The 72089-nt window shown below is 34.3% G+C and overlaps 2 protein-coding genes and 8 long non-coding RNA genes across 12 annotated transcripts; all 10 read left to right on the top strand.

Annotated features, from left to right (window-relative positions):
- Positions 1–6213: 6213 nt before the first annotated feature.
- On the top strand, positions 6214–9731 carry LOC124457052. The gene is made up of 2 exons (XM_047007344.1): positions 6214–6297; positions 8247–9731. The coding sequence occupies exons 1-2, from the start codon at positions 6214–6216 to the stop codon at positions 9729–9731; spliced, it is 1569 nt and encodes a 522-aa protein (XP_046863300.1).
- Positions 9732–11118: 1387 nt separating this feature from the next.
- LOC124457051 lies at positions 11119–12438 on the top strand. Its single transcript, XM_047007343.1, has one exon. It carries the CDS (start codon positions 11119–11121, stop codon positions 12436–12438), a length of 1320 nt encoding a protein of 439 aa, XP_046863299.1.
- Positions 12439–15485: 3047 nt separating this feature from the next.
- LOC124457473 lies at positions 15486–22226 on the top strand. Of its 2 annotated transcripts, none has more exons than XR_006952616.1 (2): positions 15486–15563; positions 21894–22226. It is a non-coding gene; the product is annotated as an uncharacterized LOC124457473 (long non-coding RNA). The 2 variants fall into 2 exon arrangements; XR_006952615.1 differs by lacking the exon at positions 15486–15563 and adding an exon at positions 20394–20560.
- A 4069-nt stretch (positions 22227–26295) lies between these two features.
- Positions 26296–32691, top strand: LOC124457474. 2 transcript variants are annotated; one of them, XR_006952617.1, is made up of 2 exons: positions 26296–26421; positions 32359–32691. It is a non-coding gene; the product is annotated as an uncharacterized LOC124457474 (long non-coding RNA). The 2 variants fall into 2 exon arrangements; XR_006952618.1 differs by lacking the exon at positions 32359–32691 and adding an exon at positions 30209–30387.
- A 5441-nt stretch (positions 32692–38132) lies between these two features.
- Positions 38133–42204, top strand: LOC124458400. Its single transcript, XR_006953152.1, has 2 exons — positions 38133–38258; positions 42026–42204. It is a non-coding gene; the product is annotated as an uncharacterized LOC124458400 (long non-coding RNA).
- Positions 42205–44066: 1862 nt separating this feature from the next.
- On the top strand, positions 44067–48137 carry LOC124458423. The gene is made up of 2 exons (XR_006953175.1): positions 44067–44180; positions 47959–48137. It is a non-coding gene; the product is annotated as an uncharacterized LOC124458423 (long non-coding RNA).
- Positions 48138–49992: 1855 nt separating this feature from the next.
- On the top strand, positions 49993–54014 carry LOC124458408. The gene is made up of 2 exons (XR_006953158.1): positions 49993–50106; positions 53836–54014. It is a non-coding gene; the product is annotated as an uncharacterized LOC124458408 (long non-coding RNA).
- On the top strand, positions 50539–51057 carry LOC124458409. Its single transcript, XR_006953159.1, has 2 exons — positions 50539–50574; positions 50755–51057. It is a non-coding gene; the product is annotated as an uncharacterized LOC124458409 (long non-coding RNA).
- Positions 54015–64464: 10450 nt separating the features above from the next.
- LOC124457683 lies at positions 64465–68546 on the top strand. Its single transcript, XR_006952729.1, has 2 exons — positions 64465–64578; positions 68368–68546. It is a non-coding gene; the product is annotated as an uncharacterized LOC124457683 (long non-coding RNA).
- LOC124457684 lies at positions 65006–65524 on the top strand. The gene is made up of 2 exons (XR_006952730.1): positions 65006–65041; positions 65222–65524. It is a non-coding gene; the product is annotated as an uncharacterized LOC124457684 (long non-coding RNA).
- Positions 68547–72089: the final 3543 nt, after the last annotated feature.

Raw genomic sequence — 72089 nt, 5'->3', positions numbered from 1 at the left:
ACCCAAATTAGCCTACAAAGCAAAACACAAAACAAAGCACCCAAAACAAAACCATCAATAAACGTAGTACTGACGAAACAAGCCTTTCAATTTTCATGTATTCAATTGTATATGGATAGAATGATAATAAATCCCAGCGAAGAATAACTCAAAGTCTAAGAAGCAAGACAAGCAAAATAAAATAATGAAGCGAATTCCAATACAACACAACATGACAGATATTCCAGAGATACTAACAATCAAACTAAATGCCAGACTAAGCATTTGCATTGCGATTTCCCTAAAGCTAAACTAAATGCCGAGACTCCAGCGTTTGCATTGCGAGTTACGAGGCAACCATAAAGCTAATACAAATGAATTAAACTCAGCACAATGATAACTCAAAGTGTTACAAGGCAAGACAACAAAAATAAGAATAATAAATCGCAATAGAAACGACATAAAGACAGATAGAGATATGTTATCCAAACAAAACTTACTAAATGGCAAAGAAAGAAACGACATAAAGAGGAATGCTCTAAGAAGAAAATAGAAGAGCTTAAACAGATTAAATAAGGACTGATAACTCAAACCATAACGAGCTAAACAAACGAATTAAGAATAAGAACAAAGATAACTCAAAGTCTAACAGGCAGAAACAATAAGAATAATGATCAAAAGAAATACAACATGAACATATCCAGAGATACCAACAAAAACAGAGACACTAAATGGACATAAAAACACATATAAGAAAACCAAACAAATAAGAAAAATAGGATAAAGAGGACACAGTACTCATGAGGACAAGAAGAGCTGAATAGGAACTAAAGGACATATACAGAATCATCAAGAAATGAAAAGAATATTGATAAGGATGTCATCACATTTTAATTATTCAAGAATAAGTAAATTACAAGAGTACAAGGATTAACATGTACAATGGAACATGGACAATTGTTTTTGTATATTGAGCTTTATTTACAACTTGAAGCTGGAAAGGAATCCTCACAATTTTGGCTAAACTGCTATAGATAACATGCTCGTCTTAATTAGCAGATAGAAAAAGCTTTACAGAAGGATGAAGAGCTTATCAGAAAAAGGACAAAAATAGTGCATGTTTGACATTGCCTGTTAGGTTTTTAAATTATTTTTCGTTATAACCGTACGTCCTGTGTCCAAGTGCAGGAGTCACCATGCACTGGTGATAGCCGGGAGTACGTTGCCGGGAGAGTATATGTATATATATATATATGGAGTGTATAAAAATTTTGGAGTTTACTGTACCAATTGTTTAAACTTCGAATGTTTGTTTACTAAAGTTTTCGAGTTCTTGTTTTCTGTCCAGTGAAGTGGAAATATACACTAACATTGTACTGTCTTGCACGAAAATACTGTAAAATACAGGCAAACAAGGTAACATATTTTGCAAACTGAACTGTAAAATCGAAAAAAAGTTTGTCCCAGCAACCAAAAATGAACAGTCAAGTCTCAAAGGTCAAGTTTATCCCACCACCAACAATATAAGAACATTTCATAGCCAAATTGACCAATAGATAACGATACCCAAATTAGCCTACAAAGCAATACAACAAAACGCAAAAGCACCCAAACAACCATCAATAATACGTAGTACCGACGAAACAAGCCTTATAAAGCCATGTATTCAATTGTATATGCACCCATACCCAACGTAAGGAAACTAAAGTCTAGAAGCAAGACAACAAAATAAACCTTTCATAATTAGCATACAACTACAACATGACAAGATATTCCAGCGTACTAACAATCAAAGCTGAACAGATATAAGACATATTTCCCAAGAAAACTAAAGCTAAAGACTAAGTTTACATCATGATTTTACTGAACATAAAGCTAATACAAATCGAATTAAAATCCCAGCACAATGATAACCTCAAAGTCTACGAGGCAAGACAACAAAATTTATTATGAATTACTGAAAATAGAAATACAACATGAGAAGACAGATATAAGAGATATGTTTTCAAAGGCAAGAAAACTAAATGGCAAAAGAATAATAACGACATAAAGAGGATAGTGCTCTATGTTTTCAAACAAGAGCTTAATAGAAAACTAAAGAACACGGGAGAATTTTCATGAACCATAAAGCATTAATAGGAACTTAAATAAACGACAAAGATCTGAAGTCTACAAGGATAGACTAATAATAAAATAATGAATCGCCAGCACATACAACATGATAACTCAATCCTACCAGGAAGAACAACAATATAAGCATATGAATCCAAAAAGAAACTAAATGGCAAAGAAAAACGACATAAAGAGGATAGTCCTGTCAAGGACGAATAGAAGAGCTGAATAGGAACTTCCAGACGAGGAGAATCTAAATGGCAAGAAATGACGAATATTGACATATATGTGTTATATACAAAATGGTTTTAATTATTCATAGAATAAGTAAATCACACAATAGAGCGTATCATCAAGATTAAAAAAATGGAACATATGGATTGCTTTTGTATATTGGAGAATGGTATTTAAACTTGAAGCTGGAAAGGAATCCTCACAATTTTGGCTAAACTGCTATAGATAACATGCTCGTCTTAATTAGCAGATAGAAAAGCTTTACAAAGGATGAAGAGCTTATCAGAAAAAGCACAAAAATAGTGCATGTTTGACATTGCCTGTTAGGTTTTATAATTACTATTTTCGTTATATGTAATCTGTATGTCCCTGTGTCCAAGTGCAGGAGTCACCATTGCACTGTGGTGATAGCCTGAGAGCACATTGTATATACACCTTGCATATATATATATAGGAGTGTATAAAATTTTGTCTTTACTGTACCAAGCTTGTTTAAATTGCATGAATATTTAGTTTGTGCGGTTTCCAGTTCTCTAGTTTCTGTCCAGTGAAGTGGAATATACACACTAACATTGTAATTGTCTTGTAATGAAAATACTGTAAAATACAGGCAAACAAGGTTTGAAAATATTTTGCAAACTGAACATCAAGATCGGTAAAAGTTTGTCCCAGCAACAAATGAAGCAGTAGTCTCAGAGAAAGTCACAGATAGATATATATCACTTTGAATATAAGAACATATATATAGCCAAATTGACCAACAATAACGAAACCAAATTAAACCAAAGCAAAACAACAAACGCAAAACAACCGTTCAAAACCATCAATAAATAAAATTGACGAACAAGCCTTATAAAGCCTTTTCATGTATTCAATTGTATATGGATATAATGATATATAAATCCCAGCGTAAGGATAACTCAAAGTCTACGCCAAGACAAAAATAAAATAATGAAGGAATTAGCAATACAACTACAACATGACAAGATATTCCAATCGCCTTCAACAAGAACCCGTCCACACACACCCTCTGGCTTTTTCCCAACAATTAAAAGTAAACGAAGACATAAGCTCACTGGTTTTCGCAGTTACAGCCGACCGAATGCCTTATACACGGAGAATGAACTAAACGAATTAAATGATCCAGAAATGACAACAGCATTGTCATCCTGAAACCGGATAAAGGCAAAATAAGTTGTTATTGAATAAAAACTACCACAAAAGATGATGGAAATTCCAACGGATACATCGAAATTGAACTTCTAAATGATGATGCCATCAAAATTACCAAACGCGAGAATCAAGTAGCGTTGCTGAGAAAAGCATTAAGGCAGAAAAACGCATAAATCAAAAAACATACAACGAACTTTATCCCACAGGTACACGTATCGGCATACTTATGGACTCCTAAAATTCATAAAGACTCCATACCTCTAAGACCAATCTTATCTAGATATTGACCACTTACTCCCAACAAGCTAGCGAAATTCTTTATTCCTCATTACACCAATCTCATAAAGCCCATTTATCAAGGACTCTTTCTCACCAAATCAAGATCTTTACAAGTGACATTAACGCCAATAACGTTGTGATGGCGAGCTTTTAAAATAAATCATTGTTCACCAACATCCCAGTGGATGAAACAATCGCCATAATAACTAATTCATCTTCTGAAACAATAACACGTCCTTTCAAGGCCTTGACGTTCACAATTCACTCAACTTCTCTCCTCTCCGTCAAAAAACTGTCATTTCTTCTTTAACGGCCAAGTTTATCAACAGATTGATGGCAAGACTATGGGCAGCCCTAGGCCCACTATTTGCGAACATATTTATGGCCTTCAAAGCTGAGAAATTCAGACATCCAATTGTCCCTCCACCTTCAAGAAAACTTACTACCAACGACTTACGTTGATGATTATGCTTTCTAACTGACCATCATTTAATCACAAACCTCTTTCCCCACCTATCTCAGATACCAACATCCTAACATCTCCTTTTTACATCTGAACTGGAAAACAATACAACACGCATACCTTTCTTGACGTAAACAACAAAGCTAAAACGGCAAGTTTTCCACCTCCGTGTATCGTAAACCCACTTTCACTGGTCTCTTCACCAATTTGAATAGTTTCATTCCCATTCAATACAAACGCTCCTGATCTCCTCTTTACTTCACAGAATTTTCAACCTCTGCTCCAGCTAGCAGATAGCACTTTACATACCGAACTATCAGTCGTTAGAAAATTGTTCACCTTAAACAACTTCCCTTCATACATATTTGACAATCATGTTCGCCGCTTCTCAACAATACATTTGAACCCAAGATCTTATTCACACTGCTCCTAAGAAAGCATGTACTTCTGTCCCTTTCACTATATATACACTGTCTTCAGATTCTTCGCACCAAATCACTCTCGACTCTGCAATGCTGCCTTTCCTCATATCAAGTCGTTCGCTTTGTTTTTAGTTCTTCCAGGCGTCTCTCACACTTCTTTCCTTTTGCACGATACTGTTCCCAAGCTCCAGAGATCTGGTGTTGTATACTCATTTAAGTGTCGATGCTGCATCGTATGTGGTCAAACCACAAATTTCACACACCAGAATATCAGAACACTTGGAATCTCTCCTTAACAGGAAGCCTTCCTATGTCCACCACCATCTGCAGTTCTTTCTCATATAAAAATACATCTCACCTGCTGATTTTAATGATTTCTCAATTCTCTCTCCTCCTCCACAATTATGACCTTATGATTCATGAAAGCCTTCTTATATCCAAACTTAAACCTCTCTTAACACCAAGGCAACTCAATCCCCTTCACCTTCTTTAATATACCGCCATCCTCACTTATTCCACCATCTAAATTTCCTACTCCTCTCACATGTAATTTAACACCCCATACTATATGCTTGTATTTAAAACCTCGTGTATATATATTAATACAATTAATCTGAAGATGTCTTAAGTTAAAGACGAAACGTAATTAATAAATCCTTCTATTTGATTATTGTGATGGCTTTCTTAAAAGTATTATGTTGGCTATTATGTTCATATTGAAAATTCGCTTTCCGCCTGGCAAATCTCTGGCACGATTTTAAATAAACGCCAAAACGGAGCACTCGAAGCGTTCAGGAAATTCCAGCGTCTCGAGCTAAAGCTTGAAAAGCCAAACTCGACCTAGAGTTCCTTATTACGTGTAAGAAGCGCTCGATAATACCAAGATTCCTATGGTTTAAGGTTGCTAATCGCAGATTGCGATCCTCTAGCGCCTATCGACAATGTCAACACAAATTGTTACAAGAAGAAATAAACACAAAGCATGCTCGGATACGAGTACTGTCATCACAAGCTACGACCGCACATTCAAGACTGGCATCTTTGGTTTCAAACCTTGACTTCATTCACCTAAAACATGTTTCTGATCGTGAGAACTCTAAAAAACTAAGCCATCAACAACGCACCCAAGACCGCAAGATATTTCGCCTTAGCACTGGACAGATTAACACAAACCCAATCAACCCTGACGACGTGGTTTTCAATTTCTCAAATCGTTTCATCACCCAAAAAAAAATCCTTTCGAAGGGCCTCAACTTTGCTGTTCCACCTGCCAAACTAAACTCGTGCACTTTCCTCACACCATTTGAGAAATTTTACAATCGCCTTCAACAAGAACCCGTCCACACCCTCTGGCTTTTCCCTGACTCAATTAAAGCTAAACTAAAGGACATAGCTCACTCGGGTTTTCGCAGTTACAGCCGACCGAATGCCTTATACACGGAGAATGAACTAAACGCGTTAAATGATCTGAGAAATGACAACAGCATTGTCATCCTGAAACCGGATAAAGGCAACGGGTTGTTATTCTGAATAAAACGACTACCACAAAAGATGATGGAAATTCTAACGGACACATCGAAATTCGAACTTCTAAATGATGATGCCATCAAAATTACACTGAAACGCGAGAATCAAGTAAAGACGTTGCTGAGAAAACTAAAGGCAGAAAAATGCATAAATCAAAAAACATACAACGAACTTTATCCCACAGGTACACGTATCGGCATACTTTATGGACTCTAAAATTCATAAATCCTCCATACCTCTAAGACCAATCTTATCTAGTATTGACCACTACTCCTACAAGCTAGCGAAATTCTTTATTCCTCTCATTACACCAATCTCCGCCAACTCCCATGTTATCAAGGACTCTTTCTCTTTTGTCCAAGATCTTTTACAAAGTGACATTAACGCCAATAACGTTGTGATGGCGAGCTTTGATGTTAAATCATTGTTCACCAACATCCCAGTGGATGAAACAATCGCCATAATAACTAATCACATCTTCTCCAATAACACGTCCTTTCAAGGCCTTGACCGTTCACAATTCACTCAACTTCTCTCCCTCTCCGTCAAAAACTGTCATTTCTTCTTTAACGGCCAAGTTTATCAACAGATTGATGGTGTGGCTATGGGCAGCCCCCTAGGCCCACTATTTGCGAACATATTTATGGCCTTCAATGAAAATTCATGGCTTCACAATTGTCCCTCCACCTTCAAACCCCTTCTTTACCAACGTTACGTTGATGATTGCTTTCTACTCTTCCGATCATTGGATCACATACCTCTTTTCCTTACCTATCTCAACCACCAACATCCTAACATCTCCTTTACATCTGAACTGGAAAAAGACAACACGCTCCCCTTTCTTGACGTAAAAATAACTCGCTCAAACGGCAAGTTTTCCACCTCCGTGTATCGTAAACCCACTTTCACTGGTCTCTTCACCAATTTCCATAGTTTCATTCCCATTCAATACAAACGCTCCTTGATCTCCTCTTTACTTCACAGAATTTTCAACCTCTGCTCCAGCTATGAGCACTTTCATACCGAACTAGAAGTCGTTAGAAAATTGTTCACCTTAAACAACTTCCCTTCATACATATTTGACAATCATGTTCGCCGCTTCCTCAACAATACATTTGAACCCAAAGATCTTATTCACACTGCTCCTAAGAAAATCATGTACTTCTGTCTCCCTTTCACTGGCCTACACTGTCTTCAGATTCGCACTCAAATCACTCGACTCTGCAATGCTGCCTTTCCTCATATCAACGTTCGCTTTGTTTTTCGTTCTTCCAGGCGTCTCTCCTCTTTCTTTCCTTTTAAGGATAGGGTTCCCAAGCTCCTGAGATCTGGTGTTGTATACTCATTTAAGTGTCGATGCTGCTCTGCATCGTATGTGGGTCAAACCACGCGTCATTTACACACCAGAATATCAGAACACTTGGAATCTCTCCCTTAACAGGAAGCCTTCCTATGTCCACCACCATCTGCAGTTCTTTCTCATATAAGAAATACATCTCACCTTGCCGATTTTAATGATTTCTCAATTCTCTCTTCCTCCTCCGACAATTATGACCTTATGATTCATGAAAGCCTTCTTATATCCAAACTTAAACCCTCTCTTAACACCCAAGGCAACTCAATCCCCCTTCACCTTCTTTAATATACCGCCATCCTCACTTATTCCACCATCTAAATTTCCTACTCCTCTCACATGTAATTTAACACCCCATACTATATGCTTGTATTTAAAACCTCGTGTATATATATTAATACAATTAATCTGAAGATGTCTTAAGTTAAAGACGAAACGTAATTAATAAATCCTTCTCTATTTGATTATTGTGATGGCTTTCTTAAAAGTATTATGTTGGGCTATTATGTTCATATTGAAAATTCGCTTTCCGCCTGGCAAATCTCTGGCCACGATTTTAAATAAACGCTACAAAAACGGAGCACTCGAAGCGTTCAGGAAATTCCAGCGTCTCGAGCTAAAGCTTGGAAAAGCCAAACTCGACCTAGAGTTCCTTATTACGTGTAAGAAGCGCTCGATAATACCAAGATTCCTATGGTTTAAGGTTGCTAATCGCAGATTGCGATCCTCTAGCGCCTATCGACAATGTCAACACAAATTGTTACAAGAAGAAATAAACACAAAGCATGCTCGGATACGAGTACTGTCATCACAAGCTACGACCGCACATTCAAGACTGGCATCTTTGGTTTCAAACCTTGACTTCATTCACCTAAAACATGTTTCTGATCGTGAGAACTCTAAAAAACTAAGCCATCAACAACGCACCCAAGACCGCAAGATATTTCGCCTTAGCACTGGACAGATTAACACAAACCCAATCAACCCTGACGACGTGGTTTTCAATTTCTCAAATCGTTTCATCACCCAAAAAGAAAAAGAAATCCTTTCGAAGGGCCTCAACTTTGCTGTTCCACCTGCCAAACTAAACTCGTGCACTTTCCTCACACCATTTGAGAAATTTTACAATCGCCTTCAACAAGAACCCGTCCACACACCCTCTGGCTTTTTCCCTGACTCAATTAAAGCTAAACTAAAGGACATAGCTCACTCGGGTTTTCGCAGTTACAGCCGACCGAATGCCTTATACACGGAGAATGAACTAAACGCGTTAAATGATCTGAGAAATGACAACAGCATTGTCATCCTGAAACCGGATAAAGGCAACGGAGTTGTTATTCTGAATAAAAACGACTACCACAAAAAGATGATGGAAATTCTAACGGACACATCGAAATTCGAACTTCTAAATGATGATGCCATCAAAATTACACTGAAACGCGAGAATCAAGTAAAGACGTTGCTGAGAAAACTAAAGGCAGAAAAATGCATAAATCAAAAAACATACAACGAACTTTATCCCACAGGTACACGTATCGGCATACTTTATGGACTCCCTAAAATTCATAAATCCTCCATACCTCTAAGACCAATCTTATCTAGTATTGACCACTACTCCTACAAGCTAGCGAAATTCTTTATTCCTCTCATTACACCAATCTCCGCCAACTCCCATGTTATCAAGGACTCTTTCTCTTTTGTCCAAGATCTTTTACAAAGTGACATTAACGCCAATAACGTTGTGATGGCGAGCTTTGATGTTAAATCATTGTTCACCAACATCCCAGTGGATGAAACAATCGCCATAATAACTAATCACATCTTCTCCAATAACACGTCCTTTCAAGGCCTTGACCGTTCACAATTCACTCAACTTCTCTCCCTCTCCGTCAAAAACTGTCATTTCTTCTTTAACGGCCAAGTTTATCAACAGATTGATGGTGTGGCTATGGGCAGCCCCCTAGGCCCACTATTTGCGAACATATTTATGGCCTTCAATGAAAATTCATGGCTTCACAATTGTCCCTCCACCTTCAAACCCCTTCTTTACCAACGTTACGTTGATGATTGCTTTCTACTCTTCCGATCATTGGATCACATACCTCTTTTCCTTACCTATCTCAACCACCAACATCCTAACATCTCCTTTACATCTGAACTCGAAACGACAACACGCTCCCTTTCTTGACGTAAAAATAACTCGCTCAAACGGCAAGTTTTCCACCTCCGTGTATCGTAAACCCACTTTCACTGGTCTCTTCACCAATTTCCATAGTTTCATTCCCATTCAATACAAACGCTCCTTGATCTCCTCTTTACTTCACAGAATTTTCAACCTCTGCTCCAGCTATGAGCACTTTCATACCGAACTAGAAGTCGTTAGAAAATTGTTCACCTTAAACAACTTCCCTTCATACATATTTGACAATCATGTTCGCCGCTTCCTCAACAATACATTTGAACCCAAAGATCTTATTCACACTGCTCCTAAGAAAATCATGTACTTCTGTCTCCCTTTCACTGGCCTACACTGTCTTCAGATTCGCACTCAAATCACTCGACTCTGCAATGCTGCCTTTCCTCATATCAACGTTCGCTTTGTTTTTTCGTTCTTCCAGGCGTCTCTCCTCTTTCTTTCCTTTTAAGGATAGGGTTCCCAAGCTCCTGAGATCTGGTGTTGTATACTCATTTAAGTGTCGATGCTGCTCTGCATCGTATGTGGGTCAAACCACGCGTCATTTACACACCAGAATATCAGAACACTTGGGAATCTCTCCCTTAACAGGGAAGCCTTCCTTATGTCCACCACCATCTGCAGTTCTTTCTCATATAAGAAATACATCTCACCTTGCCGATTTTAATGATTTCTCAATTCTCTCTTCCTCCTCCGACAATTATGACCTTATGATTCATGAAAGCCTTCTTATATCCAAACTTAAACCCTCTCTTAACACCCAAGGCAACTCAATCCCCCTTCACCTTCTTTAATATACCGCCATCCTCACTTATTCCACCATCTAAATTTCCTACTCCTCTCACATGTAATTTAACACCCCATACTATATGCTTGTATTTAAAACCTCGTGTATATATATTAATACAATTAATCTGAAGATGTCTTAAGTTAAAGACGAAACGTAATTAATAAATCCTTCTCTATTTGATTATTGTGATGGCTTTCTTAAAAGTATTATGTTGGGCTATTATGTTCATATTGAAAATTCGCTTTCCGCCTGGCAAATCTCTGGCCACGATTTTAAATAAACGCTACAAAACGGAGCACTCGAAGCGTTCAGGAAATTCCAGCGTCTCGAGCTAGCTTGGAAAAGCCAAACTCGACCTAGAGTTCCTTATTACGTGTAAGAAGCGCTCGATAATACCAAGATTCCTATGGTTTAAGGTTGCTAATCGCAGATTGCGATCCTCTAGCGCCTATCGACAATGTCAACACAAATTGTTACAAGAAGAAATAAACACAAAGCATGCTCGGATACGAGTACTGTCATCACAAGCTACGACCGCACATTCAAGACTGGCATCTTTGGTTTCAAACCTTGACTTCATTCACCTAAAACATGTTTCTGATCGTGAGAACTCTAAAAAAACTAAGCCATCAACAACGCACCCAAGACCGCAAGATATTTCGCCTTAGCACTGGACAGATTAACACAAACCCAATCAACCCTGACGACGTGGTTTTCAATTTCTCAAATCGTTTCATCACCCAAAAAGAAAAAGAAATCCTTTCGAAGGGCCTCAACTTTGCTGTTCCACCTGCCAAACTAAACTCGTGCACTTTCCTCACACCATTTGAGAAATTTTACAATCGCCTTCAACAAGAACCCGTCCACACACCCTCTGGCTTTTTCCCTGACTCAATTAAAGCTAAACTAAAGGACATAGCTCACTCGGGTTTTCGCAGTTACAGCCGACCGAATGCCTTATACACGGAGAATGAACTAAACGCGTTAAATGATCTGAGAAATGACAACAGCATTGTCATCCTGAAACCGGATAAAGGCAACGGAGTTGTTATTCTGAATAAAAACGACTACCACAAAAAGATGATGGAAATTCTAACGGACACATCGAAATTCGAACTTCTAAATGATGATGCCATCAAAATTACACTGAAACGCGAGAATCAAGTAAAGACGTTGCTGAGAAAACTAAAGGCAGAAAAATGCATAAATCAAAAAACATACAACGAACTTTATCCCACAGGTACACGTATCGGCATACTTTATGGACTCCCTAAAATTCATAAATCCTCCATACCTCTAAGACCAATCTTATCTAGTATTGACCACTACTCCTACAAGCTAGCGAAATTCTTTATTCCTCTCATTACACCAATCTCCGCCAACTCCCATGTTATCAAGGACTCTTTCTCTTTTGTCCAAGATCTTTTACAAAGTGACATTAACGCCAATAACGTTGTGATGGCGAGCTTTGATGTTAAATCATTGTTCACCAACATCCCAGTGGATGAAACAATCGCCATAATAACTAATCACATCTTCTCCAATAACACGTCCTTTCAAGGCCTTGACCGTTCACAATTCACTCAACTTCTCTCCCTCTCCGTCAAAAACTGTCATTTCTTCTTTAACGGCCAAGTTTATCAACAGATTGATGGTGTGGCTATGGGCAGCCCCCTAGGCCCACTATTTGCGAACATATTTATGGCCTTCAATGAAAATTCATGGCTTCACAATTGTCCCTCCACCTTCAAACCCCCCTTCTTTACCAACGTTACGTTGATGATTGCTTTCTACTCTTCCGATCATTGGATCACATACCTCTTTTCCTTACCTATCTCAACCACCAACATCCTAACATCTCCTTTACATCTGAACTGGAAAAAGACAACACGCTCCCCTTTCTTGACTTAAAAAATAACTCGCTCAAACGGCAAGTTTTCCACCTCCGTGTATCGTAAACCCACTTTCACTGGTCTCTTCACCAATTTCCATAGTTTCATTCCCATTCAATACAAACGCTCCTTGATCTCCTCTTTACTTCACAGAATTTTCAACCTCTGCTCCAGCTATGAGCACTTTCATACCGAACTAGAAGTCGTTAGAAAATTGTTCACCTTAAACAACTTCCCTTCATACATATTTGACAATCATGTTCGCCGCTTCCTCAACAATACATTTGAACCCAAAGATCTTATTCACACTGCTCCTAAGAAAATCATGTACTTCTGTCTCCCTTTCACTGGCCTACACTGTCTTCAGATTCGCACTCAAATCACTCGACTCTGCAATGCTGCCTTTCCTCATATCAACGTTCGCTTTGTTTTTTCGTTCTTCCAGGCGTCTCTCCTCTTTCTTTCCTTTTAAGGATAGGGTTCCCAAGCTCCTGAGATCTGGTGTTGTATACTCATTTAAGTGTCGATGCTGCTCTGCATCGTATGTGGGTCAAACCACGCGTCATTTACACACCAGAATATCAGAACACTTGGGAATCTCTCCCTTAACAGGGAAGCCTTCCTTATGTCCACCACCATCTGCAGTTCTTTCTCATATAAGAAATACATCTCACCTTGCCGATTTTAATGATTTCTCAATTCTCTTCCTCCTCCGACAATTATGACCTTATGATTCATGAAAGCCTTCTTATATCCAAACTTAAACCCTCTCTTAACACCCAAGGCAACTCAATCCCCCTTCACCTTCTTTAATATACCGCCATCCTCACTTATTCCACCATCTAAATTTCCTACTCCTCTCACATGTAATTTAACACCCCATACTATATGCTTGTATTTAAAACCTCGTGTATATATATTAATACAATTAATCTGAAGATGTCTTAAGTTAAAGACGAAACGTAATTAATAAATCCTTCTCTATTTGATTATTGTGATGGCTTTCTTAAAAGTATTATGTTGGGCTATTATGTTCATATTGAAAATTCGCTTTCCGCCTGGCAAATCTCTGGCCACGATTTTAAATAAGACATATGTTTTCCAAACAAGAAAACTAAATGGCAAAGAAAAAAACGACATAAAGAGGATAATGCTCTGCGAGGACAAATAGAAGAGCTGAATAGGAACTAAAGGACACGAGGAGAATCATCAAGAAATGAAAAGAATATTGACATATGGATGTGTTATATACAAGAATGGTTTTAATTATTCAAGAATAAGTAAATCATCACATAGAGCGTAAGGAAGGATTAAAGTACAATGGAAAATGGACAATTGCTTTTGTATATTGGAGCTTTATTTATAACTTGAAGCTGGAAAGGAATCCTCACAATTTTGGCTAAACTGCTATAGATAACATGCTCGTCTTAATTAGCAGATAGAAAAAGCTTTACAGAAGGATGAAGAGCTTATCAGAAGAAAGGACAAAATAGTGCATGTTTGACATTGCCTGTTAGGTTTTATAATTACTATTTTCGTTATATATAACTGTACGTCCTGTGTCCCAAGTGCAGGAGTAACCATTGCACTGTGGTGATAGCCGGAGAGTACGTTGTATATACACCTTGCATATATATATATATATATATAGGAGTGTATAAAACTTTTGTCTTTACTGTACCAAGCTTGTTTAAATTCGCATGCATGTTAAGTCTGTGCGGTTTCGAGTTCTTTAGTTTCTGTCCAGTGAAGTGTAAATATACACACTAACATTGTGCTGTCTTGCACGAAAATACTGTAAAATACAGGCAAACAAGGTTTGAAAATATTTTGCAAACTGAACATCAAGATCGGAAATAAAAGTTTGTCCCAGCAACCAACAAATGAAGCAGTAGTCTTTCAGGAAGGTCACAGATAGATATATACCGCTTTGAATATAAGAACATATATATAGCCAAATTGACCAACAATAACGAAACCCAAATTAGCCTACAAAACAAAACAAAACGCAAAGCACCCAAACAAAACCGACGAAACAAGCCTTATAAAGCCTTTTCATGTACCCAATTGTATATGGATATAATGATATATAAATCCCAGCGTAAGGATAACTCAAAGTATACGAAGCAAGACAAAATAAAAATAATGAAGCGAATTAGCAATACAACTACAACATGACAAGATATTCCAGAGATACTAACAATCAAAGCTGAGACAGATATAAGACATAGGTTATCCCTACAAGAAAACTAAATGCCGAAGACTAAGCGTTTGCATTGCGATTTTACTGACCATAAAGCTAATACAAACGAATTAAATCCCAGCACAAAGATAACTCAAAGTCTACGAGGCAAGACAACAAAATAAGAATAATGAATCGCAATAGAAATACAACATGAGAAGACAGATATAAGAGATATGTTTTCCAAACAAGAAAACTAAATGGCAAAGAAAGAAACGACATAAAGAGGATAGTGCTCTTCGAGGAAAAATAGAAGAGCTTAATAGGAACTAAAGGACACGAGAATCATGAAGAAATGAAAAGAATATTGACATATGGATGTGTTATATACAAGAATGGTTTTAATTATTCAAAAATAAGTAAATCATCACATAGAGCGTAACGAAGGATTAAAGTACAATGGAACATGGACAATTGCTTTTGTATATTGGAGCTTTATTTACAACTTGAAGCTGGAAAGGAATCCTCACAATTTTGGCTAAACTGCTATAGATAACATGCTCGTCTTAATTAGCAGATAGAAAAAGCTTTACAGAAGGATGAAGTGCTTATCAGAAGAAAGGACAAAAATAGTGCATGTTTGACATTGCCTGTTAGGTTTTTATAATTACTATTTTCGTTATATATAACCGTACGTCCTGTGTCCCAAGTGCAGGAGTCACCGTTTTAAAGCGGTGATAGCCGGGAGGGCACATTGTATATACACTTTGTATATATATATATATATATATATATAGGAGTGTATAAAAATTTTGTCTTTACTGTACCAAGCTTGTTTAAATTGCATGTATGTTTAGTCTGTGCGGTTTCGAGTTCTTTAGTTTCTGTCCAGTGAAGTGTAAATATACACACTAACATTGTACTGTCTTGCACGAAAATACTGTAAAATACAGGCAAACAAGGTTTGAAAATATTTTGCAAACTGAACATCAAGATCGGAAATAAAAGTTTGTCCCAGCAACCAACAAATGAAGCAGTAGTCTTTCAGGAAGGTCACAGATAGATATATACCGCTTTGAATATAAGAACATATATATAGCCAAATTGACCAACAATAACGAAACCCAAATTAGCCTACAAAACAAAACAAAACGCAAAGCACCCAAACAAAACCGACGAAACAAGCCTTATAAAGCCTTTTCATGTACCCAATTGTATATGGATATAATGATATATAAATCCCAGCGTAAGGATAACTCAAAGTATACGAAGCAAGACAAAATAAAAATAATGAAGCGAATTAGCAATACAACTACAACATGACAAGATATTCCAGAGATACTAACAATCAAAGCTGAGACAGATATAAGAGCTAGGTTATCCCAACAAGAAAAGTAAATGCCAAAGACTAAGCCTTTGCATTGCGATTTTACTGAACATAAAGATGATTGAATATAAAGATTCAAGACACATTCTCACCAAATACAAGTGAATTAAATCCCAGCACAAGGATAACTCAAAGTCTACGAAGCAAGAAAACAAAATAAGAATATTGAATTGCAATAGCAATACAGCACGAGAAGACGTTCCAGAGATACTAACAATCAAAGCTGAGACAGATATAAGACATAGGTTATCCCTACAAGAAAACTAAATGCCGAAGACTAAGCCTTTGTATTGCGATTTTCCTGACCATAAAGCTAATACAAACGAATTAAATCCCAGCACAAAGATAACTCAAAGTCTACGAGGCAAGACAACAAAATAAGAATAATGAATCGCAATTGAAATACAACATGAGAAGACGTTCCAGAGATACTAACAATCAAAGCTGAGACAGATATAAGAGCTAGGTTATCCCAACAAGAAAAGCAAATGCCAAAGACTAAGCCTTTGCATTGCGATTTTACTGAACATAAAGCTATTGATTGAATATAAAGATTCAAGACACATTCTCACCAAATACAAGTGAATTAAATCCAAGCACAAGGATAACTCAAAGCCTACGAAGCAAGAAAACAAAATAAGAATATTAAATCGCAATAGCAATACAGCACGAGAAGACGTTCCAGAGATACTAACAATCGAAGCTGAAACAAATATAAGACATAGGTTATCTTTACAAGAAAACTAAATGCCGAAGACTAAGCGTTTGCATTGCGATTTTACTGACCACAAAGCTAATTCAAACGAATTAAATCCCAGCACAAAGATAACTCAAAGTCTACGTGGCAAGACAACAAAATAGGAATATTGAATTGCAATAGCAATACAGCAAGAGAAGACGTTCCAGAGATACTAAAAATCAAAGCTGAGACAGATATAAGACATAGGTTATCCCTACAAGAAAACTAAATGCCAAAGACTAAGTGTTTCATTGCGATTTTACTGACCATAAAGTTAATACAAACGAATTAAATCCCAGCACAAAGATAACTCAAAGTCTACGAAGCAAGACAAAAAAAAATAATGAAGCGAATTAACAATACAACTACAACATGACAAGATATTCCAGAGATACTAACAATCAAAGCTGAGACAGATATAAGAGCTACGTTATCCCAACAAGAAAAGTAAATGCCAAAGACTAAGCCTTTGCATTGCGATTTTACTGAAAATAAAGATAATTATCGAATATAAAGATTCAAGACACATTCTCACCAAATACAAGTGAATTAAATCTCAGCACAAGTCTACGGAGCAAGAAAACAAAATAAAAATATTGAATCGCAATAGCAATACAACACGAGAAGACGTTCCAGAGATACTAACAATCAAAGCTGAGACAGATATAAGACATAGGTTATCCCTACAAGAAAACTAAATGCTGAAGACTAATCGTTTGCATTGCGATTTTACTGACCATAAAGCTAATACAAACGAATTAAATCCCAGCACAAAGATAACTCAAAGTCTACAAGGCAAGACAACAAAATAAGAATAATGAATCGCAATAGAAATACAACATGAGAAGACAGATATAAGAGATATGTTTTCCAAACAAGAAAACTATATGGCAAAGAAAGAAACGACATAAAGAGGATAGTGCTCTGCGAGGAAAAATTAGAAGAGCGTAATAGGAACTAAAGGACACGAGGAGAATCATCAAGAAATGAAAAGAATATTGACATATGGATGTGTTATATACAAGAATGGTTTTAATTATTCAAGAATAAGTAAATCATCACATAGAGCGTAACGAAGGATTAAAGTACAATGGAACATGGACAATTGCTTTTGTATATTGGAGCTTTATTTACAACTTGAAGCTGGAAAGGAATCCTCACAATTTTGGCTAAACTGCTATAGATAACATGCTCGTCTTAATTAGCAGATAGAAAAAGCTTTACAGAAGGATGAAGAGCTTATCAGAAGAAAGCACAAAAATAGTGCATGTTTGACATTGCCTGTTAGGTTTTTATAATTACTATTTTCGTTATATATAACCGTACGTCCTGTGTCCCAAGTGCAGGAGTCACCGTTTTAAAGCGGTGATAGCCGGGAGGGCACATTGTATATACACTTTGTATATATATATATATATATATATATAGGAGTGTATAAAAAATTTTGTCTTTACTGTACCAAGTTTGTTTAAATTCGCATGTATGTTTAGTCTGTGCGGTTTCGAGTTCTTTAGTTTCTGTCCAGTGAAGTGTAAATATACACACTAACATTGTACTGTCTTGCACGAAAATACTGTAAAATACAGGCAAACAAGGTTTGAAAATATTTTGCAAACTGAACATCAAGATCGGAAATAAAAGTTTGTCCCAGCAACCAACAAATGAAGCAGTAGTCTTTCAGGAAGGTCACAGATAGATATATACCGCTTTGAATATAAGAACATATATATAGCCAAATTGACCAACAATAACGAAACCCAAATTAGCCTACAAAACAAAACAACAAAACGCAAAGCACCCAAACAAAACCATCAATAATACGTAGTACCGACGAAACAAGCCTTATAAAGCCTTTTCATGTATTCAATTGTATATGGATATAATGATATATAAATCCCATCGTAAGGATAACTCAAAGTGTACGAAAATAAAAATAATGAAGCGAATTAGCAATACAACTACAACTTGACAAGATATTCCAGAGATACTAACAATCAAAGCTGAGACAGATATAAGAGCTAGGTTATCCCAACAAGAAAAGTAAATGCCAAAGACTAAGCATTTGCATTGCGATTTTACTGAAAATAAAGCTAATGATTGAATATAAAGATTCAAGACACATTCTCACCAAATACAAGTGAATTAAATCTCAGCACAAGTCTACAGAGCAAGAAAACAAAATAAGAATATTGAATCGCAATAGGAATACAACACGAGAAGGCGTTCCAGAGACACTAACAATCAAACCTGAGACAGATATAAGACATAGGTTTTCCAAACACGAAAACTAAATGGCAAAGAAACAAACGACATAAAGAGGATAGTGCTCTGCGAGGACAAATAGAAGAGCTGAATAGGAACTAAAGGACACGAGGAGAATCATCAAGAAATGAAAAGAATATTGACATATGGATGTGTTATATACAAGAATGGTTTTAATTATTCAAGAATAAGTAAATCATCACATAGAGCGTAACGAAGGATTAAAGTACAATGGAACATGGACAATTGCTTTTGTATATGTGAGAAACTATATCGAGTTGTTAAGAGCAGAGCGTAAATATTGATGAGAAAAAGAAAATACACAAAAACTACAATTTCATCCCGACAAGCCTGTTTCGTGATTTCTCACTCTTCAGGGGATAATATTAAATGAATACAAAGCATGTGCTAGATATATATACAAGAGGAAGTTAGGTTAAAAATTGAGATAGAATTACATAATATATTGAGTGTAATGATTACAAATTACATAAAGTGGTGTCTATGGCGACAAGAGGAGATAAGTTCGTTACGTTTGTTGAGTGATGATAGTTGTGGTTGGTAGGTGATGAAGAGTTTTCTTCATATAGGTTGCATCTTTGTTGGCGCTGTTGTACGGTTTGCTGTGAGTAATGATGTTCCATGAGATATGTGAGCGATGTTGTTGTTCCTTTAGTGTCCATATGTGTTTGCTGAGTTCGGTGGAGTTTTCTTAGTTTTTGTGGCGAAAAGAGGCAGTATGGTTTCTGTGTCGACTCTTAAATTCGTTTCTGTAAGTCCGATGGTGGTCTCAGTTGTGTTATTGTCTAAACGTTTAACAGTTGCTGGGACTGAGATGATTGTGGCAGCTCGTTAAGTAAGCAGTTTTGTTTTGACGGCAGTTGCATGTTTTGTTTGTGTATTTTGTCATTGATGGTGTTAGTATTGTCAGGTTCTCTCTAATATGCGTTTGTTATGGAGCATAATATGTTCCATATTGTTCATGCAGCTGTAACTTAATTTAATTGTGTTGCGGTTAAATAGTTTTCTGAGTTTGTGGTCTATGGAAAGTGCTTTGTCAATTAGTGAAATGAATTTGTAGCCGATGTTTGTGCTGACGTTCTTGCTGTATGGTGGGTTGTACCAGAGTATGTTATTTAAGTCTGTTTTCCGTTTCGTAGTAGCGTTGGGTCATATTTCAGCGTAATGATATCCATTTTCGTCAAGCGCTTTTTGGTATGGAGGGATTGTTGGTCGAATGATGCTCTGTCGGATGATAAGGATGAAAGGCGTTTGTTAATGGTATCGGTATGTTCTTTGTAATGCTTGGAGGATGGTTGCTTTCGTGGTGGATGTATAAAGAGGTGTTGGGTTTAGAAGAAAGTATTTATACCTCCATATATATATATATATATATATATATAGGAGTGTATAAAAACTTTTGTCTTTACTGTACCAAGCTTGTTTAAATTCGCATGCATGTTAAGTCTGTGCGGTTTCGAGTTCTTTAGTTTCTGTCCAGTGAAGTGGAAATATACACACTAACATTGTGCTGTCTTGCACGAAAATACTGTAAAATACAGGCAAACAAGGTTTGAAAATATTTTGCAAACTGAACATCAAGATCGGAAATAAAAGTTTGTCCCAGCAACCAACAAATGAAGCAGTAGTCTTTCAGGAAGGTCACAGATAGATATATACCGCTTTGAATATAAGAATATATATATAGCCAAATTGACCAACAATAATGAAACCCAAATTAGCCTACAAAACAAAACAACAAAACGCAAAGCACCCAAACAAAACCATCAATAATACGTAGTACCGACGAAACAAGCCTTATAAAGCCTTTTCATGTATTCAATTGTATATGGATATAATGATATATAAATCCCAGCGTAAGAATAACTCAAAGTCTACGAAGCAAGACAACAAAATAAAATAATGAAGGAATTAGCAATACAACTACAACATGACAAGATATTCCAGAGATACTAACAATCAAAGCTGAGACAGATATAAGACATAGGTTATCCCTACAAGAAAACTAAATGCCGAAGACTAAGCGTTTGCATTGCGATTTTACTGACCATAAAGCTAATACAAACGAATTAAATCCCAGCACAAAGATAACTCAAAGTCTACAAGGCAAGACAACAAAATAAGAATAATGAATCGCAATAGAAATACAACATGAGAAGACAGATATAAGAGATATGTTTTCCAAACAAGAAAACTATATGGCAAAGAAAGAAACGACATAAAGAGGATAGTGCTCTGCGAGGAAAAATTAGAAGAGCGTAATAGAAACTAAAGGACACGAGGAGAATCATCAAGAAATGAAAAGAATATTGACATATGGATGTGTTATATACAAGAATGGTTTTAATTATTCAAGAATAAGTAAATCATCACATAGAGCGTAACGAAGGATTAAAGTACAATGGAACATGGACAATTGCTTTTGTATATTGGAGCTTTATTTACAACTTGAAGCTGGAAAGGAATCCTCACAATTTTGGCTAAACTGCTATAGATAACATGCTCGTCTTAATTAGCAGATAGAAAAAGCTTTACAGAAGGATGAAGAGCTTATCAGAAGAAAGGACAAAAATAGTGCATGTTTGACATTGCCTGTTAGGTTTTTATAATTACTATTTTCGTTATATATAACCGTACGTCCTGTGTCCCAAGTGCAGGAGTCACCATTGCACTGTGGTGATAGCCGGGAGAGTACGTTGTATATACACCTTGCATATATATATATATATATATATAGGAGTGTATAAAAACTTTTGTCTTTACTGTACCAAGCTTGTTTAAATTTGCATGCATGTTTAGTCTGTGCAGTTTCGAGTTGTTTAGTTTCTGTCCAGTGAAGTGTGAATATACACACTAACATTCTGTAAAATACAGGCAAACAAGGTTTGAAAATATTTTGCAAACTGAACATCAAGATCGGAAATAAAAGTTTGTCCCAGGAACCAACAAATGAAGCAGTAGTCTTTCAGGAAGGTCACAGATAGATATATACCGCTTTGAATATAAGAACATATATATAGCCAAATTGACCAACAATAACGAAATCCAAATTAGCCTACAAAACAAAACAACAAAACGCAAAGCACCCAAACAAAACCATCAATAATACGTAGTACCGACGAAACAAGCCTTATAAAGCCTTTTCATGTATTCAATTGTATATGGATATAATGATATATAAATCCCAGCGTAAGGATAACTCAAAGTCTACGAAGCAAGACAACAAAATAAAAATAATGAAACGAATTAGCAATACAACTACAACATGACAAGATATTCCAGAGATACTAACAATCAAAGCTGAGACAGATATAAGAGCTAGGTTATCCCAACAAGAAAAGTAAATGCCAAAGACTAAGCCTTTGCATTGCGATTTTACTGAACATAAAGATGATTGAATATAAAGATTCAAGACACATTCTCACCAAATACAAGTGAATTAAATCCCAGCACAAGGATAACTCAAAGTCTACGAAGCAAGAAAACAAATAAGAATATTGAATCGCAATAGCAATACAACTACAACATGACAAGATATTCCAGAGATACTAACAATCAAAGCTGAGACAGATATAAGACATAGGTTATCCCAACAAGAAAAGTAAATGCCAAAGACTAAGCCTTTGCATTGCGATTTTACTGAACATAAAGATGATTGAATATAAAGATTCAAGACACATTCTCACCAAATACAAGTGAATTAAATCCCAGCACAAGGATAACTCAAAGTCTACGAAGCAAGAAAACAAATAAGAATATTGAATTGCAATAGCAATACAACTACAACATGACAAGATATTCCAGAGATACTAACAATCAAAGCTGAGACAGATATAAGAGCTAGGTTATCTCAACAAGAAAAGTAAATGCCAAAGACTAAGCCTTTGCATTGCGATTTTACTGAAAATAAAGCTAATGATTGAATATAAAGATTCAAGACACATTTTCACCAAATACAAGTGAATTAAATCTCAGCACAAGTCTACGGAGCAAGAAAACAAAATAAGAATATTGAATCGCAATAGCAATACAACACGAGAAGACGTTCCAGAGATACTAACAATCAAAGCTGAGACAGATATAAGGCATAGGTTATCCCTACAAGAAAACTAAATGCCGAAGACTAAGCATTTGCATTGCGATTTTACTGACCATAAAGCTAATACAAACGAATTAAATCCCAGCACAAAGATAACTCAAAGTCTACGAGGCAAGACAACAAAATAAGAATAATGAATCGCAATAGAAATACAACATGAGAAGACGGATATAAGAGATATGTTATCCAAACAAGAAAACTAAATGGCAAAGAAAGAAACGACATAAAGAGGATAGTGCTCTGAGGAAAAATAGAAGAGCTTAATAGGAACTAAAGGACACGAGGAGAATCATGAAGCATAAAGCTAATACAAACGAATTAAATACCAGAACAAAGATAACTCAAAGTCTACGAGGCAAGACAACAAAATAAGAATAATGAATCGCAATAGAAATACAACATGAGAAGACAATCCAGAGATACTAACAAAAAACAGAGACACATATAAGACATATGTTTTCCAAACAAGAAAACTAAATGGCAAGAAAAAACGACATAAAGAGGATAGTGCTCTGAGGACAAATAGAAGAGCTGAATAGGAACTAAAGGACACGAGGAGAATCATCAAGAAATGAAAAGAATATTGACATATGGATGTGTTATATACAAGAATGGTTTTAATTATTCAAGAATAAGTAAATCATCACATAGAGCGTAACGAAGGATTAAAGTACAATGGAACATGGACAATTGCTTTTGTATATTGCAGCTTTATTTACAACTTGAAGCTGGAAAGGAATCCTCACAATTTTGGCTAAACTGCTATAGATAACATGCTCGTCTTAATTAGCAGATAGAAAAAGCTTTACAGAAGGATGAAGAGCTTATCAGAAAAAAGCACAAAAATAGTGCATGTTTGACATTGCCTGTTAGGTTTTATAATTACTATTTTCGTTATATATAACGGTACGTCCTGTGTCCCAAGTGCAGGAGTCACCATTGCACTGTGGTGATAGCCGGAGAGTACGTTGTATATACACCTTGCATATATATATATATATATATATATAGGAGTGTATAAAACTTTGTCTTTACTGTACCAAGCTTGTTTAAATTCGCATGCATGTTTAGTCTGTGCGGTTTCGAGTTCTTTAGTTTCTGTCCAGTGAAGTGTGAATATACACACTAACATTGTACTGTCTTGCACGAAAATACTGTAAAATACAGGCAAACAAGGTTTGAAAATATTTTGCAAACTGAACATCAAGATCGGAAATAAAAGTTTGTCCCAGCAACCAACAAATGAAGCAGTAGTCTTTCAGGAAGGTCACAGATAGATATATACCGCTTTGAATATAAGAACATATATATAGCCAAATTGACCAACAATAACGAAACCAAATTAGCCTACAAAACAAAACAACAAAACGCAAAGCACCCAAACAAAACCATCAATAATACGTAGTACCGACGAAACAAGCCTTATAAAGCCTTTTCATGTATTCAATTGTATATGGATATAATGATATATAAATCCCAGCGTAAGGATAACTCAAAGTCTACGAAGCAAGACAACAAAATAAAAATAATGAAGCGAATTAGCAATACAACTACAACATGACAAGATATTCCAGAGATACTAACAATCAAAGCTGAGACAGATATAAGAGCTAGGTTATCCCAACAAGAAAAGTAAATGCCAAAGACTAAGCCTTTGCATTGCGATTTTACTGAACATAAAGGTAATGATTGAATATAAAGATTCAAGACACATTCTCACCAAATACAAGTGAATTAAATCCCAGCACAAGGATAACTCAAAGTCTACGAAGCAAGAAAACAAATAAGAATATTGAATCGCAATAGCAATACAACTACAACATGACAAGATATTCCAGAGATACTAACAATCAAAGCTGAGACAGATATAAGAGCTAGGTTATCTCAACAAGAAAAGTAAATGCCAAAGACTAAGCCTTTGCATTGCGATTTTACTGAAAATAAAGCTAATGATTGAATATAAAGATTCAAGACACATTCTCACCAAATACAAGTGAATTAAATCTCAGCACAAGTCTACGGAGCAAGAAAACAAAATAAGAATATTGAATCGCAATAGCAATACAACACGAGAAGACGTTCCAGAGATACTAACAATCAAAGCTGAGACAGATATAAGACATAGGTTATCCCTACAAGAAAACTAAATGCCGAAGACTAAGCGTTTGCATTGCGATTTTACTGACCATAAAGCTAATACAAACGAATTAAATCCCAGCACAAAGATAACTCAAAGTCTACGAGGCAAGACAACAAAATAAGAATAATGAATCGCAATAGAAATACAACATGAGAAGACAGATATAAGAGATATGTTTTCAAACAAGAAAACTAAATGGCAAAGAAAGAAACGACATAAAGAGGATAGTGCTCTGAGGAAAAATAGAAGAGCTTAATAGGAACTAAAGAACACGAGGAGAATCATGAAGCATAAAGCTAATACAAACGAATTAAATACCAGCACAAAGATAACTCAAAGTCTACCAGGCAAGACAACAAAATAAGAATAATGAATCGCAATAGAAATACAACATGAGAAGACAATCCAGAGATACTAACAAAAAACAGAGACACATATAAGACATATGTTTTCCAAACAAGAAAACTAAATGGCAAAGAAAAACGACATAAAGAGGATAGTGCTCGTCGAGGACGAATAGAAGAGCTGAATAGGAACTAAAGGACACGAGGAGAATCATCAAGAAATGAAAAGAATATTGACATATGGATGTGTTATATACAAGAATGGTTTTAATTATTCAAAATAAGTAAATCATCACATAGAGCGTAACGAAGGATTAAAGTACAATGGAACATGGACAATTGCTTTTGTATATTGGAGCTTTATTTACAACTTGAAGCTGGAAAGGAATCCTCACAATTTTGGCTAAACTGCTATAGATAACATGCTCGTCTTAATTAGCAGATAGAAAAAGCTTTACAGAAGGATGAAGAGCTTATCAGAAGAAAGGACAAAAATAGTGCATGTTTGACATTGCCTGTTAGGTTTTATAATTACTATTTTCGTTATATATAACGGTACGTCCTGTGTCCCAAGTGCAGGAGTCACCATTGCACTGTGGTGATAGCCGGGAGAGTACGTTGTATATACACCTTGCATATATATATATATATATATATATAGGAGTGTATAAAAACTTTTGTCTTTACTGTACCAAGCTTGTTTAAATTCGCATGCATGTTTAGTCTGTGCGGTTTCGAGTTCTTTAGTTTCTGTCCAGTGAAGTGTGAATATACACACTAACATTGTACTGTCTTGCACGAAAATACTGTAAAATACAGGCAAACAAGGTTTGAACCAACAAACATTGTATTATTTCCTTGGGAAGACTTTAACGATTTCATGGAACAAAAAAATAAACCTAGTCAATGCACATTTTTCAATACATCTATGGTTTTGTTACTTATTCATTTTGAATGATCATTTGTTCACTCGACTGTTTGGTGTTAAGTAACTATTTAAATATTCAATTATTAGGCAAATTGTTACAATCATAAATGGTGTCAAATTTATTTCATTTTTTTAAGGAATTACACAGCGGAGGAAGATCAAAAGTTGTTAACGTACATAAAAGAACATTAAAGAAAAGTGTACGGCAACAACTTTTGGAAAAAAAATGGCGAAAGAAAATGTAATGCATTGACGATTATTTCGTAAAATGGGATCAGCACTTTGATATAATTTGCCTGATCTAAATTTCTCTAGATCATTGAAGGAAGAACGTGGCAAATCCTGAAAGGCCGTTACAATAGATATTTCAGTAAGTAAGTCAATTAATAAACACATGTTTGCTTTCAGTTTGGTAAATGTCAAAGAGATATAAGAATTACATGTGAAGAAGATAAATATTTGATTTCTATGGATTATTAAAGCTTAAGTTTGATTTTGATATCAAGAAACACACATTTAGGCTTGCTTTTTATCTATTCCTTGATTACAGAAAACACGACTGAAGATGAGCCGTCTCCTCAATTTTGAAAAAGCCATCAAGTAGTTTTTTATGATGCTAAGAGGACAATTACATGGAGCAATTTCAACCCGGGCTTAGTTTCAGCCTGTTTGTCGTGCTGAAATTTCAGCAAGGTTCTGTTACAAACAGAATGTAAAATAAATAAATATTAATACAATATAATATAGATGAAATTATACGTGATATAATTTAGATATTTATATAATATATGTATTTATATTTACAATATTTAACACCGGATCCAAAGCAAAGTACATACTTTTGAAGCGTTATTCTTCTTTATAACAAAGCTCATGGTGTTTGTATTGAAAAATAAGCGAGAAGTTAGCTTTTCTGAACAAGATTCAATCAAAAGATTTGAGAATATCATTTACTCACGTGCATGTCAGGAAAAGAAGGGCCTGGGCACAAGGTGCTCTACCATATCTGAAATAGCCTTCACCCACATTCAACGATATCACTCTCAACTACAAACTCATCACCTCTGTTGCCGTTATTGTTATTACCACTGTTACCACCACTCTAATCATCACCGTTTCATTCGCAGCTGTCGTCTTTGTCTTTATGTATTTTGTTCCACCAGCGAAAGAAAAAACTGTCAACTTTTATTTGTTGGTTCCTTCTAGGATAGTTTCCATATTTGTCGGTCCCGAAAGAATAACTATTAATTTTGGTTCTATTTCCACACGCAACAAAGATAGTGTGAACCAGTTATATTTCTCAAACAATTTATTAATCAAGGTGTAAATGTTAAAGTAGATAAGTGTCTTAATAATAATATCAATAAGTATGAGCAAAACTTATCTCCTCTGTCTGAGTACAACCAAGAGTTTTTATTCTGAGGGTTCGTGAGTCCAACAATGACTCACAATAGTTTTCCAATAGATTAAAGCACAGTAAAATATGGATGATGTATAATCACTTGCACAATTTTATTGATTAATATTGTTAACAGCAGATGTCATCAACGTTTGGCTCGTGCTAAATTTTCGTAAATGGAAGATGTATTCTATCAATTTATATACAGTCTAGATGTAATTTATCAACATATAATATTACACTTCAAAACTTCATTGTATTCAGCCTTATTGATCCTTGAATATTCTACAGAACGGCATTTCGTGATTAAACATATTTTCCTTAATGTTGGTTTGGTGATACATCTTTCAGCGTCAACAACAGAAAATAGTTAAAACAATATTTTACCATATGTGTGAAGTTTTTCTTGGCGCAAATTTCTCAATACATAACATGTATTTGTAGTTAATCCGTTGTTTTATTTTTGTAGTTTGTTGTAGCTCTTTTAAAATTTTGTCATTATACTTGTGATGAAAGGTAGACAATCCAGATAAAGGCAGATATGGTAAAACATTGGCATGACCATTACCCTTTGCAGGGCCTTTGTGTCCAGGGGACGAAACGATAATAAATAAACATTGAAAAAGTCAAAATGTTCGGTGAGAAATCTTCAAAACACAGTTGTATGAATGCATTGAAAGCAAATTTTTACCATGCCTATGTTATAGAAATACAAGCAAGTGGTTAGTTTGTTTTATATCTCACTGCTATACTGTCCTAGTTTTTTGTGGACGTGCCAGGAATCATATCTTCACATTAAGAATAATCTAGGAGATTTTGTCGATCTATAAGTAGTTATGCATGGCCTTATGGGAAGAAAATAAATAAAAAGCTCTGCTGCTTGAGTTCCAAATTAGCAACGAGATGAGAATTTAACAGTTTTACATGTATTGCGGCTATTGCCTGTGATAAATCACCATTGAGCATCTGGACACAGCGAATGATGTTAGGATTTCATTGTAATTGAGGGAGCAAAGTGGATTTGGTTTTGTTTCTAAACAAGTTCTATGGTTTTGGTTTCCCAAGTCTAGAATTGTTCTCTAAACACAAAAAAATCAAATGATTTGACTCAATGACTGGAGTCATATTTTACTTGTGCATGTTTGACATTGCCTGTTAGGTTTTTATAATTACTATTTTCGTTTTATATAAACGTACGTCCTGTGTCTCAACTGCAGGAGTCAACATTGCACTGTGGTGATAGCCAGGAGAGCACGTTGTATATACACCTTGCTTATATATATATATATATATATATATATAAGAGTGTATAAAAAATTTGTGTTTACTGTACCAAGCTTGTTTAAATTGCAAGCATGTTTAGTCTGTTTTCATTTCTCTCAAAGACTAAGCGTTTGCATTGCGATTTTACTGACCATAAAGCTAATACAAACGAATTAAATCCCAGCACAAAGATAACTCAAAGTCTACGAAGCAAGACAACAAAATAAGAATAATGAATCGCAATAGAAATACAACATGAGAAGACGTTCCAGAGATACTAACAATCAAAGCTGAGAAACATATAAGACATATGTTTTCCAAACAAGAAAACTAAATGGCAAAGAAACAAACAACATAAAGAGGATAGTGCTCTGCGAGGACAAATAGAAGAGCTGAATAGGAACTAAAGGACACGAGGAGAATCATCAAGAAATGAAACGAATATTGACTTATCGATGTTTTATATAGAAGAATGGTTTTAATTATTCAAGAATAAGTAAATCATCACATAGAGCGTAACGAAGGATTAAAGTAAAATGGAACATGGACAATTGCTTTTGTATATTGGAGCTTTATTTACAACTTGAAGCTGGAAAGGAATCCTCACAATTTTGGCTAAACTGCTATAGATAACATGCTCGTCTTAATTAGCAGATAGAAAAAGCTTTACAGAAGGATGAAGAGCTTATCAGAAAAAGCACAAAAATAGTGCATGTTTGACATTGCCTGTTAGGTTTTTATAATTACTATTTTCGTTATATGTAACTGTACGTCCCGCGTCCCAAGTGCAGGAGTCACCATTGCACTGTGGTGATAGCCGGAGAGCACATTGTATATACACCTTGCATATATATATATAGGAGTGTATAAAATTTTGTCTTTACTGTACCAAGCTTGTTTAAATTCGCATGAATATTTAGTTTGTGCGGTTTCCAGTTCTCTAGTTTCTGTCCAGTGAAGTGTAAATATACACACTAACATTGTACTGTCTTGCACGAAAATACTGTAAAATACAGGCAAACAAGGTTTGAAAATATTTTGCAAACTGAACATCAGATCGGAAATAAAAGTTTGTCCCAGCAACCAACAAATGAAGCAGTAGTCTTACAAGAAAGTCACAGATAGATATATACCGCAATGAATATAACAACATATATATAGCCAAATTGACCAACAATAACGAAACCCAAATTAACCTACAAAACAAAACAACAAAACGCAAAGCACCCAAAGAAAACCGACGAAACAAGCCTTATAAAGCCTTTTCATGTACCCAATTGTATATGGATATAATGATATATAAATCCCAGCGTAAGGATAACTCAAAGTATACGAAGCAAGACAAAATAAAAATAATGAAGCGAATTAGCAATACAACTACAACATGACAAGATATTCCAGAGATACTAACAATCAAAGCTGAGACAGATATAAGAGCTAGGTTATCCCAACAAGAAAAGTAAATGCCAAAGACTAAGCCTTTGCATTGCGATTTTACTGAACATAAAGATGATTGAATATAAAGATTCAAGACACATTCTCACCAAATACAAGTGAATTAAATCCCAGCACAAGGATAACTCAAAGTCTACGAAGCAAGAAAACAAAATAAGAATATTGAATTGCAATAGCAATACAGCACGAGAAGACGTTCCAGAGATACTAACAATCAAAGCTGAGACAGATATAAGACATAGGTTATCCCTACAAGAAAACTAAATGCCGAAGACTAAGCCTTTGTATTGCGATTTTCCTGACCATAAAGCTAATACAAACGAATTAAATCCCAGCACAAAGATAACTCAAAGTCTACGAGGCAAGACAACAAAATAAGAATAATGAATCGCAATTGAAATACAACATGAGAAGACGTTCCAGAGATACTAACAATCAAAGCTGAGACAGATATAAGAGCTAGGTTATCCCAACAAGAAAAGCAAATGCCAAAGACTAAGCCTTTGCATTGCGATTTTACTGAACATAAAGCTATTGATTGAATATAAAGATTCAAGACACATTCTCACCAAATACAAGTGAATTAAATCCCAGCACAAGGATAACTCAAAGCCTACGAAGCAAGAAAACAAAATAAGAATATTGAATCGCAATAGCAATACAGCACGAGAAGACGTTCCAGAGATACTAACAATCGAAGCTGAAACAAATATAAGACATAAGTTATCTTTACAAGAAAACTAAATGCCGAAGACTAAGCGTTTGCATTGCGATTTTACTGACCACAAAGCTAATTCAAACGAATTAAATCCCAGCACAAAGATAACTCAAAGTCTACGTGGCAAGACAATAAATAGGAATATTGAATTGCAATAGCAATACAGCAAGAGAAGACGTTCCAGAGATACTAAAATCAAAGCTGAGACAGATATAAGACATAGGTTATCCCTACAAGAAAACTAAATGCCAAAGACTAAGTGTTTCATTGCGATTTTACTGACCATAAAGTTAATACAAACGAATTAAATCCCAGCACAAAGATAACTCAAAGTCTACGAAGCAAGACAAAAAAATAATGAAGCGAATTAACAATACAACTACAACATGACAAGATATTCCAGAGATACTAACAATCAAAGCTGAGACAGATATAAGAGCTACGTTATCCCAACAAGAAAAGTAAATGCCAAAGACTAAGCCTTTGCATTACGATTTTACTGAACATAAAGATGATTGAATATAAAGATTCAAGACACATTCTCACCAAATACAAGTGAATTGAATCCCAGCACAAGGATAACTCAAAGTAGATAACATGCTCGTCTTAATTAGCAGATAGAAAAAGCTTTACAGAAGGATGAAGAGCTTATCAGAAGAAAGGACAAAAATAGTGCATGTTTGACATTGCCTGTTAGGTTTTTATAATTACTATTTTCGTTATATATAACCGTACGTCCTGTGTCCCAAGTGCAGGAGTCACCATTGCACTGTGGTGATAGCCGGAGAGTACGTTGTATATACACCTTGCATATATATATATATATATATATATAGGAGTGTATAAAACTTTTGTCTTTACTGTACCAAGCTTGTTTAAATTCGCATGCATGTTTAGTCTGTGCGGTTTCGAGTTCTTTAGTTTCTGTCCAGTGAAGTGTGAATATACACACTAACATTGTACTGTCTTGCACGAAAATACTGTAAAATACAGGCAAACAAGGTTTGAAAATATTTTGCAAACTGAACATCAAGATCGGAAATAAAAGTTTGTCCCAGGAACCAACAAATGAAGCAGTAGTCTTTCAGGAAGCTCACAGATAGATATATACCGCTTTGAATATAAGAACATATATATAGCCAAATTGACCAACAATAACGAAATCCAAATTAGCCTACAAAACAAAACAACAAAACGCAAAGCACCCAAACAAAACCATCAATAATACGTAGTACCGACGAAACAAGCCTTATAAAGCCTTTTCATGTATTCAATTGTATATGGATATAATGATATATAAATCCCAGCGTAAGGATAACTCAAAGTCTACGAAGCAAGACAACAAAATAAAAATAATGAAGCCAATTAGCAATACAACTACAACATGACAAGATATTCCAGAGATACTAACAATCAAAGCTGAGACAGATATAAGAGCTAGGTTATCCCAACAAGAAAAGTAAATGCCAAAGACTAAGCCTTTGCATTGCGATTTTACTGAAAATAAAGATAATTATCGAATATAAAGATTCAAGACACATTCTCACCAAATACAAGTGAATTAAATCTCAGGACAAGTCTACGGAGCAAGAAAACAAAATAAGAATATTGAATCGCAATAGCAATACAACACGAGAAGACGTTCCAGAGATACTAACAATCAAAGCTGAGACAGATATAAGACATAGGTTATCCCTACAAGAAAACTAAATGCCGAAGACTAAGCCTTTGCATTGCGATTTTACTGAAAATAAAGCTAATGATTGAATATAAAGATTCAAGACACATTCTCACCAAATACAAGTGAATTAAATCCAAGCACAAGGATAACTCAAAGTCTACGAAGCAAGAAAACAAATAAGAATATTGAATTGCAATAGCAATACAACTACAACATGACAAGATATTCCAGAGATACTAACAATCAAAGCTGAGACAGATATAAGAGCTAGGTTATCTCAACAAGAAAAGTAAATGCCAAAGACTAAGCCTTTGCATTGCGATTTTACTGAAAATAAAGCTAATGATTGAATATAAAGATTCAAGACACATTCTCACCAAATACAAGTGAATTAAATCCCAGCACAAGGATAACTCAAAGTCTACGAAGCAAGAAAACAAATAAGAATATTGAATTGCAATAGCAATACAACTACAACATGACAAGATATTCCAGAGATACTAACAATCAAAGCTGAGACAGATATAAGAGCTAGGTTATCTCAACAAGAAAAGTAAATGCCAAAGACTAAGCCTTTGCATTGCGATTTTACTGAAAATAAAGCTAATGATTGAATATAAAGATTCAAGACACATTCTCACCAAATACAAGTGAATTAAATCTCAGCACAAGTCTACGGAGCAAGAAAACAAAATAAGAATATTCAATCGCAATAGCAATACAACACGAGAAGACGTTCCAGAGATACTAACAATCAAAGCTGAGACAGATATAAGACATAGGTTATCCCTACAAGAAAACTAAATGCCGAAGACTAAGCGTTTGCATTGCGATTTTACTGACCATAAAGCTAATACAAACGAATTAAATCCCAGCACAAAGATAACTCAAAGTCTACGAGGCAAGACAACAAAATAAGAATAATGAATTGCAATAGAAATACAACATGAGAAGACAGATATAAGAGATATGTTTTTCAAACAAGAAAACTAAATGGCAAAGAAAAAAACGACATAAAGAGGATAGTGCTCTGCGAGGACAAATAGAAGAGCTGAATAGGAACTAAAGGACACGAGGAGAATCATCAAGAAATGAAAAGAATATTGACATATGGATGTGTTATATACAAGAATGGTTTTAATTATTCAAGAATAAGTAAATCATCACATAGAGCGTAACGAAGGATTAAAGTACAATGGAACATGGACAATTGCTTTTGTATATTGGAGCTTTATTTACAACTTGAAGCTGGAAAGGAATCCTCACAATTTTGGCTAAACTGCTATAGATAACATGCTCGTCTTAATTAGCAGATAGAAAAAGCTTTACAGAAGGATGAAGAGATTTTCAGAAAAAAGCAAAAAATAGTGCATGTTTGACATTGCCTGTTAGGTTTTATAATTACTATTTTCGTTATATATAACCGTACGTCCTGTGTCCCAAGTGCAGGAGTCACCATTGCACTGTGGTGATAGCCGGGAGTACGTATATACACCTTGCATATATATATATATATATATAGGAGTGTATAAAAATTTTGTCTTTACTGTACCAAGCTTGTTTAAATTCGCATGCATGTTTAGTCTGTGCGGTTTCGAGTTCTTTAGTTTCTGTCCAGTGAAGTGTAAATATACACACTAACATTGTACTGTCTTGCACGAAAATACTGTAAAATACAGGCAAACAAGGTTTGAAAATATTTTGCAAACTGAACATCAAGATCGGAAATAAAAGTTTGTCCCAGCAACCAACAAATGAAGCAGTAGTCTTTCAGGAAGGTCACAGATAGATATATACCGCTTTGAATATAAGAACATATATATAGCCAAATTGACCAACAATAAGGAAACCCAAATTAGCCTACAAAACAAAACAACAAAACGCAAAGCACCCAAACAAAACCATCAATAATACGTAGTACCGACGAAACAAGCCTTATAAAGCCTTTTCATGTATTCAATTGTATATGGATATAATGATATATAAATCCCAGCGTAAGAATAACTCAAAGTCTAAGAAGCAAGACAAGAAAATAAAAATAATGAAGCGAATTAGCAAGACAACTACAACATGACAAGATATTCCAGAGATACTAACAATCAAAGCTGAGACGGATATAAGACATAGGTTATCCCTACAAGAAAACTAAATGCCGAAGACTAAGCGTTTGCATTGCGATTTTACTGACCATAAAGCTAATACAAACGAATTAAATCCCAGCACAATGATAACTCAAAGTCTACGAGGCAAGACAACAAAATAAGAATAATGAATCGCAATAGAAATACAACATGAGAAGACAATCCAGAGATACTAACAAAAAAAACAGAGACACATATAAGACATATGTTTTCCAAACAAGAAAACTAAATGGCTAAGAAAAAAACGACATAAAGAGGATAGTGCTCTGCGAGGACAAATAGAAGAGCTGAATAGGAACTAAAGGACACGAGGAGAATCATCAAGAAATGAAAAGAATATTGACATATGGATGTGTTATATACAAGAATGGTTTTAATTATTCAAGAATAAGTAAATCATCACATAGAGCGTAACGAAGGATTAAAGTACAATGGAACATGGACAATTGCTTTTGTATATTGAGCTTTATTTACAACTTGAAGCTGGAAAGGAATCCTCACAATTTTGGCTAAACTGCTATAGATAACATGCTCGTCTTAATTAGCAGATAGAAAAAGCTTTACAGAAGGATGAAGAGCTTATCAGAAAAAGCACAAAAATAGTGCATGTTTGACATTGCCTGTTAGGTTTTATAATTACTATTTTCGTTATATATAACCTTACGTCCTGTGTCCCAAGTGCAGGAGTCACCATTGCACTGTGGTGATAGCCGGAGAGTACGTTGTATATACACCTTGCATATATATATATATATATATATAGGAGTGTATAAAAATTTTGTCTTTACTGTACCAAGCTTGTTTAAATTCGCATGCTTTTAGTCTGTGCGGTTTCGAGTTCTTTAGTTTCTGTCCAGTGAAGTGGAAATATACACACTAACATTGTACTGTCTTGCACGAAAATACTGTAAAATACAGGCAAACAAGGTTTGAAAATATTTTGCAAACTGAACATCAAGATCGGAAATAAAAGTTTGTCCCAGCAACCAACAAATGAAGCAGTAGTCTTTCAGGAAGGTCACAGATAGATATATACCACTTTGAATATAAGAACATATATATAGCCAAATTGACCAACAATAACGAAACCCAAATTAGCCTACAAAGCAAAACAACAAAACGCAAAGCACCCAAACAAAACCATCAATAATACGTAGTACCGACGAAACAAGCCTTATAAAGCCTTTTCATGTATTCAAATGTATATGGATATAATGATATATAAATCCCAGCGTAAGGATAACTCAAAGTCTACGAAGCAAGACAACAAAATAAAAATAATGAAGCGAATTAGCAATACAACTACAACATGACAAGATATTCCAGAGATACTAACAATCAAAGCTGAGACAGATATAAGAGCTAGGTTATCCCAACAAGAAAAGTAAATGCCAAAGACTAAGCCTTTGCATTGCGATTTTACTGAACATAAAGATGATTGAATATAAAGATTCAAGACACATTCTCACCAAATACAAGTGAATTAAATCCCAGCACAAGGATAACTCAAAGTCTACGAAGCAAGAAAACAAAATAAGAATATTGAATTGCAATAGCAATACAGCACGAGAAGACGTTCCAGAGATACTAACAATCAAAGCTGAGACAGATATAAGACATAGGTTATCCCTACAAGAAAACTAAATGCCGAAGACTAAGCCTTGTATTGCGATTTTCCTGACCATAAAGCTAATACAAACGAATTAAATCCCAGCACAAAGATAACTCAAAGTCTACGACAAGACAAAATAAGAATAATGAATCGCAATTGAAATACAACATGAGAAGACGTTCCAGAGATACTAACAATCAAAGCTGAGACAGATATAAGAGCTAGGTTATCCTAACAAGAAAGCAAATGCCAAAGACTAAGCCTTGCATTGCGATTTTACTGAACATAAAGCTATTGATTGAATATAAAGATTCAAGACACATTCTCACCAAATACAAGTGAATTAAATCCCAGCACAAGGATAACTCAAAGCCTACGAAGCAAGAAAACAAAATAAGAATATTGAATCGCAATAGCAATACAGCACGACAACACGTTCCAGATACCAACAATCGAAGCTGAAACAAATATAAGACATAAGTTATCTTTACAAGAAAACTAAATGCCGAAGACTAAGCGTTTGCATTGCGATTTTACTGACCACAAAGCTAATTCAAACGAATTAAATCCCAGCACAAAGATAACTCAAAGTCTACGTGCAAGACAATAGAATATTGAATTGCAATAGCAATACAACAAGAGAGACGTTCCAGAGATACTAAAAATCAAAGCTGAGACAGATATAAGACATAGGTTATCCCTACAAGAAAACTAAATGCCAAAGACTAAGTGTTTCATTGCGATTTTACTGACCATAAAATACAAACGAATTAAATCCAGCACAAAGATAACTCAAAGTCTACGAAGCAAGACAAAAAATAATGAAGGAATTAACAATACAACTACAACATGACAAGATATTCCAGAGATACTAACAATCAAAGCTGAGACAGATATAAGAGCTACGTTATCCCAACAAGAAAGTAAATGCCAAAGACTAAGCCTTTGCATTACGATTTTACTGAACATAAAGATGATTGAATATAAAGATTCAAGACACATTCTCACCAAATACAAGTGAATTGAATCCCAGCACAAGGATAACTCAAAGTAGATAACATGCTCGTCTTAATTAGCAGATAGAAAAAGCTTTACAGAAGGATGAAGAGCTTATCAGAAGAAAGGACAAAAATAGTGCATGTTTGACATTGCCTGTTAGGTTTTTATAATTACTATTTTCGTTATATATAACGGTACGTCCTGTGTCCCAAGTGCAGGAGTCACCATTGCACTGTGGTGATAGCCGGGAGAGTACGTTGTATATACACCTTGCATATATATATATATATATATATATATAGGAGTGTATAAAAACTTTTGTCTTTACTGTACCAAGCTTGTTTAAATTCGCATGCATGTTTAGTCTGTGCGGTTTCGAGTTCTTTAGTTTCTGTCCAGTGAAGTGTGAATATACACACTAACATTGTACTGTCTTGCACGAAAATACTGTAAAATACAGGCAAACAAGGTTTGAACCAACAAACATTGTATTATTTCCTTGGGAAGACTTTAACGATTTCATGGAACAAAAAATAAACCTAGTCAATGCACATTTTCAATACATCTATGGTTTTGTTACTTATTCATTTTGAATGATCATTTGTTCACTCGACTGTTTGGTGTTAAGTAACTATTTAAATATTCAATTATTAGGCAAATTGTTACAATCATAAATGGTGTCAAATTTATTTCATTTTTTTAAGGAATTACACAGCGGAGGAAGATCAAAAGTTGTTAACGTACATAAAAGAACATTAAAGAAAAGTGTACGGCAACAACTTTTGGAAAAAATGAAAGAAAATGTAATGCATTGACGATTATTTCGTAAAATGGGATCAGCACTTTGATATAATTTGCCTGATCTAAATTTCTCTAGATCATTGAAGGAAGAACGTGGCAAATCCTGAAAGGCCGTTACAATAGATATTTCAGTAAGTAAGTCAATTAATAAACACATGTTTGCTTTCAGTTTGGTAAATGTCAAAGAGATATAAGAATTACATGTGAAGAAGATAAATATTTGATTTCTATGGATTATTAAAGCTTAAGTTTGATTTTGATATCAAGAAACACACATTTAGGCTTGCTTTATCTATTCCTTGATTACAGAAAACACGACTGAAGATGAGCCGTCTCCTCAATTTTGAAAAAGCCATCAAGTAGTTTTTATGATGCTAAGAGGACAATTACATGGAGCAATTTCAACCCGGGCTTAGTTTCAGCCTGTTTGTCGTGCTGAAATTTCAGCAAGGTTCTGTTACAAACAGAATGTAAAATAAATAAATATTAATACAATATAATATAGATGAAATTATACGTGATATAATTTAGATATTTATATAATATATGTATTTATATTTACAATATTTAACACCGGATCCAAAGCAAAGTACATACTTTTGAAGCGTTATTCTTCTTTATAACAAAGCTCATGGTGTTTGTATTGAAAAATAAGCGAGAAGTTAGCTTTTCTGAACAAGATTCAATCAAAAGATTTGAGAATATCATTTACTCACGTGCATGTCAGGAAAGAAGGGCCTGGGCACAAGGTGCTCTACCATATCTGAAATAGCCTTCACCCACATTCAACGATATCACTCTCAACTACAAACTCATCACCTCTGTTGCCGTTATTGTTATTACCACTGTTACCACCACTCTAATCATCACCGTTTCATTCGCAGCTGTCGTCTTTGTCTTTATGTATTTTGTTCCACCAGCGAAAGAAAAAACTGTCAACTTTTATTTGTTGGTTCCTTCTAGGATAGTTTCCATATTTGTCGGTCCCGAAAGAATAACTATTAATTTTGGTTCTATTTCCACACGCAACAAAGATAGTGTGAACCAGTTATATTTCTCAAACAATTTATTAATCAAGGTGTAAATGTTAAAGTAGATAAGTGTCTTAATAATAATATCAATAAGTATGAGCAAAACTTATCTCCTCTGTCTGAGTACAACCAAGAGTTTTATTCTGAGGGTTCGTGAGTCCAACAATGACTCACAATAGTTTTCCAATAGATTAAAGCACAGTAAAATATGGATGATGTATAATCACTTGCACAATTTTATTGATTAATATTGTTAACAGCAGATGTCATCAACGTTTGGCTCGTGCTAAATTTTCGTAAATGGAAGATGTATTCTATCAATTTATATACAGTCTAGATGTAATTTATCAACATATAATATTACACTTCAAAACTTCATTGTATTCAGCCTTATTGATCCTTGAATATTCTACAGAACGGCATTTCGTGATTAAACATATTTTCCTTAATGTTGGTTTGGTGATACATCTTTCAGCGTCAACAACAGAAAATAGTTAAAACAATATTTTACCATATGTGTGAAGTTTTTCTTGGCAAATTTCTCAATACATAACATGTATTTGTAGTTAATCCGTTGTTTTATTTTTGTAGTTTGTTGTAGCTCTTTTAAAATTTTGTCATTATACTTGTGATGAAAGGTAGACAATCCAGATAAAGGCAGATATGGTAAAACATTGGCATGACCATTACCCTTTGCAGGGCCTTTGTGTCCAGGGGACGAAACGATAATAAATAAACATTGAAAAAAGTCAAAAATGTTCGGTGAGAAATCTTCAAAACACAGTTGTATGAATGCATTGAAAGCAAATTTTTACCATGCCTATGTTATAGAAATACAAGCAAGTGGTTAGTTTGTTTTATATCTCACTGCTATACTGTCCTAGTTTTTGTGGACGTGCCAGGAATCATATCTTCACATTAAGAATAATCTAGGAGATTTTGTCGATCTATAAGTAGTTATGCATGGCCTTATGGGAAGAAAATAAATAAAAAGCTCTGCTGCTTGAGTTCCAAATTAGCAACGAGATGAGAATTTAACAGTTTTACATGTATTGCGGCTATTGCCTGTGATAAATCACCATTGAGCATCTGGACACAGCGAATGATGTTAGGATTTCATTGTAATTGAGGGAGCAAAGTGGATTTGGTTTTGTTTCTAAACAAGTTCTATGGTTTTGGTTTCCCAAGTCTAGAATTGTTCTCTAAACACAAAAAAATCAAATGATTTGACTCAATGACTGGAGTCATATTTTACTTGTGCATGTTTGACATTGCCTGTTAGGTTTTATAATTACTATTTTCGTTTTATATAAACGTACGTCCTGTGTCTCAACTGCAGGAGTCAACATTGCACTGTGGTGATAGCCAGGAGAGCATTGTATACACCTTGCTTATATATATATATATATATATAGAGTGTATAAAAAATTTGTGTTTACTGTACCAAGCTTGTTTAAATTCGCAAGCATGTTTAGTCTGTTTTCATTTCTCTCCAAAGACTAAGCGTTTGCATTGCGATTTTACTGACCATAAAGCTAATACAAACGAATTAAATCCCAGCACAAAGATAACTCAAAGTCTACGAAGCAAGACAACAAAATAAGAATAATGAATCGCAATAGAAATACAACATGAGAAGACGTTCCAGAGATACTAACAATCAAAGCTGAGAAACATATAAGACATATGTTTTCCAAACAAGAAAACTAAATGGCAAAGAAACAAACAACATAAAGAGGATAGTGCTCTGCGAGGACAAATAGAAGAGCTGAATAGGAACTAAAGGACACGAGGAGAATCATCAAGAAATGAAACGAATATTGACTTATCGATGTTTTATATAGAAGAATGGTTTTAATTATTCAAGAATAAGTAAATCATCACATAGAGCGTAACGAAGGATTAAAGTAAAATGGAACATGGACAATTGCTTTTGTATATTGGAGCTTTATTTACAACTTGAAGCTGGAAAGGAATCCTCACAATTTTGGCTAAACTGCTATAGATAACATGCTCGTCTTAATTAGCAGATAGAAAAAGCTTTACAGAAGGATGAAGAGCTTATCAGAAAAAAAGCACAAAAATAGTGCATGTTTGACATTGCCTGTTAGGTTTTTATAATTACTATTTTCGTTATATGTAACTGTACGTCCCGCGTCCCAAGTGCAGGAGTCACCATTGCACTGTGGTGATAGCCCGGAGAGCACATTGTATATACACCTTGCATATATATATATAGGAGTGTATAAAATTTTGTCTTTACTGTACCAAGCTTGTTTAAATTCGCATGAATATTTAGTTTGTGCGGTTTCCAGTTCTCTAGTTTCTGTCCAGTGAAGTGTAAATATACACACTAACATTGTACTGTCTTGCACGAAAATACTGTAAAATACAGGCAAACAAGGTTTGAAAATATTTTGCAAACTGAACATCAGATCGGAAATAAAAGTTTGTCCCAGCAACCAACAAATGAAGCAGTAGTCTTACAAGAAAGTCACAGATAGATATATACCGCAATGAATATAACAACATATATATAGCCAAATTGACCAACAATAACGAAACCCAAATTAACCTACAAAACAAAACAACAAAACGCAAAGCACCCAAAGAAAACCGACGAAACAAGCCTTATAAAGCCTTTTCATGTACCCAATTGTATATGGATATAATGATATATAAATCCCAGCGTAAGGATAACTCAAAGTATACGAAGCAAGACAAAATAAAAATAATGAAGCGAATTAGCAATACAACTACAACATGACAAGATATTCCAGAGATACTAACAATCAAAGCTGAGACAGATATAAGAGCTAGGTTATCCCAACAAGAAAAGTAAATGCCAAAGACTAAGCCTTTGCATTGCGATTTTACTGAACATAAAGATGATTGAATATAAAGATTCAAGACACATTCTCACCAAATACAAGTGAATTAAATCCCAGCACAAGGATAACTCAAAGTCTACGAAGCAAGAAAACAAAATAAGAATATTGAATTGCAATAGCAATACAGCACGAGAAGACGTTCCAGAGATACTAACAATCAAAGCTGAGACAGATATAAGACATAGGTTATCCCTACAAGAAAACTAAATGCCGAAGACTAAGCCTTTGTATTGCGATTTTCCTGACCATAAAGCTAATACAAACGAATTAAATCCCAGCACAAAGATAACTCAAAGTCTACGAGGCAAGACAACAAAATAAGAATAATGAATCGCAATTGAAATACAACATGAGAAGACGTTCCAGAGATACTAACAATCAAAGCTGAGACAGATATAAGAGCTAGGTTATCCCAACAAGAAAAGCAAATGCCAAAGACTAAGCCTTTGCATTGCGATTTTACTGAACATAAAGCTATTGATTGAATATAAAGATTCAAGACACATTCTCACCAAATACAAGTGAATTAAATCCCAGCACAAGGATAACTCAAAGCCTACGAAGCAAGAAAACAAAATAAGAATATTGAATCGCAATAGCAATACAGCACGACAACACGTTCCAGAGATACTAACAATCGAAGCTGAAACAAATATAAGACATAAGTTATCTTTACAAGAAAACTAAATGCCGAAGACTAAGCGTTTGCATTGCGATTTTACTGACCACAAAGCTAATTCAAACGAATTAAATCCCAGCACAAAGATAACTCAAAGTCTACGTGGCAAGACAATAAATAGGAATATTGAATTGAAATAGCAATACAACAAGAGAAGACGTTCCAGAGATACTAAAAATCAAAGCTGAGACAGATATAAGACATAGGTTATCCCTACAAGAAAACTAAATGCCAAAGACTAAGTGTTTCATTGCGATTTTACTGACCATAAAGTTAATACAAACGAATTAAATCCCAGCACAAAGATAACTCAAAGTCTACGAAGCAAGACAAAAAAAAATAATGAAGCGAATTAACAATACAACTACAACATGACAAGATATTCCAGAGATACTAACAATCAAAGCTGAGACAGATATAAGAGCTACGTTATCCCAACAAGAAAAGTAAATGCCAAAGACTAAGCCTTTGCATTACGATTTTACTGAACATAAAGATGATTGAATATAAAGATTCAAGACACATTCTCACCAAATACAAGTGAATTGAATCCCAGCACAAGGATAACTCAAAGTAGATAACATGCTCGTCTTAATTAGCAGATAGAAAAAGCTTTACAGAAGGATGAAGAGCTTATCAGAAGAAAGGACAAAAATAGTGCATGTTTGACATTGCCTGTTAGGTTTTTATAATTACTATTTTCGTTATATATAACGGTACGTCCTGTGTCCCAAGTGCAGGAGTCACCATTGCACTGTGGTGATAGCCGGAGAGTACGTTGTATATACACCTTTATATATATATATATATATATATATATAGGAGTGTATAAAAACTTTTGTCTTTACTGTACCAAGCTTGTTTAAATTCGCATGCATGTTTAGTCTGTGCGGTTTCGAGTTCTTTAGTTTCTGTCCAGTGAAGTGTGAATATACACACTAACATTGTACTGTCTTGCACGAAAATACTGTAAAATACAGGCAAACAAGGTTTGAACCAACAAACATTGTATTATTTCCTTGGGAAGACTTTAACGATTTCATGGAACAAAAAAATAAACCTAGTCAATGCACATTTTTCAATACATCTATGGTTTTGTTACTTATTCATTTTGAATGATCATTTGTTCACTCGACTGTTTGGTGTTAAGTAACTATTTAAATATTCAATTATTAGGCAAATTGTTACAATCATAAATGGTGTCAAATTTATTTCATTTTTTTAAGGAATTACACAGCGGAGGAAGATCAAAAGTTGTTAACGTACATAAAAGAACATTAAAGAAAAGTGTACGGCAACAACTTTTGGAAAAAAAATGGCGAAAGAAAATGTAATGCATTGACGATTATTTCGTAAAATGGGATCAGCACTTTGATATAATTTGCCTGATCTAAATTTCTCTAGATCATTGAAGGAAGAACGTGGCAAATCCTGAAAGGCCGTTACAATAGATATTTCAGTAAGTAAGTCAATTAATAAACACATGTTTGCTTTCAGTTTGGTAAATGTCAAAGAGATATAAGAATTACATGTGAAGAAGATAAATATTTGATTTCTATGGATTATTAAAGCTTAAGTTTGATTTTGATATCAAGAAACACACATTTAGGCTTGCTTTTATCTATTCCTTGATTACAGAAAACACGACTGAAGATGAGCCGTCTCCTCAATTTTGAAAAGCCATCAAGTAGTTTTTATGATGCTAAGAGGACAATTACATGGAGCAATTTCAACCCGGGCTTAGTTTCAGCCTGTTTGTCGTGCTGAAATTTCAGCAAGGTTCTGTTACAAACAGAATGTAAAATAAATAAATATTAATACAATATAATATAGATGAAATTATACGTGATATAATTTAGATATTTATATAATATATGTATTTATATTTACAATATTTAACACCGGATCCAAAGCAAAGTACATACTTTTGAAGCGTTATTCTTCTTTTATAACAAAGCTCATGGTGTTTGTATTGAAAATAAGCGAGAAGTTAGCTTTTCTGAACAAGATTCAATCAAAAGATTTGAGAATATCATTTACTCACGTGCATGTCAGGAAAAGAAGGGCCTGGGCACAAGGTGCTCTACCATATCTGAAATAGCCTTCACCCACATTCAACGATATCACTCTCAACTACAAACTCATCACCTCTGTTGCCGTTATTGTTATTACCACTGTTACCACCACTCTAATCATCACCGTTTCATTCGCAGCTGTCGTCTTTGTCTTTATGTATTTTGTTCCACCAGCGAAAGAAAAAACTGTCAACTTTTATTTGTTGGTTCCTTCTAGGATAGTTTCCATATTTGTCGGTCCCGAAAGAATAACTATTAATTTTGGTTCTATTTCCACACGCAACAAAGATAGTGTGAACCAGTTATATTTCTCAAACAATTTATTAATCAAGGTGTAAATGTTAAAGTAGATAAGTGTCTTAATAATAATATCAATAAGTATGAGCAAAACTTATCTCCTCTGTCTGAGTACAACCAAGAGTTTTTATTCTGAGGGTTCGTGAGTCCAACAATGACTCACAATAGTTTTCCAATAGATTAAAGCACAGTAAAATATGGATGATGTATAATCACTTGCACAATTTTTATTGATTAATATTGTTAACAGCAGATGTCATCAACGTTTGGCTCGTGCTAAATTTTCGTAAATGGAAGATGTATTCTATCAATTTATATACAGTCTAGATGTAATTTATCAACATATAATATTACACTTCAAAACTTCATTGTATTCAGCCTTATTGATCCTTGAATATTCTACAGAACGGCATTTCGTGATTAAACATATTTTCCTTAATGTTGGTTTGGTGATACATCTTTCAGCGTCAACAACAGAAAATAGTTAAAACAATATTTTACCATATGTGTGAAGTTTTTCTTGGCAAATTTCTCAATACATAACATGTATTTGTAGTTAATCCGTTGTTTTATTTTTGTAGTTTGTTGTAGCTCTTTTAAAATTTTGTCATTATACTTGTGATGAAAGGTAGACAATCCAGATAAAGGCAGATATGGTAAAACATTGGCATGACCATTACCCTTTGCAGGGCCTTTGTGTCCAGGGACGAAACGATAATAAATAAACATTGAAAAAGTCAAAATGTTCGGTGAGAAATCTTCAAAACACAGTTGTATGAATGCATTGAAAGCAAATTTTTTACCATGCCTATGTTATAGAAATACAAGCAAGTGGTTAGTTTGTTTTATATCTCACTGCTATACTGTCCTAGTTTTTTGTGGACGTGCCAGGAATCATATCTTCACATTAAGAATAATCTAGGAGATTTTGTCGATCTATAAGTAGTTATGCATGGCCTTATGGGAAGAAAATAAATAAAAGCTCTGCTGCTTGAGTTCCAAATTAGCAACGAGATGAGAATTTAACAGTTTTACATGTATTGCGGCTATTGCCTGTGATAAATCACCATTGAGCATCTGGACACAGCGAATGATGTTAGGATTTCATTGTAATTGAGGGAGCAAAGTGGATTTGGTTTTGTTTCTAAACAAGTTCTATGGTTTTGGTTTCCCAAGTCTAGAATTGTTCTCTAAACACAAAAAAATCAAATGATTTGACTCAATGACTGGAGTCATATTTTACTTGTGCATGTTTGACATTGCCTGTTAGGTTTTATAATTACTATTTTCGTTTTATATAAACGTACGTCCTGTGTCTCAACTGCAGGAGTCAACATTGCACTGTGGTGATAGCCAGGAGAGCACGTTGTATATACACCTTGCTTATATATATATATATATATATATATAAGAGTGTATAAAAATTTGTGTTTACTGTACCAAGCTTGTTTAAATTCGCAAGCATGTTTAGTCTGTTTTCATTTCTCTCAAAGACTAAGCGTTTGCATTGCGATTTTACTGACCATAAAGCTAATACAAACGAATTAAATCCCAGCACAAAGATAACTCAAAGTCTACGAAGCAAGACAACAAAATAAGAATAATGAATCGCAATAGAAATACAACATGAGAAGACGTTCCAGAGATACTAACAATCAAAGCTGAGAAACATATAAGACATATGTTTTCCAAACAAGAAAACTAAATGGCAAAGAAACAAACAACATAAAGAGGATAGTGCTCTGAGGACAAATAGAAGAGCTGAATAGGAACTAAAGGACACGAGGAGAATCATCAAGAAATGAAACGAATATTGACTTATCGATGTTTTATATAGAAGAATGGTTTTAATTATTCAAGAATAAGTAAATCATCACATAGAGCGTAACGAAGGATTAAAGTAAAATGGAACATGGACAATTGCTTTTGTATATTGGAGCTTTATTTACAACTTGAAGCTGGAAAGGAATCCTCACAATTTTGGCTAAACTGCTATAGATAACATGCTCGTCTTAATTAGCAGATAGAAAAAGCTTTACAGAAGGATGAAGAGCTTATCAGAAAAAAGCACAAAAATAGTGCATGTTTGACATTGCCTGTTAGGTTTTATAATTACTATTTTCGTTATATGTAACTGTACGTCCTGTGTCCCAAGTGCAGGAGTCACCATTGCACTGTGGTGATAGCCCGGAGAGCACATTGTATATACACCTTGCATATATATATATAGGAGTGTATAAAATTTTGTCTTTACTGTACCAAGCTTGTTTAAATTCGCATGAATATTTAGTTTGTGCGGTTTCCAGTTCTCTAGTTTCTGTCCAGTGAAGTGTAAATATACACACTAACATTGTACTGTCTTGCACGAAAATACTGTAAAATACAGGCAAACAAGGTTTGAAAATATTTTGCAAACTGAACATCAGATCGGAAATAAAAGTTTGTCCCAGCAACCAACAAATGAAGCAGTAGTCTTACAAGAAAGTCACAGATAGATATATACCGCAATGAATATAACAACATATATATAGCCAAATTGACCAACAATAACGAAACCCAAATTAACCTACAAAACAAAACAACAAAACGCAAAGCACCCAAAGAAAACCGACGAAACAAGCCTTATAAAGCCTTTTCATGTACCCAATTGTATATGGATATAATGATATATAAATCCCAGCGTAAGGATAACTCAAAGTATACGAAGCAAGACAAAATAAAAATAATGAAGCGAATTAGCAATACAACTACAACATGACAAGATATTCCAGAGATACTAACAATCAAAGCTGAGACAGATATAAGAGCTAGGTTATCCCAACAAGAAAAGTAAATGCCAAAGACTAAGCCTTTGCATTGCGATTTTACTGAACATAAAGATGATTGAATATAAAGATTCAAGACACATTCTCACCAAATACAAGTGAATTAAATCCCAGCACAAGGATAACTCAAAGTCTACGAAGCAAGAAAACAAAATAAGAATATTGAATTGCAATAGCAATACAGCACGAGAAGACGTTCCAGAGATACTAACAATCAAAGCTGAGACAGATATAAGACATAGGTTATCCCTACAAGAAAACTAAATGCCGAAGACTAAGCCTTTGTATTGCGATTTTCCTGACCATAAAGCTAATACAAACGAATTAAATCCCAGCACAAAGATAACTCAAAGTCTACGAGGCAAGACAACAAAATAAGAATAATGAATCGCAATTGAAATACAACATGAGAAGACGTTCCAGAGATACTAACAATCAAAGCTGAGACAGATATAAGAGCTAGGTTATCCCAACAAGAAAAGCAAATGCCAAAGACTAAGCCTTTGCATTGCGATTTTACTGAACATAAAGCTATTGATTGAATATAAAGATTCAAGACACATTCTCACCAAATACAAGTGAATTAAATCCCAGCACAAGGATAACTCAAAGCCTACGAAGCAAGAAAACAAAATAAGAATATTGAATCGCAATAGCAATACAGCACGACAACACGTTCCAGAGATACTAACAATCGAAGCTGAAACAAATATAAGACATAAGTTATCTTTACAAGAAAACTAAATGCCGAAGACTAAGCGTTTGCATTGCGATTTTACTGACCACAAAGCTAATTCAAACGAATTAAATCCCAGCACAAAGATAACTCAAAGTCTACGTGGCAAGACAATAAATAGGAATATTGAATTGCAATAGCAATACAGCAAGAGAAGACGTTCCAGAGATACTAAAAATCAAAGCTGAGACAGATATAAGACATAGGTTATCCCTACAAGAAAACTAAATGCCAAAGACTAAGTGTTTCATTGCGATTTTACTGACCATAAAGTTAATACAAACGAATTAAATCCCAGCACAAAGATAACTCAAAGTCTACGAAGCAAGACAAAAAAATAATGAAGCGAATTAACAATACAACTACAACATGACAAGATATTCCAGAGATACTAACAATCAAAGCTGAGACAGATATAAGAGCTACGTTATCCCAACAAGAAAAGTAAATGCCAAAGACTAAGCCTTTGCATTACGATTTTACTGAACATAAAGATGATTGAATATAAAGATTCAAGACACATTCTCACCAAATACAAGTGAATTGAATCCCAGCACAAGGATAACTCAAAGTAGATAACATGCTCGTCTTAATTAGCAGATAGAAAAAGCTTTACAGAAGGATGAAGAGCTTATCAGAAGAAAGGACAAAAATAGTGCATGTTTGACATTGCCTGTTAGGTTTTTATAATTACTATTTTCGTTATATATAACCGTACGTCCTGTGTCCCAAGTGCAGGAGTCACCATTGCACTGTGGTGATAGCCGGAGAGTACGTTGTATATATGTATATATATATATATATATATATATATAGGAGTGTATAAAACTTTTGTCTTTACTGTACCAAGCTTGTTTAAATTCGCATGCATGTTTAGTCTGTGCGGTTTCGAGTTCTTTAGTTTCTGTCCAGTGAAGTGTGAATATACACACTAACATTGTACTGTCTTGCACGAAAATACTGTAAAATACAGGCAAACAAGGTTTGAACCAACAAACATTGTATTATTTCCTTGGGAAGACTTTAACGATTTCATGGAACAAAAAATAAACCTAGTCAATGCACATTTTTCAATACATCTATGGTTTTGTTACTTATTCATTTTGAATGATCATTTGTTCACTCGACTGTTTGGTGTTAAGTAACTATTTAAATATTCAATTATTAGGCAAATTGTTACAATCATAAATGGTGTCAAATTTATTTCATTTTTTTAAGGAATTACACAGCGGAGGAAGATCAAAAGTTGTTAACGTACATAAAAGAACATTAAAGAAAAGTGTACGGCAACAACTTTTGGAAAAAAATGGCGAAAGAAAATGTAATGCATTGACGATTATTTCGTAAAATGGGATCAGCACTTTGATATAATTTGCCTGATCTAAATTTCTCTAGATCATTGAAGGAAGAACGTGGCAAATCCTGAAAGGCCGTTACAATAGATATTTCAGTAAGTAAGTCAATTAATAAACACATGTTTGCTTTCAGTTTGGTAAATGTCAAAGAGATATAAGAATTACATGTGAAGAAGATAAATATTTGATTTCTATGGATTATTAAAGCTTAAGTTTGATTTTGATATCAAGAAACACACATTTAGGCTTGCTTTTTATCTATTCCTTGATTACAGAAAACACGACTGAAGATGAGCCGTCTCCTCAATTTTTGAAAAAGCCATCAAGTAGTTTTTTATGATGCTAAGAGGACAATTACATGGAGCAATTTCAACCCGGGCTTAGTTTCAGCCTGTTTGTCGTGCTGAAATTTCAGCAAGGTTCTGTTACAAACAGAATGTAAAATAAATAAATATTAATACAATATAATATAGATGAAATTATACGTGATATAATTTAGATATTTATATAATATATGTATTTATATTTACAATATTTAACACCGGATCCAAAGCAAAGTACATACTTTTGAAGCGTTATTCTTCTTTATAACAAAGCTCATGGTGTTTGTATTGAAAAATAAGCGAGAAGTTAGCTTTTCTGAACAAGATTCAATCAAAAGATTTGAGAATATCATTTACTCACGTGCATGTCAGGAAAAGAAGGGCCTGGGCACAAGGTGCTCTACCATATCTGAAATAGCCTTCACCCACATTCAACGATATCACTCTCAACTACAAACTCATCACCTCTGTTGCCGTTATTGTTATTACCACTGTTACCACCACTCTAATCATCACCGTTTCATTCGCAGCTGTCGTCTTTGTCTTTATGTATTTTGTTCCACCAGCGAAAGAAAAAACTGTCAACTTTTATTTGTTGGTTCCTTCTAGGATAGTTTCCATATTTGTCGGTCCCGAAAGAATAACTATTAATTTTGGTTCTATTTCCACACGCAACAAAGATAGTGTGAACCAGTTATATTTCTCAAACAATTTATTAATCAAGGTGTAAATGTTAAAGTAGATAAGTGTCTTAATAATAATATCAATAAGTATGAGCAAAACTTATCTCCTCTGTCTGAGTACAACCAAGAGTTTTTATTCTGAGGGTTCGTGAGTCCAACAATGACTCACAATAGTTTTCCAATAGATTAAAGCACAGTAAAATATGGATGATGTATAATCACTTGCACAATTTTTATTGATTAATATTGTTAACAGCAGATGTCATCAACGTTTGGCTCGTGCTAAATTTTCGTAAATGGAAGATGTATTCTATCAATTTATATACAGTCTAGATGTAATTTATCAACATATAATATTACACTTCAAAACTTCATTGTATTCAGCCTTATTGATCCTTGAATATTCTACAGAACGGCATTTCGTGATTAAACATATTTTCCTTAATGTTGGTTTGGTGATACATCTTTCAGCGTCAACAACAGAAAATAGTTAAAACAATATTTTACCATATGTGTGAAGTTTTTCTTGGCAAATTTCTCAATACATAACATGTATTTGTAGTTAATCCGTTGTTTTATTTTTGTAGTTTGTTGTAGCTCTTTTAAAATTTTGTCATTATACTTGTGATGAAAGGTAGACAATCCAGATAAAGGCAGATATGGTAAAACATTGGCATGACCATTACCCTTTTGCAGGGCCTTTGTGTCCAGGGGACGAAACGATAATAAATAAACATTGAAAAAAGTCAAAATGTTCGGTGAGAAATCTTCAAAACACAGTTGTATGAATGCATTGAAAGCAAATTTTTACCATGCCTATGTTATAGAAATACAAGCAAGTGGTTAGTTTGTTTTATATCTCACTGCTATACTGTCCTAGTTTTTTTTGTGGACGTGCCAGGAATCATATCTTCACATTAAGAATAATCTAGGAGATTTTGTCGATCTATAAGTAGTTATGCATGGCCTTATGGGAAGAAAATAAATAAAAAGCTCTGCTGCTTGAGTTCCAAATTAGCAACGAGATGAGAATTTAACAGTTTTACATGTATTGCGGCTATTGCCTGTGATAAATCACCATTGAGCATCTGGACACAGCGAATGATGTTAGGATTTCATTGTAATTGAGGGAGCAAAGTGGATTTGGTTTTGTTTCTAAACAAGTTCTATGGTTTTGGTTTCCCAAGTCTAGAATTGTTCTCTAAACACAAAAAAATCAAATGATTTGACTCAATGACTGGAGTCATATTTTACTTGTGCATGTTTGACATTGCCTGTTAGGTTTTATAATTACTATTTTCGTTTTATATAAACGTACGTCCTGTGTCTCAACTGCAGGAGTCAACATTGCACTGTGGTGATAGCCAGGAGAGCACGTTGTATATACACCTTGCTTATATATATATATATATATATATATAAGAGTGTATAAAAAAATTTGTGTTTACTGTACCAAGCTTGTTTAAATTCGCAAGCATGTTTAGTCTGTTTTCATTTCTCTCCAAAGACTAAGCGTTTGCATTGCGATTTTACTGACCATAAACTAAATAAAACTAAAGTACAAAAGAAACAAATAAGAATACGCAAGAAATACAACAAGAAGATAGATCAAAGCTGAGAAACATATAAGACATATGTTTTCCAAACAAGAAAACTAAATGGCAAAGAAACAAACAACATAAAGAGGATAGTGCTCTGAGGACAAATAGAAGAGCTGAATAGGAACTAAAGGACACGAGGAGAATCATCAAGAAATGAAACGAATATTGACTTATCGATGTTTTATATAGAAGAATGGTTTTAATTATTCAAGAATAAGTAAATCATCACATAGAGCGTAACGAAGGATTAAAGTAAAATGGAACATGGACAATTGCTTTTGTATATTGGAGCTTTATTTACAACTTGAAGCTGGAAAGGAATCCTCACAATTTTGGCTAAACTGCTATAGATAACATGCTCGTCTTAATTAGCAGATAGAAAAAGCTTTACAGAAGGATGAAGAGCTTATCAGAAAAAAAGCACAAAAATAGTGCATGTTTGACATTGCCTGTTAGGTTTTTATAATTACTATTTTCGTTATATGTAACTGTACGTCCTGCGTCCCAAGTGCAGGAGTCACCATTGCACTGTGGTGATAGCCCGGAGAGCACATTGTATATACACCTTGCATATATATATATAGGAGTGTATAAAATTTTGTCTTTACTGTACCAAGCTTGTTTAAATTCGCATGAATATTTAGTTTGTGCGGTTTCCAGTTCTCTAGTTTCTGTCCAGTGAAGTGTAAATATACACACTAACATTGTACTGTCTTGCACGAAAATACTGTAAAATACAGGCAAACAAGGTTTGAAAATATTTTGCAAACTGAACATCAGATCGGAAATAAAAGTTTGTCCCAGCAACCAACAAATGAAGCAGTAGTCTTACAAGAAAGTCACAGATAGATATATACCGCAATGAATATAACAACATATATATAGCCAAATTGACCAACAATAACGAAACCCAAATTAACCTACAAAACAAAACAACAAAACGCAAAGCACCCAAAGAAAACCGACGAAACAAGCCTTATAAAGCCTTTTCATGTACCCAATTGTATATGGATATAATGATATATAAATCCCAGCGTAAGGATAACTCAAAGTATACGAAGCAAGACAAAATAAAAATAATGAAGCGAATTAGCAATACAACTACAACATGACAAGATATTCCAGAGATACTAACAATCAAAGCTGAGACAGATATAAGACATAAGTTATCTTTACAAGAAAACTAAATGCCGAAGACTAAGCGTTTGCATTGCGATTTTACTGACCACAAAGCTAATTCAAATGAATTAAATCCCAGCACAAAGATAACTCAAAGTCTACGTGGCAAGACAATAAATAGGAATATTGAATTGCAATAGCAATACAGCAATATAAAGATTCAAGACACATTCTCACCAAATACAAGTGAATTGAATCCCAGCACAAGGATAACTCAAAGTAGATAACATGCTCGTCTTAATTAGCAGATAGAAAAAGCTTTACAGAAGGATGAAGAGCTTATCAGAAGAAAGGACAAAAATAGTGCATGTTTGACATTGCCTGTTAGGTTTTATAATTACTATTTTCGTTATATATAACCATACGTCCTGTGTCCCAAGTGCAGGAGTCACCATTGCACTGTGGTGATAGCCGGAGAGTACGTTGTATATACACCTTGCATATATATATATATATATATATATATAATGTATAAAACTTTTGTCTTTACTGTACCAAGCTTGTTTAAATTCGCATGCATGTTTAGTCTGTGCGGTTTCGAGTTCTTTAGTTTCTGTCCAGTGAAGTGTGAATATACACTAACATTGTACTGTCTTGCACGAAAATACTGTAAAATACAGGCAAACAAGGTTTGAAAATATTTTGCAAACTGAACATCAAGATCGGAAATAAAAGTTTGTCCCAGGAACCAACAAATGAAGCAGTAGTCTTTCAGGAAGCTCACAGATAGATATATACCTTTGAATATAAGAACATATATATAGCCAAATTGACCAACAATAACGAAATCCAAATTAGCCTACAAAACAAAACAACAAACGCAAAGCACCCAAACAAAACCATCAATAATACGTAGTACCGACGAAACAAGCCTTATAAAGCCTTTTCATGTATTCAATTGTATATGGATATAATGATATATAAATCCCAGCGTAAGGATAACTCAAAGTCTACGAAGCAAGACAACAAAATAAAAATAATGAAGCCAATTAGCAATACAACTACAACATGACAAGATATTCCAGAGATACTAACAATCAAAGCTGAGACAGATATAAGAGCTAGGTTATCCCAACAAGAAAAGTAAATGCCAAAGACTAAGCCTTTGCATTGCGATTTTACTGAAAATAAAGATAATTATCGAATATAAAGATTCAAGACACATTCTCACCAAATACAAGTGAATTAAATCCCAGCACAAGTCTACGGAGCAAGAAAACAAAATAAGAATATTGAATCGCAATAGCAATACAACACGAGAAGACGTTCCAGAGATACTAACAATCAAAGCTGAGACAGATATAAGACATAGGTTATCCCTACAAGAAAACTAAATGCCGAAGACTAAGCCTTTGCATTGCGATTTTACTGAAAATAAAGCTAATGATTGAATATAAAGATTCAAGACACATTCTCACCAAATACAAGTGAATTAAATCCCAGCACAAGGATAACTCAAAGTCTACGAAGCAAGAAAACAAATAAGAATATTGAATTGCAATAGCAATACAACTACAACATGACAAGATATTCCAGAGATACTAACAATCAAAGCTGAGACAGATATAAGAGCTAGGTTATCTCAACAAGAAAAGTAAATGCCAAAGACTAAGCCTTTGCATTGCGATTTTACTGAAAATAAAGCTAATGATTGAATATAAAGATTCAAGACACATTCTCACCAAATACAAGTGAATTAAATCTCAGCACAAGTCTACGGAGCAAGAAAACAAAATAAGAATATTCAATCGCAATAGCAATACAACACGAGAAGACGTTCCAGAGATACTAACAATCAAAGCTGAGACAGATATAAGACATAGGTTATCCCTACAAGAAAACTAAATGCCGAAGACTAAGCCTTTGTATTGCGATTTTCCTGACCATAAAGCTAATACAAACGAATTAAATCCCAGCACAAAGATAACTAAAAGTCTACGAGGCAAGACAACAAAATAAGAATAATGAATCGCAATAGAAATACAACATGAGAAGACGTTCCAGAGATACTAACAATCAAAGCTGAGACAGATATAAGAGCTAGGTTATCCCAACAAGAAAAGCAAATGCCAAAGACTAAGCCTTTGCATTGCGATTTTACTGAACATAAAGCTATTGATTGAATATAAAGATTCAAGACACATTCTCACCAAATACAAGTGAATTAAATCCCAGCACAAGGATAACTCAAAGCCTACGAAGCAAGAAAACAAAATAAGAATATTGAATCGCAATAGCAATACAACACGAGAACACGTTCCAGAGATACTAACAATCAAAGCTGAGACAGATATAAGACATAGGTTATCATTACAAGAAAACTAAATGCCGAAGACTAAGCGTTTGCATTGCGATTTTACTGACCACAAAGCTAATTCAAACGAATTAAATCCCAGCACAAAGATAACTCAAAGTCTACGTGGCAAGACAATAAATAAGAATATTGAATTGCAATAGCAATACAACAGAAGACGTTCCAGAGATACTAAAATCAAAGCTGAGACAGATATAAGACATAGGTTATCCCTACAAGAAAAACTAAATGCCAAAGACTAAGTGTTTCATTGCGATTTTACTGACCATAAAGTTAATACAAACGAATTAAATCCCAGCACAAAGATAACTCAAAGTCTACGAAGCAAGACAAAAAAATAATGAAGCGAATTAACAATACAACTACAACATGACAAGATATTCCAGAGATACTAACAATCAAAGCTGAGACAGATATAAGAGCTACGTTATCCCAACAAGAAAAGTAAATGCCAAAGACTAAGCCTTTGCATTACGATTTTACTGAACATAAAGATGATTGAATATAAAGATTCAAGACACATTCTCACCAAATACAAGTGAATTGAATCCCAGCACAAGGATAACTCAAAGTAGATAACATGCTCGTCTTAATTAGCAGATAGAAAAAGCTTTACAGAAGGATGAAGAGCTTATCAGAAGAAAGGACAAAAATAGTGCATGTTTGACATTGCCTGTTAGGTTTTTATAATTACTATTTTCGTTATATATAACCGTACGTCCTGTGTCCCAAGTGCAGGAGTCACCATTGCACTGTGGTGATAGCCGGGAGAGCACGTTGTATATACACCTTGCATATATATATATATATAGGAGTGTATAAAAAATTTTGTCTTTACTGTACCAAGCTTGTTTAAATTCGCATGCATGTTTAGTCTGTGCGGTTTCGAGTTCTTTAGTTTCTGTCCAGTGAAGTGTAAACTAACATTGTACTGTCTTGCACGAAAATACTGTAAAATACAGGCAAACAAGGTTTGAAAATATTTTGCAAACTGAACATCAAGATCGGAAATAAAAGTTTGTCCCAGCAACCAACAAATGAAGCAGTAGTCTTTCAGGAAGCTCACAGATAGATATATACCGCTTTGAATATAAGAACATATATATAGCCAAATTGACCAACAATAACGAAATCCAAATTAGCCTACAAAACAAAACAACAAAACGCAAAGCACCCAAACAAAACCATCAATAATACGTAGTACCGACGAAACAAGCCTTATAAAGCCTTTTCATGTATTCAATTGTATATGGATATAATGATATATAAATCCCAGCGTAAGGATAACTCAAAGTCTACGAAGCAAGACAACAAAATAAAAATAATGAAGCGAATTAGCAATACAACTACAACATGACAAGATATTCCAGAGATACTAACAATCAAAGCTGAGACAGATATAAGAGCTAGGTTATCCCAACAAGAAAAGTAAATGCCAAAGACTAAGCCTTTGCATTGCGATTTTACTGAACATAAAGGTAATGATTGAATATAAAGATTCAAGACACATTCTCACCAAATACAAGTGAATTAAATCCCAGCACAAGGATAACTCAAAGTCTACGAAGCAAGAAAACAAATAAGAATATTGAATCGCAATAGCAATACAACTACAACATGACAAGATATTCCAGAGATACTAACAATCAAAGCTGAGACAGATATAAGACATAGGTTATCTCAACAAGAAAAGTAAATGCCAAAGACTAAGCCTTTGCATTGCGATTTTACTGAAAATAAAGCTAATGATTGAATATAAAGATTCAAGACACATTCTCACCAAATACAAGTGAATTGAATCTCAGCACAAGTCTACGGAGCAAGAAAACAATAAGAATATTGAATCGCAATAGCAATACAACACGAGAAGACGTTCCAGAGATACTAACAATCAAAGCTGAGACAGATATAAGACATAGGTTATCCCTACAAGAAAACTAAATGCCGAAGACTAAGCGTTTGCATTGCGATTTTACTGACCATAAAGCTAATACAAACGAATTAAATTCCAGCACAAAGATAACTCAAAGTCTACGAGGCAAGACAACAAAATAAGAATAATGAATCGCAATAGAAATAATTCATGAGAAGACAGATATAAGAGATATGTTTTCCAAACAAGAAAACTAAATGGCAAAGAAAGAAACGACATAAAGAGGATAGTGCTCTGCGAGAAAAATAGAAGAGCTTAATAGGAACTAAAGGACACGAGGAGAATCATGAAGCATAAAGATAATACAAACGAATTAAATACCAGCACAAAGATAACTCAAAGTCTACGAGGCAAGACAACAAAATAAGAATAATGAATCGCAATAGAAATACAACATGAGAAGACAATCCAGAGATACTAACAAAAAAAACAGAGACACATATAAGACATATGTTTTCCAAACAAGAAAACTAAATGGCAAAGAAAAAAACGACATAAAGAGGATAGTGCTCTGCAAGGACAAATAGAAGAGCTGAATAGGAACTAAAGGACACAAGGAGAATCATCAAGAAATAAAAAGAATATTGACATATGGATGTGTTATATACAAGAATGGTTTTAATTATTCAAGAATAAGTAAATCATCACATAGAGCGTAACGAAGGATTAAAGTACAATGGAACATGGACAATTGCTTTTGTATATTGGAGCTTTATTTACAACTTGAAGCTGGAAAGGAATCCTCACAATTTTGGCTAAACTGCTATAGATAACATGCTCGTCTTAATTAGCAGATAGAAAAAGCTTTACAGAAGGATGAAGAGCTTATCAGAAGAAAGGACAAAAATAGTGCATGTTTGACATTGCCTGTTAGGTTTTATAATTACTATTTTCGTTATATATAACCGTACGTCCTGTGTCCCAAGTGCAGGAGTCACCATTGCACTGTGGTGATAGCCGGAGAGTACGTTGTATATACACCTTGCATATATATATATATATATATATATATAGGAGTGTATAAAAACTTTGTCTTTACTGTACCAAGCTTGTTTAAATTCGCATGCATGTTTAGTCTGTGCGGTTTCGAGTTCTTTAGTTTCTGTCCAGTGAAGTGTAAATATACACACTAACATTGTACTGTCTTGCACGAAAATACTGTAAAATACAGGCAAACAAGGTTTGAAAATATTTTGCAAACTGAACATCAAGATCGGAAATAAAAGTTTGTCCCAGCAACCAACAAATGAAGCAGTAGTCTTTCAGGAAGGTCACAGATAGATATATACCGCTTTGAATATAAGAACATATATATAGCCAAATTGACCAACAATAACGAAACCCAAATTAGCCTACAAAACAAAACAACAAAACGCAAAGCACCCAAACAAAACCATCAATAATACGTAGTACCGACGAAACAAGCCTTATAAAGCCTTTTCATGTATTCAATTGTATATGGATATAATGATATATAAATCCCAGCGTAAGAATAACTCAAAGTCTACGAAGCAAGACAACAAAATAAAAATAATGAAGCGAATTAGCAATACAACTACAACATGACAAGATATTCCAGAGATACTAACAATCAAAGCTGAGACAGATATAAGACATAGGTTATCCCTACAAGAAAACTAAATGCCGAAGACTAAGCGTTTGCATTGCGATTTTACTGACCATAAAGCTAATACAAACGAATTAAATCCCAGCACAAAGATAACTCAAAGTCTACGAGGCAAGACAACAAAATAAGAATAATGAATCGCAATAGAAATACAACATGAGAAGACAGATATAAGAGATATGTTATCCAAACAAGAAAACTAAATGGCAAAGAAAGAAACGACATAAAGAGGATAGTGCTCTGCGAGGAAAAATAGAAGAGCTTAATAGGAACTAAAGGACACGAGGAGAATCATGAAGCATAAAGCTAATACAAACGAATTAAATACCAGAACAAAGATAACTCAAAGTCTACGAGGCAAGACAACAAAATAAGAATAATGAATCGCAATAGAAATACAACATGAGAAGACAATCCAGAGATACTAACAAAAAAAACAGAGACACATATAAGACATATGTTTTCCAAACAAGAAAACTAAATGGCTAAGAAAAAAAAGACATAAAGAGGATAGTGCTCTGCGAGGACAAATAGAAGAGCTGAATAGGAACTAAAGGACACGAGGAGAATCATCAAGAAATGAAAAGAATATTGACATATGGATGTGTTATATACAAGAATGGTTTTAATTATTCAAGAATAAGTAAATCATCACATAGAGCGTAACGAAGGATTAAAGTACAATGGAACATGGACAATTGCTTTTGTATATTGCAGCTTTATTTACAACTTGAAGCTGGAAAGGAATCCTCACAATTTTGGCTAAACTGCTATAGATAACATGCTCGTCTTAATTAGCAGATAGAAAAAGCTTTACAGAAGGATGAAGAGCTTATCAGAAAAAAGCACAAAAATAGTGCATGTTTGACATTGCCTGTTAGGTTTTATAATTACTATTTTCGTTATATATAACCTTACGTCCTGTGTCCCAAGTGCAGGAGTCACCATTGCACTGTGGTGATAGCCGGAGAGTACGTTGTATATACACCTTGCATATATATATATATATATATAGGAGTGTATAAAAAATTTTGTCTTTACTGTACCAAGCTTGTTTAAATTCGCATGCATGTTTAGTCTGTGCGGTTTCGAGTTCTTTAGTTTCTGTCCAGTGAAGTGTAAATATACACACTAACATTGTACTGTCTTGCACGAAAATACTGTAAAATACAGGCAAACAAGGTTTGAAAATATTTTGCAAACTGAACATCAAGATCGGAAATAAAAGTTTGTCCCAGCAACCAACAAATGAAGCAGTAGTCTTTCAGGAAGGTCACAGATAGATATATACCGCTTTGAATATAAGAACATATATATAGCCAAATTGACCAACAATAACGAAACCCAAATTAGCCTACAAAACAAAACAACAAAACGCAAAGCACCCAAACAAAACCATCAATAATACGTAGTACCGACGAAACAAGCCTTATAAAGCCTTTTCATGTATTCAATTGTATATGGATATAATGATATATAAATCCCAGCGTAAGGATAACTCAAAGTCTACGAAGCAAGACAACAAAATAAAAATAATGAAGCGAATTAGCAATACAACTACAACATGACAAGATATTCCAGAGATACTAACAATCAAAGCTGAGACAGATATAAGACATAGGTTATCCCTACAAGAAAACTAAATGCCGAAGACTAAGCGTTTGCATTGCGATTTTACTGACCATAAAGCTAATACAAACGAATTAAATCCCAGCACAATGATAACTCAAAGTCTACGAGGCAAGACAACAAAATAAGAATAATGAATCGCAATAGAAATACAACATGAGAAGACAGATATAAGAGATATGTTTTCAAACAAGAAAACTAAATGGCAAAGAAAGAAACGACATAAAGAGGATAGTGCTCTGCGAGGAAAAATAGAAGAGCTTAATAGGAACTAAAGAACACGAGGAGAATCATGAAGCATAAAGCTAATACAAACGAATTAAATACCAGCACAAAGATAACTCAAAGTCTACGAGGCAAGACAACAAAATAAGAATAATGAATCGCAATAGAAATACAACATGAGAAGACAATCCAGAGATACTAACAAAAAAAACAGAGACACATATAAGACATATGTTTTCCAAACAAGAAAACTAAATGGCAAAGAAAAAACGACATAAAGAGGATAGTGCTCTCGAGGACAAATAGAAGAGCTGAATAGGAACTAAAGGACACGAGGAGAATCATCAAGAAATGAAAAGAATATTGACATATGGATGTGTTATATACAAGAATGGTTTTAATTATTCAAGAATAAGTAAATCATCACATAGAGCGTAACGAAGGATTAAAGTACAATGGAACATGGACAATTGCTTTTGTATATTGCAGCTTTATTTACAACTTGAAGCTGGAAAGGAATCCTCACAATTTTGGCTAAACTGCTATAGATAACATGCTCGTCTTAATTAGCAGATAGAAAAAGCTTTACAGAAGGATGAAGAGCTTATCAGAAAAAAAGCACAAAAATAGTGCATGTTTGACATTGCCTGTTAGGTTTTTATAATTACTATTTTCGTTATATATAACCTTACGTCGTGTGTCCCAAGTGCAGGAGTCACCATTGCACTGTGGTGATAGCCGGGAGAGTACGTTGTATATACACCTTGCATATATATATATATATATATAGGAGTGTATAAAAAATTTTGTCTTTACTGTACCAAGCTTGTTTAAATTCGCATGCTTGTTTAGTCTGTGCGGTTTCGAGTTCTTTAGTTTCTGTCCAGTGAAGTGGAAATATACACACTAACATTGTACTGTCTTGCACGAAAATACTGTAAAATACAGGCAAACAAGGTTTGAAAATATTTTGCAAACTGAACATCAAGATCGGAAATAAAAGTTTGTCCCAGCAACCAACAAATGAAGCAGTAGTCTTTCAGGAAGGTCACAGATAGATATATACCACTTTGAATATAAGAACATATATATAGCCAAATTGACCAACAATAACGAAACCCAAATTAGCCTACAAAGCAAAACAACAAAACGCAAAGCACCCAAACAAAACCATCAATAATACGTAGTACCGACGAAACAAGCCTTATAAAGCCTTTTCATGTATTCAAATGTATATGGATATAATGATATATAAATCCCAGCGTAAGGATAACTCAAAGTCTACGAAGCAAGACAACAAAATAAAAATAATGAAGCGAATTAGCAATACAACTACAACATGACAAGATATTCCAGAGATACTAACAATCAAAGCTGAGACAGATATAAGACATAGGTTATCCCTACAAGAAAACTAAATGCCGAAGACTAAGCGTTTGCATTGCGATTTTACTGACCATAAAGCTAATACAAACGAATTAAATCCCAGCACAATGATAACTCAAAGTCTACGAGGCAAGACAACAAAATAAGAATAATGAATCGCAATAGAAATACAACATGAGAAGACAGATATAAGAGATATGTTTTTCAAACAAGAAAACTAAATGGCAAAGAAAGAAACGACATAAAGAGGATAGTGCTCTGCGAGGAAAAATAGAAGAGCTTAATAGGAACTAAAGAACACGAGGAGAATCATGAAGCATAAAGCTAATACAAACGAATTAAATACCAGCACAAAGATAACTCAAAGTCTACCAGGCAAGACAACAAAATAAGAATAATGAATCGCAATAGAAATACAACATGAGAAGACAATCCAGAGATACTAACAAAAACAGAGACACATATAAGACATATGTTTTCCAAACAAGAAAACTAAATGGCAAAGAAAATAAACGACATAAAGAGGATAGTGCTCGTCGAGGACGAATAGAAGAGCTGAATAGGAACTAAAGGACACGAGGAGAATCATCAAGAAATGAAAAGAATATTGACATATGGATGTGTTATATACAAGAATGGTTTTAATTATTCAAAAATAAGTAAATCATCACATAGAGCGTAACGAAGGATTAAAGTAAAATGGAACATGGACAATTGCTTTTGTATATTGGAGCTTTATTTACAACTTGAAGCTGGAAAGGAATCCTCACAATTTTGGCTAAACTGCTATAGATAACATGCTCGTCTTAATTAGCAGATAGAAAAAGCTTTACAGAAGGATGAAGAGCTTATCAGAAGAAAGGACAAAAATAGTGCATGTTTGACATTGCCTGTTAGGTTTTTATAATTACTATTTTCGTTATATATAACGGTACGTCCTGTGTCCCAAGTGCAGGAGTCACCATTGCACTGTGGTGATAGCCGGGAGTACGTTGTATATACACCTTGCATATATATATATATATATATATAGGAGTGTATAAAACTTTTGTCTTTACTGTACCAAGCTTGTTTAAATTCGCATGCATGTTTAGTCTGTGCGGTTTCGAGTTCTTTAGTTTCTGTCCAGTGAAGTGTGAATATACACACTAACATTGTACTGTCTTGCACGAAAATACTGTAAAATACAGGCAAACAAGGTTTGAACCAACAAACATTGTATTATTTCCTTGGGAAGACTTTAACGATTTCATGGAACAAAAATAAACCTAGTCAATGCACATTTTCAATACATCTATGGTTTTGTTACTTATTCATTTTGAATGATCATTTGTTCACTCGACTGTTTGGTGTTAAGTAACTATTTAAATATTCAATTATTAGGCAAATTGTTACAATCATAAATGGTGTCAAATTTATTTCATTTTTTTAAGGAATTACACAGCGGAGGAAGATCAAAAGTTGTTAACGTACATAAAAGAACATTAAAGAAAAGTGTACGGCAACAACTTTTGGAAAAAATGAAAAGAAAATGTAATGCATTGACGATTATTTCGTAAAATGGGATCAGCACTTTGATATAATTTGCCTGATCTAAATTTCTCTAGATCATTGAAGGAAGAACGTGGCAAATCCTGAAAGGCCGTTACAATAGATATTTCAGTAAGTAAGTCAATTAATAAACACATGTTTGCTTTCAGTTTGGTAAATGTCAAAGAGATATAAGAATTACATGTGAAGAAGATAAATATTTGATTTCTATGGATTATTAAAGCTTAAGTTTGATTTTGATATCAAGAAACACACATTTAGGCTTGCTTTTTATCTATTCCTTGATTACAGAAAACACGACTGAAGATGAGCCGTCTCCTCAATTTTTGAAAAAGCCATCAAGTAGTTTTTTATGATGCTAAGAGGACAATTACATGGAGCAATTTCAACCCGGGCTTAGTTTCAGCCTGTTTGTCGTGCTGAAATTTCAGCAAGGTTCTGTTACAAACAGAATGTAAAATAAATAAATATTAATACAATATAATATAGATGAAATTATACGTGATATAATTTAGATATTTATATAATATATGTATTTATATTTACAATATTTAACACCGGATCCAAAGCAAAGTACATACTTTTGAAGCGTTATTCTTCTTTTATAACAAAGCTCATGGTGTTTGTATTGAAAAATAAGCGAGAAGTTAGCTTTTCTGAACAAGATTCAATCAAAGATTTGAGAATATCATTTACTCACGTGCATGTCAGGAAAAAGGGCCTGGGCACAAGGTGCTCTACCATATCTGAAATAGCCTTCACCCACATTCAACGATATCACTCTCAACTACAAACTCATCACCTCTGTTGCCGTTATTGTTATTACCACTGTTACCACCACTCTAATCATCACCGTTTCATTCGCAGCTGTCGTCTTTGTCTTTATGTATTTTGTTCCACCAGCGAAAGAAAAAACTGTCAACTTTTATTTGTTGGTTCCTTCTAGGATAGTTTCCATATTTGTCGGTCCCGAAAGAATAACTATTAATTTTGGTTCTATTTCCACACGCAACAAAGATAGTGTGAACCAGTTATATTTCTCAAACAATTTATTAATCAAGGTGTAAATGTTAAAGTAGATAAGTGTCTTAATAATAATATCAATAAGTATGAGCAAAACTTATCTCCTCTGTCTGAGTACAACCAAGAGTTTTATTCTGGAGGGTTCGTGAGTCCAACAATGACTCACAATAGTTTTCCAATAGATTAAAGCACAGTAAAATATGGATGATGTATAATCACTTGCACAATTTTTATTGATTAATATTGTTAACAGCAGATGTCATCAACGTTTGGCTCGTGCTAAATTTTCGTAAATGGAAGATGTATTCTATCAATTTATATACAGTCTAGATGTAATTTATCAACATATAATATTACACTTCAAAACTTCATTGTATTCAGCCTTATTGATCCTTGAATATTCTACAGAACGGCATTTCGTGATTAAACATATTTTCCTTAATGTTGGTTTGGTGATACATCTTTCAGCGTCAACAACAGAAAATAGTTAAAACAATATTTTACCATATGTGTGAAGTTTTTCTTGGCGCAAATTTCTCAATACATAACATGTATTTGTAGTTAATCCGTTGTTTTATTTTTGTAGTTTGTTGTAGCTCTTTTAAAATTTTGTCATTATACTTGTGATGAAAGGTAGACAATCCAGATAAAGGCAGATATGGTAAAACATTGGCATGACCATTACCCTTTTGCAGGGCCTTTGTGTCCAGGGGACGAAACGATAATAAATAAACATTGAAAAAAGTCAAAAATGTTCGGTGAGAAATCTTCAAAACACAGTTGTATGAATGCATTGAAAGCAAATTTTTTTACCATGCCTATGTTATAGAAATACAAGCAAGTGGTTAGTTTGTTTTTATATCTCACTGCTATACTGTCCTAGTTTTTTTTGTGGACGTGCCAGGAATCATATCTTCACATTAAGAATAATCTAGGAGATTTTGTCGATCTATAAGTAGTTATGCATGGCCTTATGGGAAGAAAATAAATAAAAAGCTCTGCTGCTTGAGTTCCAAATTAGCAACGAGATGAGAATTTAACAGTTTTACATGTATTGCGGCTATTGCCTGTGATAAATCACCATTGAGCATCTGGACACAGCGAATGATGTTAGGATTTCATTGTAATTGAGGGAGCAAAGTGGATTTGGTTTTGTTTCTAAACAAGTTCTATGGTTTTGGTTTCCCAAGTCTAGAATTGTTCTCTAAACACAAAAAAATCAAATGATTTGACTCAATGACTGGAGTCATATTTTACTTGTGCATGTTTGACATTGCCTGTTAGGTTTTATAATTACTATTTTCGTTTTATATAAACGTACGTCCTGTGTCTCAACTGCAGGAGTCAACATTGCACTGTGGTGATAGCCAGGAGAGCACGTTGTATATACACCTTGCTTATATATATATATATATATATATATGAGTGTATAAAAAAATTTGTGTTTACTGTACCAAGCTTGTTTAAATTCGCAAGCATGTTTAGTCTGTTTTCATTTCTCTCCAAAGACTAAGCGTTTGCATTGCGATTTTACTGACCATAAAGCTAATACAAACGAATTAAATCCCAGCACAAAGATAACTCAAAGTCTACGAAGCAAGACAACAAAATAAGAATAATGAATCGCAATAGAAATACAACATGAGAAGACGTTCCAGAGATACTAACAATCAAAGCTGAGAAACATATAAGACATATGTTTTCCAAACAAGAAAACTAAATGGCAAAGAAACAAACAACATAAAGAGGATAGTGCTCTGCGAGGACAAATAGAAGAGCTGAATAGGAACTAAAGGACACGAGGAGAATCATCAAGAAATGAAACGAATATTGACTTATCGATGTTTTATATAGAAGAATGGTTTTAATTATTCAAGAATAAGTAAATCATCACATAGAGCGTAACGAAGGATTAAAGTAAAATGGAACATGGACAATTGCTTTTGTATATTGGAGCTTTATTTACAACTTGAAGCTGGAAAGGAATCCTCACAATTTTGGCTAAACTGCTATAGATAACATGCTCGTCTTAATTAGCAGATAGAAAAAGCTTTACAGAAGGATGAAGAGCTTATCAGAAAAAAAGCACAAAAATAGTGCATGTTTGACATTGCCTGTTAGGTTTTTATAATTACTATTTTCGTTATATGTAACTGTACGTCCTGCGTCCCAAGTGCAGGAGTCACCATTGCACTGTGGTGATAGCCCGGAGAGCACATTGTATATACACCTTGCATATATATATATAGGAGTGTATAAAATTTTGTCTTTACTGTACCAAGCTTGTTTAAATTCGCATGAATATTTAGTTTGTGCGGTTTCCAGTTCTCTAGTTTCTGTCCAGTGAAGTGTAAATATACACACTAACATTGTACTGTCTTGCACGAAAATACTGTAAAATACAGGCAAACAAGGTTTGAAAATATTTTGCAAACTGAACATCAGATCGGAAATAAAAGTTTGTCCCAGCAACCAACAAATGAAGCAGTAGTCTTACAAGAAAGTCACAGATAGATATATACCGCAATGAATATAACAACATATATATAGCCAAATTGACCAACAATAACGAAACCCAAATTAACCTACAAAACAAAACAACAAAACGCAAAGCACCCAAAGAAAACCGACGAAACAAGCCTTATAAAGCCTTTTCATGTACCCAATTGTATATGGATATAATGATATATAAATCCCAGCGTAAGGATAACTCAAAGTATACGAAGCAAGACAAAATAAAAATAATGAAGCGAATTAGCAATACAACTACAACATGACAAGATATTCCAGAGATACTAACAATCAAAGCTGAGACAGATATAAGAGCTAGGTTATCCCAACAAGAAAAGTAAATGCCAAAGACTAAGCCTTTGCATTGCGATTTTACTGAACATAAAGATGATTGAATATAAAGATTCAAGACACATTCTCACCAAATACAAGTGAATTAAATCCCAGCACAAGGATAACTCAAAGTCTACGAAGCAAGAAAACAAAATAAGAATATTGAATTGCAATAGCAATACAGCACGAGAAGACGTTCCAGAGATACTAACAATCAAAGCTGAGACAGATATAAGACATAGGTTATCCCTACAAGAAAACTAAATGCCGAAGACTAAGCCTTTGTATTGCGATTTTCCTGACCATAAAGCTAATACAAACGAATTAAATCCCAGCACAAAGATAACTCAAAGTCTACGAGGCAAGACAACAAAATAAGAATAATGAATCGCAATTGAAATACAACATGAGAAGACGTTCCAGAGATACTAACAATCAAAGCTGAGACAGATATAAGAGCTAGGTTATCCCAACAAGAAAAGCAAATGCCAAAGACTAAGCCTTTGCATTGCGATTTTACTGAACATAAAGCTATTGATTGAATATAAAGATTCAAGACACATTCTCACCAAATACAAGTGAATTAAATCCCAGCACAAGGATAACTCAAAGCCTACGAAGCAAGAAAACAAAATAAGAATATTGAATCGCAATAGCAATACAGCACGAGAACACGTTCCAGAGATACTAACAATCGAAGCTGAAACAAATATAAGACATAAGTTATCTTTACAAGAAAACTAAATGCCGAAGACTAAGCGTTTGCATTGCGATTTTACTGACCACAAAGCTAATTCAAACGAATTAAATCCCAGCACAAAGATAACTCAAAGTCTACGTGGCAAGACAATAAATAGGAATATTGAATTGCAATAGCAATACAGCAAGAGAAGACGTTCCAGAGATACTAAAATCAAAGCTGAGACAGATATAAGACATAGGTTATCCCTACAAGAAAACTAAATGCCAAAGACTAAGTGTTTCATTGCGATTTTACTGACCATAAAGTTAATACAAACGAATTAAATCCCAGCACAAAGATAACTCAAAGTCTACGAAGCAAGACAAAAAAATAATGAAGCGAATTAACAATACAACTACAACATGACAAGATATTCCAGAGATACTAACAATCAAAGCTGAGACAGATATAAGAGCTACGTTATCCCAACAAGAAAAGTAAATGCCAAAGACTAAGCCTTTGCATTACGATTTTACTGAACATAAAGATGATTGAATATAAAGATTCAAGACACATTCTCACCAAATACAAGTGAATTGAATCCCAGCACAAGGATAACTCAAAGTAGATAACATGCTCGTCTTAATTAGCAGATAGAAAAAGCTTTACAGAAGGATGAAGAGCTTATCAGAAGAAAGGACAAAAATAGTGCATGTTTGACATTGCCTGTTAGGTTTTTATAATTACTATTTTCGTTATATATAACCGTACGTCCTGTGTCCCAAGTGCAGGAGTCACCATTGCACTGTGGTGATAGCCGGGAGAGTACGTTGTATATACACCTTGCATATATATATATATATATATATATAGGAGTGTATAAAAATTTTGTCTTTACTGTACCAAGCTTGTTTAAATTCGCATGCATGTTTAGTCTGTGCGGTTTCGAGTTCTTTAGTTTCTGTCCAGTGAAGTGTAAATATACACACTAACATTGTACTGTCTTGCACGAAAATACTGTAAAATACAGGCAAACAAGGTTTGAAAATATTTTGCAAACTGAACATCAAGATCGGAAATAAAAGTTTGTCCCAGCAACCAACAAATGAAGCAGTAGTCTTTCAGGAAGCTCACAGATAGATATATACCGCTTTGAATATAAGAACATATATATAGCCAAATTGACCAACAATAACGAAATCCAAATTAGCCTAACAAAACAAAACAACAAAACGCAAAGCACCCAAACAAAACCATCAATAATACGTAGTACCGACGAAACAAGCCTTATAAAGCCTTTTCATGTATTCAATTGTATATGGATATAATGATATATAAATCCCAGCGTAAGAATAACTCAAAGTCTACGAAGCAAGACAACAAAATAAAAATAATGAAGCGAATTAGCAATACAACTACAACATGACAAGATATTCCAGAGATACTAACAATCAAAGCTGAGACAGATATAAGACATAGGTTATCCCTACAAGAAAACTAAATGCCGAAGACTAAGCGTTTGCATTGCGATTTTACTTACCATAAAGCTAATACAAACAAATTAAATCCCAGCACAAAGATAACTCAAAGTCTACGAGGCAAGACAACAAAATAAGAATAATGAATCGCAATAGAAATAGAACATGAGAAGACAATCCAGAGATACTAACAAAAAAAAACAGAGACACATATAAGACATATGTTTTCCAAACAAGAAAACTAAATGGCAAAGAAAAAAACGACATAAAGAGGATAATGCTCTGCGAGGACAAATAGAAGAGCTGAATAGGAACTAAAGGACACGAGGAGAATCATCAAGAAATGAAAAGAATATTGACATATGGATGTGTTATATACAAGAATGGTTTTAATTATTCAAGAATAAGTAAATCATCACATAGAGCGTAAGGAAGGATTAAAGTACAATGGAAAATGGACAATTGCTTTTGTATATTGGAGCTTTATTTATAACTTGAAGCTGGAAAGGAATCCTCACAATTTTGGCTAAACTGCTATAGATAACATGCTCGTCTTAATTAGCAGATAGAAAAAGCTTTACAGAAGGATGAAGAGCTTATCAGAAGAAAGGACAAAAATAGTGCATGTTTGACATTGCCTGTTAGGTTTTATAATTACTATTTTCGTTATATATAACCGTACGTCCTGTGTCCCAAGTGCAGGAGTCACCATTGCACTGTGGTGATAGCCGGAGAGTACGTTGTATATACACCTTGCATATATATATATATATATATATATATAGGAGTGTATAAAACTTTGTCTTTACTGTACCAAGCTTGTTTCAATTCGCATGCATGTTTAGTCTGTGCGGTTTCGAGTTCTTTAGTTTCTGTCCAGTGAAGTGTAAATATACACACTAACATTGTACTGTCTTGCACGAAAATACTGTAAAATACAGGCAAACAAGGTTTGAAAATATTTTGCAAACTGAACATCAAGATCGGAAATAAAAGTTTGTCCCAGCAACCAACAAATGAAGCAGTAGTCTTTCAGGAAGGTCACAGATAGATATATACCGCTTTGAATATAAGAATATATATATAGCCAAATTGACCAACAATAACGAAACCCAAATTAGCCTACAAAACA

Source organism: Xenia sp. Carnegie-2017, unplaced genomic scaffold, assembly GCF_021976095.1.
Source record: "Xenia sp. Carnegie-2017 unplaced genomic scaffold, XeniaSp_v1 HiC_scaffold_6, whole genome shotgun sequence".
NCBI classification, from domain to species: Eukaryota; Metazoa; Cnidaria; class Anthozoa; order Malacalcyonacea; family Xeniidae; genus Xenia; species Xenia sp. Carnegie-2017.
This window is presented reverse-complemented; position numbering and strand designations above follow the sequence as displayed.

Coding starts and splice junctions, on each gene's coding strand:
- LOC124457052 (XM_047007344.1), top strand. CDS start 6,214: ATGATGGAAATTCTAACGGACACATCGAAATTCGAACTTCTAAATGAT. Junction 6,298..8,246: donor CACTGAAACGCGAGAATCAA/GTAAAGACGTTG, acceptor CTATGGTTTAAG/GTTGCTAATCGCAGATTGCG.
- LOC124457051 (XM_047007343.1), top strand. CDS start 11,119: ATGTTTCTGATCGTGAGAACTCTAAAAAAACTAAGCCATCAACAACGC.